Source organism: Dioscorea cayenensis, unplaced genomic scaffold (assembly GCF_009730915.1).
Source record: "Dioscorea cayenensis subsp. rotundata cultivar TDr96_F1 unplaced genomic scaffold, TDr96_F1_v2_PseudoChromosome.rev07_lg8_w22 25.fasta BLBR01001155.1, whole genome shotgun sequence".
Lineage (NCBI taxonomy): Eukaryota > Viridiplantae > Streptophyta > Magnoliopsida > Dioscoreales > Dioscoreaceae > Dioscorea > Dioscorea cayenensis.
This window is the reverse complement of record NW_024087546.1, coordinates 11,537-73,002: the sequence shown is the minus strand read 5'-3', so window position 1 is coordinate 73,002 and position 61,466 is coordinate 11,537. Positions and strand designations below refer to the sequence as shown.

The 61,466-nt window shown below is 33.2% G+C and overlaps 5 protein-coding genes across 12 annotated transcripts; all 5 read left to right on the top strand.

The window, feature by feature from the left end:
- The first annotated feature begins 2,990 nt into the window (after positions 1 to 2,990).
- On the top strand, positions 2,991 to 12,963 carry LOC120255717 (phospholipase A1-Ialpha2, chloroplastic-like). The gene is given in 4 exon segments (XM_039263482.1): positions 2,991 to 3,923; positions 3,926 to 3,976; positions 3,978 to 4,083; positions 12,197 to 12,963. Coding segments are annotated over 4 exon segments (1,857 nt in total).
- An 814-nt stretch (positions 12,964 to 13,777) lies between these two features.
- Positions 13,778 to 14,917, top strand: LOC120255716 (rust resistance kinase Lr10-like; the record flags this gene model as incomplete). The annotated part of the gene is made up of 1 exon (XM_039263481.1): positions 13,778 to 14,917. A coding segment is annotated over one exon (1,140 nt), but the record flags the coding sequence as incomplete, so codon positions are not given.
- A 9,560-nt stretch (positions 14,918 to 24,477) lies between these two features.
- LOC120255715 (rust resistance kinase Lr10-like) lies at positions 24,478 to 27,429 on the top strand. The gene is made up of 3 exons (XM_039263480.1): positions 24,478 to 25,312; positions 25,906 to 26,096; positions 26,241 to 27,429. The coding sequence occupies exons 1-3, from the start codon at positions 24,510 to 24,512 to the stop codon at positions 27,299 to 27,301; spliced, it is 2,055 nt and encodes a 684-aa protein (XP_039119414.1). The 5' UTR covers positions 24,478 to 24,509; the 3' UTR covers positions 27,302 to 27,429.
- An 11,074-nt stretch (positions 27,430 to 38,503) lies between these two features.
- LOC120255713 (probable receptor-like protein kinase At5g39020) lies at positions 38,504 to 41,935 on the top strand. Its single transcript, XM_039263471.1, has 3 exons — positions 38,504 to 39,349; positions 40,331 to 40,521; positions 40,695 to 41,935. Exons 1-3 carry the CDS (start codon positions 38,595 to 38,597, stop codon positions 41,834 to 41,836), a joined length of 2,088 nt encoding a protein of 695 aa, XP_039119405.1. The 5' UTR covers positions 38,504 to 38,594; the 3' UTR covers positions 41,837 to 41,935.
- Positions 41,936 to 55,102: 13,167 nt separating this feature from the next.
- Positions 55,103 to 59,577, top strand: LOC120255714 (gamma-glutamylcyclotransferase 2-1-like). 8 transcript variants are annotated; one of them, XM_039263477.1, is made up of 5 exons: positions 55,103 to 55,274; positions 55,815 to 55,943; positions 57,903 to 58,020; positions 58,112 to 58,211; positions 59,491 to 59,577. In XM_039263477.1, exons 2-5 carry the CDS (start codon positions 55,929 to 55,931, stop codon positions 59,504 to 59,506), a joined length of 249 nt encoding a protein of 82 aa, XP_039119411.1. In that variant the 5' UTR covers positions 55,103 to 55,274; positions 55,815 to 55,928; the 3' UTR covers positions 59,507 to 59,577. The 8 variants fall into 8 exon arrangements, 7 of the variants coding, with proteins under 7 accessions (XP_039119411.1, XP_039119409.1, XP_039119407.1 ...); XM_039263475.1 differs by having other exon boundaries at positions 55,791 to 55,943; XM_039263473.1 differs by having other exon boundaries at positions 55,700 to 55,943.
- The last annotated feature ends 1,889 nt before the right edge of the window (positions 59,578 to 61,466 follow it).

Below are 61,466 nucleotides of genomic sequence, written 5' to 3'. Positions count from 1 at the left end.
TCAGTTACGTATTGCTACTCCAATACCACAGCATTTTCGCATATAATCTATAGTGTTGGGCTGCAAAAACTACAGGAATAGGCTGGTTTTACTACAGTAATGGGCTGCTACAAAATTTTCTTCTTTTCTATATTACCTATCGCTCTCTAACATAGGAATGGGAACAAAAATCCAAATAACCTAATTGCCCCTGCTGATGTGATTTTCAGACATAACAAACCGCGCAATCCAAGAAAGACCTATTAACGCAGAACGACCATTTTACCCTAACGCATTCACGTAAATAAGAGAAGATCCTAGAGTCCAAATTCGACAGGTACAATAGAGACCTTCTAAAAAGTGACTAGAGGAAAGATAGCGACTGCAGCGTGAGGAGCCCGGGTCAAGTTAATCGCTACGAGACGCATCAAATAATCCTGAGGTCAAGGTCGCAGATCAAAAGGCATCCGGCTAGCCTACCATGCTTTAGTAGCATAGCCATGTCGCAACCGAGTGTCAGTAACATCTAATTTCGAAGGTGTCCAAGTTAAGCAGCTCGTGAGAATTCTAAAAGAGATAATTTTGTTAGACGCAGCTAAGCGCCTCATATAAGAGATACTACTTGAAGATTTAGGACGAGCCAACCGTGGAGACTATTCGTGCGAGAGCAATGTTTTAAAAACCGGACCTGGATAGCTAACCGTCTCTCATATTTGTCACGGGTTAGTCGAAGTCTCGAATCGTGATGGTCCGCTTTGCTCGGACCGACGACGCCATAAATAAATAATTATCTTAAATATTATTATATATATGTATATATTATATATGTTATATATACATATAATAACAACTTTATTATATTTTTAATCACAATTATCTTAAATATTTATTTTAATATCATTATGATTTTATCAAAATTGTTGAAGATTCAAATAATTAATCTAGATAAAGCAACAAATACAACTCCTTAAACCTTTTATTTCTTGATCTATTAATCATAAATGGATGATGATAACTCACAAATTAAACCACTAATTAAATTACTAATTATGCGAGGATGAGACAAGGCATGAACATTCAAAACAAAACTAGAAACCAAGTACGTTAATTTAATTCTCATATTTCGATCATCATTACCATTAAAAATAAAAGTATAAAATAAAAATAAGTCCTAAAACGATTTATACCTCTAAACAATTTATAAGTGTTTATTTTTCTCATACATCCAAACCCAAAGTTCCAAGAATCCAAACAATATTTTCGACAAATCAAGGCTCAAAGAGCATCATGAAATCAAGAAAAAAAAAAGGCCAATCTCACGCCCCTAAGTCCTTTCTTACATAAAATAAAATAAAAACCGGTTCCATCCGCTTTTGTCCCGACCGCCTGGCTCATCGGGTTTCACCGGGCCTTGCTCGGACCGCTCAAAATTTGGTCAACATTAATTCTAAACCGGACCGACTATGGGCCTGGGTTCCTGCTTTTTCCTGGTCCGACCCTACCTGTCTGGGTCCTGCTTTCAAAACATCAGTGAGAGTTGAGTGAGTGGCTATCGAAAGTAATCTAGAGAGGATATTTTTGTGTGGAGAGAGTGGGAGAACGTTGTACCTTTCGTTTTAAACCTATTTTGAGCGATTGCTTTCTCCCACTCGACCCCCTGTACGCAGTAGCAGCAGCACTAACCGAAGCATTAATTGCTTGTCTCCTTTCTCTTATTTGATTGCGTGTGTGCGTGTTCAATCATTGGAGCTGAGCTGGTATGAAGACATCACCCCCAATCGAACCATCACACATAAATTATAAAATGTAAAAATAAAAACATATATATATATATATATTTTGGTAAAATCACAAGATTTTTCTTTGTAATTATTTAAAAATATCTAAACTACACTTAATTTGGATTTTTTTAAAGTAACCATCACCGTAGAACTACACTTAATTTGTGTGTGTGTGTGTGTGTGTGTGTGTGTGTGTGTGTGTGTGTGTGTGGGGGAGTTTCAAAGATATTACAGTGATGATTTCTGATTTTTCAATATATATATATATATATATATATATATATATATATATATATATATAAAGTAGTAGTAGTAGTAATAATATTAATAATAATAATAATCATGAGTGGGTGAACATGAGCTCACGGTTCAGAGAGAGAGACCGGTCGGACTGAAAGTAGGGGTATTTAACAAAACAAAATGACATTATCAACATCCACGGTCCACACTAAACCCATCACATCGCCCACACAAAATCAACGGCCAAGATCTCCCCATCTCTCCGCCTTGAAGTTCCATAGTCATACCTTCCATTTCCCAATTAAAATAAATAAATAAATAAATAAATAAATAAATAAAAGGCACCCTTCAATTCATCCCCTAATAAAAAACTAAAATAAAATATTTTCAAAGGCCCACAACTTTTTAATAGTTTTATACACGTTGCTGCTCATTATTTGTCAGAAGTCAACCTTTTCATCGGAACCGTATGCTTCAACCATGAAACTATTGAAAATAATTACATCCCCATTCTTTCTCTTTCCATCTCCAAACTCATATTTATAATTTCATATATTTAAATAACATAAATATATACATATATATAAATATCTCTCTCTCTAAAGTTGAGCCGCAAAACCACATAAGTTTCAATAAAAAAACTTTCTTTGGGGTCCCAACCCACCACTAAAATAACATATGTTAGAGCAGTCAAACACCTCGCCAAACAAACATGCTTCTCTCCAAACTAAAGGAAACCGTGTGTCCCTATATATATATATCCAACTCCTCTCATTCATTCCTTAGATTTTCAAGCTTCTCACTTACTCTTCTTCTTCTTCTTCTTCTTCTTCTTTACTCTTCAAAGACTTCAAGATCTTTTTAGCTTTCCATCATAAACAAACATGGCTTTCTTCATCTCTCTGCACATCAAAACTAAACTTGTGTGCGAAGGAGAGTAGTATTCGAAGAATTTCGACAAAGGTTACTAATGTCTTAATGTCACGACCAATGACTAAAACTGTTACTGTGAATACGGTGGCTGTCACGTCACTGAGAGAAACAAAGAAGCCGGAGATCAAACCGGTGCTTGCGAGCGTTTGGAAGGAGATTCAAGGAGCTGATGATTGGGAGGATCTAATGGAACCATTGAATCCTTTACTCAGAGATGAGATAGTGAGGTATGGTGAGTTCGTTAGCGCTTGTTACAAGGCTTTCGATCTCGAACCGGGCTCAAAACGATACTTGAATTGCAAGTATGGGAGAAAAAACATGTTTGCCAAGGTAGGGATGGAGAAACCAGGCTATAATGTTGTGAAATATATTTATGCCACGCCGGACATCAGCATTCCCATGCAAAGCACGGCGTGCTGTGGCCGGTGGATCGGTTATGTCGCGGTTTCTAATGATGAGGAAACAAAGAGACTGGGCAGAAGAGATATACTTGTTTCTTTCCGGGGAACGGTGACTCAGTCTGAGTGGATTGCCAACTTCATGAGCTCACTCACTCCTGCCATGTTAGACCCTACTGATGCCCGGCTAGAAGTTCAGGTTGAGACTGGTTTTCTCAATCTTTATACTTCTGATGATAGCACATGTAAGTTCAGCCAAGGGAGTTGCAGACAACAGTTATTGTCGGAGATTTCAAGAATGATTAACAAGTATAAAGGTGAAGAAATGAGTATAACTTTAGCCGGACATAGCTTGGGTAGTTCTTTAGCAACTTTGCTTGGCTATGATCTTGCTGAACTTGGGCTGAATAGAGATGGCAATAATGAAATACAAATCACAGTGTACTCGTTCGGGGGGCCTAGAGTCGGCAATTTTGAATTCAAGAAGAGGTGTGAAGAACTCGGAGTTAAAGTTTTGAGAGTGGTGAATGTAAATGACCCGGTAACGAAGCTGCCCGGAGTTTTCCTCAATGAAAATTCAAGAGTTCTTGGGGAAAGTTTGAGCTTCCATGGAGTTGCTCATGTTATACACATGTTGGAGTTGAGCTTGTCTCTTGATTTCTTCGAGATGGAAAACCCTACCTGTGTTCATGATCTTGATGCTTACATTGGCTTGTTGAAGTGCCCGAATATGGAGCAAATGAGCGAAGAAGGTGAAACGTTCAATCTTTTCCACAAGTTGATGGAGAGCTTCTCTTTTCAAGAATTTGTAATTAATCATGAATGGCCTTGGCATCAAGCTGCAACATATGTTGGTTCTTTAGTGCACCTTTTTAACCATATAATTAACATTCTTTTTATACTTCTCCTTTTGTTTTGTTGTTGTTACTATTATTATTATTATTATTATTATTATTATTATTATTATTATTTGTTAATTTGGTTGGTTTTGTTAATTAAACCATCATTACACGAAGAAATTCATCTTGAAAAATCAGCTGTAGATCTTCTATTTCATGTGATCTGAAATACAACACTTTCGGAAAAATGGAATTATAGGCTTTGAAAGTTTTATATATCTTTACATATCATATAAATCAAAGTCTTCAACAATGACAAAATGAACAAATCAAGAGATAACCTTTTCTTCACTTTCAACACTAAATATCACAGCAAGATTTATATATATATATATATTATAAAAATGGATAAACTATTTATTTATTAAAAAATAAAAATAAAAAACAAACAGAATAAAAACAAACAATAAAAAAAAAGTAACAAAGTAACAAACACGAGGTGAGACAAAATCACCAGTGATGAAGCGCACCTCAACAACAAAATTAAACACAAAGCAAAAAAGAACAAAAACAGTAAAACAACTCGAAAAGATACTCAAGCCTCCCCATATCGGGAGTGGGATTAAAGATCAACCCCGAGCGTATGGAGTTGTGCCAGAGGTCCGGGTCATCTAGATGCGTACCATAAAAATCAAGGAAGGGCCTAAGCTTCTGAATGTGGTCACTTGGGATCACAACAAGATATCAAGTCCCATGGTTCGATCACACTGTTATGATTTATAATTTGCTATAATCTTATAACAAATATAAAACTAGATACATAATCTTCAAAATTGAACAAGAATTGCACCCATATTGTAAGTCCATGCAATATAAGTTTTTCTTTTTTCAGTTTCTGATTAATTATGTGAACATATTTACACAATGATAGAAAAACCAATGAAGTTCTTTATATAGGATGGTGATATATAGAGAATTAATGAGCAAGAGATATGTGTAGTAATGAAGGACCACCATTAAAGAAGAAAGAACAATTGACAAGGAGAAATATGGTAATGGGAATGGAGAAGAGATGTATTACAACAAGATGGATGGTTGCAATGTGTTATTAATGAGTCCAACTAGCAGAAAACACATGAAACGCTGACCATTCCACATTCTTGTGAGGTCCACATCCGAGTATTCATATAACTGATTTGCTTTGCAGGGGAGTCAAAGGCCATTAACATTTTACTCTTTGGTTTTATATTATATACCATTTTTATATAATATTTCCTTCTCTCTGTCAGAGTTTTTCTTATTAATTATTTTCACATGTTATGCCAAAAACAACAATAATACGTAAGATAAGAAGACATCGAGATCGTATGTGCTCGGCTCTATACGACCCACGCCCATCGCAGTGAAGATAGAGATTTTTATTCTTCCCTTTCGAGGAAAAACCCATACATACGATATGTATAAAAACCCTATATATATACAAATTAAAAATAAAATAATATAACCCATAAACCTGGATCATCATACGTAGTGTCTAGCTCAAAAAGACCGCCACAGTATTTTCATCGAAATCTTAATTTAGAATTAACTCCCTAAATTAGGGCTCGAATCATAATTTGGATAGGGTTACAATCACAATCAATTAGAAATTCAAGGCATTTCAACAAATCTCCACCTCGACTTTGAATTTTCCCATTCATCAAGAACCAAGAACATCCCCCTCGCCATCCACGCCCGAGCGGTCTCACGTCGTATGGATATTCACTCAAGTCCAAGCTATGCTTCAACTTTTCCGCAGTAAAGGCTTCAGCCAACATATCTCAGCCGGATTATTTGTCGTGGCTATTTTCTCTATGGAGAGCCGCTTTGTCTTCACTAACATCCCGAATGAAGTTCAATCGTACATCAATATGCTTTTGATCTTTCATAATAGACATCATTCAAAACCCAAACTATCAACAAGACCACGCACCCACATGTCTTCCTTCACCTCTTCTATCGCTGATATGTATTCTCGCTTCAAAGGTAGACAAAGCAATCGTAGATCAAGTGTTGCTTTCCAACTGATGGCATAACCAAATAGGGTAAAAATATAGCAAGTCAAAGATCTCCTCTTAATAAGGTCTCCGCCATAGTCAAAAATCAGAGTAGCCAACAAGACCACCAAAGATAACCATCAAGACTCATAAACTAAGCAAATATCACTGCATCTTTCAAATATCGCGATAATCCATTTAATCGCCTCCCAATGAGCCTTCCCTCGATTACTCATAAACCTACTTACCACACTAATCAGATGAGCTAACCGCCTAGCACATACCATTCCATACATCAAGCTACCAACAAAGATTCGAATAAGGGACTCTACTCATGTAATCCCTCTCATCATTTGTACTAGGTAAGGTACTAGCATCAAATTCTAAAGTGTGATGCCAAAGGAGTACTAACTCGACTATGAGTGTTTCTATCCGAAAAGATCGCAAATAACTTTTCAATATATTTCTGCTAGAAACATATAATAACTCCGCTTCCCTGCTCTCCAAATCTCCATACCCAACATTTTTCGGCCGCACTCTAAATTTTTTTCTACTTTCAAACTCATTGCTCAATAATGCCTTCAAACTATCAATTTTCAAATTTTATTCTTAGTCCGAATCAACATGTCATCCACATATAGCAACAAATATATAAAGGAACCATCTAGAAGCTTCTAGAGTAAACACAATTATCATACTCATTACGCACAAAATCATGAGAAACCATGAATGCATCAAACCTTTTATACCACCGCCCTGGACCGCTTTTAACCCATACAGTTGATCTTTTAGCAAACATACGCGATCTTCCTTTCCAAACAAGAAATCCCTCCGTTGTGACATATAAATCGTTCTCCGTATTCTATGTAAAAGTCAGCTTTGACATCAAGCTATTCTAACTCCAAATCGAGCACTTACAATGGCTAGAAGAACCCGAATTGTTTTGTACTTCATAACCCGGTGAGAATACTCATGATAATCAATTCTCTCTTTTCGAGAAACCCTTTGCCACAAGCCTCGCTTTGAACCTCACCGCTCAACTCTGTGAATCCTCTCTTTTTCTCGAACACCCATTCGATCCCACCGTTTTACACCCTTTGGTAATGGAACTAGTTCCTGTGTTTCGCTCTTTTCGCTAGAGATTGTATCTCCTCATTCATGGCAATCAACCATCTCCGATGCTTTCACTCCGTGACCGCCTTTTATATAACCTCGATCTATTATAATCAATATGTTCTCGTGATCGCCAAGGCATAAGCACAGAGTTAGTATTAATAATACTGACCGCATATCCTCAGAGGCTTTCTAATTTCCCTCTTCGGGTCTCCTACGTCGCTATAATCCTGGATTCAACAGCTTCTATTCCTCGAGCTTCAATCTCTAACCCACCTTCCGTTACACACCCCCGATCTTTATTATCCCGGTAACATTGATCAAGCTCTTTCTCGCCAAACATAAGTAGATTCAGCAAAAGTAACATCTCTACTAATGATAAATTTTGGAGTTCTATCTTTTCAAGACACCACAATCTATATCCTTTAACTCCAACAAAGATACTCCTAGGAAAATATGCATTTCATCGCTTTCCCTTGGCTCAAGTTTACTCATCATTCATAAGGAGCATAAGGAGATAACCAAAACGTGTATGCAAACCAAAATAATCAGAGGGGTTTTACCGATCATACCTCTTTGAGGAGTCTTCAAATCAATCTGGCAGCTGATGGAGATCTCATTCACCGACAAGTGCTAGTTAACTACTCGACCCCAAAATTACTTAGAAAGGCTAACACTTAATCGTCATGCATCGAGCACTGCAATGAGTGTTTGTCTATGCTCGCAACTCCATTCTCACTGCGGTGTATATCGCATGTTGTGGTGCCTTACTATACATTCTTTTCATGTAACTCATCAAATGGTTTATTATAAAAATTCTAAACCATTATCCGCTTTGAGTGTCTCGACTTTGCTCGTCCGCTTTTCAACCATAGTCTTCCACTCCTTGAACCTCCCAAACACCCTCATCCTTGATCTCGTAAAATATACCTAGACCTTTCTAGAATAATCATCAACGAAAGTAACGAAAGTACTGATGATTGCTGATGAGACTCCAACCTGAGAGGGACCCCACAACTCGAATGAATATAATCAAGAATACCGATTGAAGTGGCTTCTCAAGAACTCGAATTTCACCTCACACTGCCTCCCATAACACAAGTCTTCACAAAATTTCGCTTTCCGTCGCACCACCCAACAATCCTTGTTTCGCTCAACGACTGCAAGCCCTCTCACCTCATGCTCGACTCACAATCGTAATGCCATAATTGCTTCTATCATCATCAGTTGCTCCGAGGAAATGAGATACAACCATCGCTCTCATCCCATCGAATCGCCACATCAAGTAAGTAAATACCATGTTGCATCTACGCTTTTATGATTACCAGAGCACCTTTAGAAACTCTCATTGCTCACCATCACTAGAGAAACTGTACTGCTTTGCTAGAGTACCAATAGAGAATCAAGTTCTTTCGTGTAAACCGAACATACCATGCACCAAATGTTCCGACTAATCCATCATACATCTTAATCAGCAGTAACCACGCCTTCAACACTAAGCTCCTCATCATCACCCAAATGCACACCGCCTTTTCCAATCCTTGAAAGAAGTGAACAATTCCTTTCGAGAATGTCACATGATAAGATGCCCAGCCCGGTGTCAAGACCCAAGTATCTGCAGAATCAAATACCACAATCAAAACATCACTTTCCCACGCCTTCATCATAACTATCCAATCGCTACATCATCATTATCTTGCATCACTGTAATTCCTTTCTCGTGACCAGTATGCACCAGCATTACTCTTGATTCTTTATTCTCATTTCCTGCTCTTTCCTCTAGGCAATCCTTCCTCAGCTTTACCTTTTCTTTTACAAGAAAACAGCATAATCCTCCGGTCTCGATTTGGAAACGTGATTTTCCCCTGCTCCTACCATCCCATTCCTTGATTCCGCCTCGCTAACAATCAAACCGCTTCGCACCATCTTCTTTGGAACCGTAAACCTTCCGCTCAATTCTTATGATCGTGCATAGCATCCTTCACATCGCTATAGTAAATAATCGCTCTCACCATATAGCATAGTATCAACAAAATTCTCATATGAATTTGGCAAGGAACATAAGAGGATGATAGCTGATCCTCATCATCAATTTTTAACACCAACACCTTTGTAGATCTAGAATAATCCAGTTAAAATTGTCAAGATGATCTTTCACTGCATATTCTCTCGCCATCTCGCAGGTATACAAACGCATGCTTTTGATATAACCTCATTAGTTAGGGATTTCTTCCCCGAAACTTGCTTTCCAGCTTTTCTTCCATAATCCTCGCAGTAGTCATTTTCATCAATAACCTCTCGCAAGACTTCACTCGCTAAACTCAGAAAGGATAGCGCTATGAGCCTTCGCCAAAATCTCTGCCTTTCTCCTCCACCTTCAACTCGGCCGATAATTTTTCCTTCTCCTTCCAATGTCGCGCGACGTCCCCTCTCGAACTAGAATCGCCTTCATCTTGATCTTCCACAGAGTGAGATCATTCGATCCATTGAACTTCTCAATTTCGAATTTATGAGAGGCCATCCTTTCAGCAAACCCAGAAACCCTAATTTCGAAGTTGAATTCAAGGAACCTTGCTCTGATGCCACTTGTTAAGCCAAATACGAAAGAATAATATAGAAGAACAAAAAGAAAAATAGTAGCATTACGGAGATTTACGTGGTTCGGCTCTATACGACCTACGCCCACTCAGTGGGAGATAGAGATTTCTTATTCTTCTCTTCAGAGGAAAAAAACAACTCATATATGATACAGATAAAACCCTATATATATCCAAATTAAAATAAAATAATACAACCCACAATGGATCGGGCTTTTGTTGAGGTGTCCAAGCCAAAAGCCCAGCCACAGATTTTTCATTGAATTCTCTAATTTAGATTAGCTCCCTAAATTAGGGTAGAGTCTACATTTGAGCAGTACAGGGTTTTAATCGCGATCAATTCATTCAAGGCATCTCAACACATCTCCACGTCCCAAATATAGCGCTTCCTCTTCTAGAATCTTCACATCTCCTAATTTAAACGCATTTCTAAAAATTAGGCGTATCGTAACCCTATTGTAACTAGAGTTTCGCAATGCTGCACATTTGTTGGTCTTGACAAAATTCAAGCTTACGTTGCAACCAACATTGTGACGCCTCTATTTATTTCATTTATATAAACATCAATATCTAAACATATTTATAATAAAAAAATCACAAATAAAATGATTGCAAGATGTATAAACAAATATAATTTTTTATATAAACATTTTGGAAAGTGGATATTTTAAATGTGTATATATATATTATATAATCTTATATCTTTTAAGGGCTATGAATATTTCATTATATGCCGTTTTTGTTCAACTTAAATTATTTTACCATCTAAAAATGATGTATTCATTATAGACTCAATTAATGATAAACATGAATTTTTTTTTTATAAATGTAAAATCTCCCCTATTTTTACTATTGTACATACATACATATATGTATATTAGAACATGGTAGTAGAATTAATGTCATTTCATTAATGATTTTTCACACATATTATGATATTTTAATATTAATAATCTAAAAAAATATTATATATATATTGATCAACTTTTTAACTACAGTAAAAATGAGAACAGAGGGAAGAAATTGAAATTAATTAGAAAAACAAGTGCTATGACTATGAGTGATCATGCAAGGACCTGTGGGGGAAGTTTGTTTATAGACTTTTCTTCAATTTGGAAAATTGTGAGAAAATGACACCAATTAATAACTTTACTTGACTTAAGAAGTCAACAGAGATTTAATTTAGATTTAATTTGAAAACAATACTGAGAAACATAGTCTTGAATTAACGAAATGATCATACTTGGAATTTTCTTGGGGTGGGGAAATGTGTGGACTTTGTGAAAGAAGTGTGGAATTTTTTGGGATGAAAATGAGGGGAAGATAGTTGAAGGCCTCTACGGATTCTTCTCTTCTCTTTTCTTTTTTTTTTTTCTTTTTCTTTTTTTAAATAAAGAAAACAAAGAACAAGAAGAAAGAAGTTTGTGTTTGCATTTTGGAGTCATGAGGCTGAAAGATGGCAACTTTGTTATAACGTACTCCTATAAAATATAGTTTAAAAAAATATTGCTTTCCCTTTTAAATATATCAGAATATGCATCTTTATTTTTTTTAATCAAACTATTGTTATTTATTGACTTAGTAATGTACTTACAAATAATAACCAAAGGGTTTGTAGCCTAGCCGTACCCCGGGTCCCCTCGTTGGAGGAGACGCGAGTTCGATTCCTCCTGACCGCGATCCTCAGTTTTCAAGAGGGTGAGGATGTTGTGGCAATTCCCCCGTTCGCGTACGCCACTGAGGGTTGGCGCTTGTCGCCCTACCTCAAAATAATAATAATAATAATAATAATAATAATAATAATAATAATTTTATGTAAGAAGAAAATTTATAAAATTTAAATTTTATTAATTTATGTATATTTTTATCCAACTTCATTAGTAAAATATTGTTAATTTTATTTATGACGTCCATATATAGTTGAAATTGGAAAATTAGTATCTAAAGTTTTTTCTATTCAAAGGTCAAACATTTGACTTCTCCATATTTTAAAAAGAAAATTTACTATAATGGACTTGAAAGTCATGGGAGATTTAATTAATTTGAAATAAATACTGACCTTGAAATGATATTATTTAAAAAGAACAATAATTTAGATGGTGTTGAATCTGGTAATATCAAGTTATGAAATTTTCTTTTTATAAGAAATTTACATTTTCAAAATTGGTGGATGAGACGCACACCTATATATATATATATATTGTAGAAACGATCCGAAATATATAGATAACATTAACCATTTAAAGATTATGATGATCCTTCTAATTCCTTCTCCTGCAGTTCCTTCAGCTCCGCTCTTAGCCATTCTCCTCTTCCAGCTCTTGGTATTCTCCTCTATTACACTTGTCTCTGCAACAGGAGATCAATATTGTGCTCCATCATCATGTGGGAACCTCACAAACATTAGATATCCTTTTCGTCTCAAAGATGATCCACCCAACTGTGGAGATCTTAACTATGAGCTCACTTGTGATCATCTCAACCACACCGTCCTCACTCTACTCTCCAACAGCTACTATGTCAGCAATATCACATACGATGATTCCTTCTACATTAATCTTGTCTACTTCAAGATACAAGTGAAGTATGTTGGGATGGAGAAGTACAACAACATTAATAATGGCAGCTGCAGTCATCTTCCCCTTCCTGCCTCTCCTCTCACATTCTCTAACTTGAGTCATAACAAGCACTACATGGCATACAAATGGGTTACTTTGGTGAATTGCTCAAAAGAAGTGAAGAACAAGTCCATGCATCACTACTACAATGACTACGACTATGATGACTACTACTACAAGCCAATGCCTTGCTTGAGCCACAACAACAACTCCTTCGTCTATCTCATCAATGGATATAAATCATATGAAATTCGCAACCTTAAACCTTCCTGCAGATTTCTCGCCATGTTTCCAGGTGATATTAATGGGTACTTCTCAGGCCAACAACCACCTGATATATTCAAGTTTCTAGCCCAAGGGTTCACCCTCAATGGGGACATTCGGATGTTAAATGCCATCATAGATTGCTTAAGAAGGTCAATGAGGTGAGAATATATATATATATATATTTGTTTCAAAGAGGTTTTTGCTTATCAGTACTAGTTATGAACTCTCTGGTTTTTTTTTAACTTGCTAGTTGCTACGCTAAGCAACAGATTTTGATGTTTTAATTTAGGTTTAAAGAGGGTTTTTTTTCTTTCTATTTTTTATATATAATTTTTTTTTGGTAATATATATATATATAAAGATATTACATCCTGTTTTTTATTAAAAAAAAATCATGGTTTCTTCATTAAAACCATTTATAATTTCTTTTAGTTTTCAGATGACCCCCATTTTTTACTTATAAAATAAACTCGATATCCAATATATCTAATGATTTGCTCCAAAAGATGTATATAAGCAACAAGAAAATGTCATTTGGATTAGTCATAGTAAAACATTAAAAGTTTATCCAAATATTGGCTAGTAAAACATCTCTTCCATTATAGTTCATGAGGTATATTAATAATTAGACTAATAAGAGCAACTTTTTGTGCAGGGCAACTTATCAACATATCAGCAACCATACAAATCCAATTACCGACCGAATTCTATCAGTTGTATTCGGAATGGAAATTGCTATTTATGATTGCACAGAAAAAGTACACCATAAAAATTCGGTGCTAGACGTTTGTTTGACATGGATTTCGTTCGCTGTAGTGATAATGTTTCAAATTGCCAAAGGTTGGATAGGTATAAATCAAATATTCTTTAAATTAACCTCATGCGGGTGGTTTCTAATAGTTTCTCACTCTATATCTTTCAAATTAGGGAGAGAGGATAAAAAGAAATCTTCTAACCATTTCTTCAATTTTACTTGTTTGCAGTGTTGGGAAGATGTGTATTTGCACCACTAGCTATATATGTTTTTCTTTTTCACAAATTATATCAATTGATATCATCAGTCGATATCGTGGAGAAATTTTTGAGGAATCAACAAACTCTTGTACCAACTAGGTATTCATACACTGACATCATCGCAATGACCGGCCACTTTAAAGAAAAACTAGGCCAGGGAGGATTTGGTTCTGTTTTCAAAGGTAGACTTCTTTGGGACCGACTTGTTGCTATCAAGATGTTGACAAATTCCAAGTACAACACAGGTGAAGATTTCATCAATGAAGTTTCGACTATTGGCAGGATTCACCATATAAATGTGGTGAAACTAATTGGTTTTTGTTCGGATGGAATGCAAAGAGCTTTGGTGTATGAGTACATGCCTAATGGTTCACTTGATAAGTTTATCTTCTCATCAAACAAGGGCCCCAATCATAAATTCTCTTTAGACAAACTAACTGATATTGCATTGGGAGTTGCTCGAGGACTTGATTATTTACACAAAGGATGTGATATGCAAATTCTGTATTTTGACATCAAGCCACATAACATTCTTTTAGACCATAACTTCAATCCAAAACTTTCTGATTTCGGCCTTGCAAAACTATATCCAAAAAACAATAGCTGGGTATCACTCAGTGTTGCAAGAGGAACCATAGGATATATTGCTCCGGAGCTGATATCGAGAAGTTTTGGTGTTATTTCTCACAAGTGTGATGTTTATAGTTTTGGTATGTTACTCTTAGAGATGGCAGGTGGGAGAAGGAATTCAGATCCAAGAGCAGAAAATACAAGTCAAGTTTATTATCCTTTATGGATTTATGACAAACTTATTAATAATACAATTGAGCATGATACAGTACAAATGGATTTACGTATTGCGATTAATGAAAAAGAGAAGAAGTTATGCATGATAGGCTTGTGGTGCATACAAATAAGGCCATTAGATCGACCTTCCATGAGCAAAGTGATAGAGATGTTAGAAGGTGATGTTAGTAGCTTACAGATGCCACCTAAGCCATTTTTTTCAGAACTGACTCAAATAACTCCAGTGGTGTCATACTTGAAAACTGATAGTGGAGAAATAACTATGATCTCTGATGCTGCTGATGAGATAAATTAATGAGATTTTATCTCGTATTATATTGTCATTAGTGTTCAATGATCTTATAAAAAATGTAATCGTAAACAACATATGTATTCCTAGTTTATTCAACTAATTATGTAAATATTAATTTAATTATGTGTGCTTAAATTTTATTTTATTTTTTAATTAATTGAACTAATTTTGCAAGATTGCTTGATGTTCCTTTTTTTTTTTTAATGAAGTATTGAATTTTTCGGTAGACCATTAAAGTCAATTAGAAAGATAAAGAGGGATTCAATATGTAGTATGTGTCTGAATATTTCCCAAAAATTAATTTAATTCAATCTTTCTTTCAGAAATCAACTAAAAGAATTATACAAAAGGAAAAAAAAACCAAAATATCATTTACAATAAATTGTGAAGTAAAAATGTATAAAATAAATTTGAATATGTATTTATAATAAAATTATTAACTGGACTTTTAACTACAAAGTTTCATAAACAAACAAAAGTGCTTTATAAAATACATAAATTACAATATGATTTTTATGGGTACCGCACTATAGTCATTTTTCATTTTGAGTATCCAATTTTAATTTGTATCATTTTGCTCACTCAACTATAATTTGTGTTTCCTGAAAAAGTACCAAAAAGATTCTGCGGAGAATTTGATAACATATACTTTAAATTTGTCGTGTCAACACTAATTCACTGCATTATTTGCATAAATAGATATGATACATCATCAAAGAGAGTCATATGACTACTCTTATAAACCGCTTCACAAGGTTGATGAGCATGTGGCATGTCAATAAGAGTAGCCATTTGGCTCTCTTTGATGACATGTCAGGTTCGGGTATGCAAATAATGCGGAAAACTAGTGTTAATGTGGTAAATGAGACATAAACATCATCAAATTCTTTCCAGAAACACCTTGCAACCCTCTTGATTAAAAAATATTAAAATTGCGTGATTAAAATAATAAAAATTGAAGTTTGATATTCAAAATAAAAAATGACCATAGCATAGTAACCACTCAAGACATGTACCCGATTTTTATAGGTCTATAGTTTTATTTTGTTTTTATCCTTTTAGAACAAAACATAAATCAAGCAATAATGATTATATATGTTTTATTAAAAAAAAAAATTCAACTATATTTATACTAATCTTGAAATATCCAAATAGTATGAAATTGTGAAAGTTTTATGAAAAGTTTCATGAAAGTTAAAAAAAAAAAATCCAACACTAAAAATAGTCCTAGACGGCTAGACACATTCGTTTGTCTTGAACTGGGCCTGTCCTCAGTTTTACACTGACGGTTTAGGGCTTAAATAGATTTGTCATAAACTTTGTTCGAGTATAGCCTGGTTGGAATTCTTTTTGCTATTTTTCATGTGAAATAATATAAAATTTTTACATATTTTATTCCATATCGCTCCCAAGTCACCAACGCCAGTATGTTGATATTAATTTGCAAAAAAAAAAAAAATATTACATCATAAATTAATTAAAAAATAGAAAAACGAATTTATTTTACTTTGTATTAATTTTTTAATTATGTATAACTTTTGAAAAAACAGAAATTATCATGTACAATCTTTCTTCCATTGCAAATGTCCACTTCTAGAAACTTTGTATATCCCAAATTAGTTGCCCGCATACTTAATTTAAGGGTTAAATTTTGTACTTAATTTTACCAACCTATTTAAATACATTATTCTCTACTATTGTTATCTTAAATGCATAATTTTAATGGTTGAGAAATTAAAAAAAAAAAAGCTAAGAGGTCGTTTGGCATTTTTTGTCTTTATTTTTTTCTCGCTTTTGTTTTGTTTTTGTTTTTTTGTTTTTTTGTTTTATTATCGATCTTTTTTTTTAAAAACAAAAGCATGTTTAGATACAATAACTGTTGTGCATTCTAAACACTTGAAAATAAAAACATGTTTGGTTAATACAAAATTATTATGACTCTTTTTATTTTTAAAATTTATATATATTTTATTAAAAAGTTTATTTTCATATTAGTTTACTTGATTGTATTATTAAATAAAATTAATAACATAGACTAGTATTGTATGGGTAAAAAATATCTCATAAAAATTGCATCATTTGAAACTAAAAAAATCATACATGTTGATAATCTTCCAATAACTTAGTTGCAATTTCATCTATAACACTAGCCATTTGTTGGAGCTAACTCGAATAATTAAAAATAGATTATTGATGTTCGTCTAAATAAAATAATAATAATAATAATAATAATAATATTATTATTATTATTATTATTATTATTATATATTCAGATTGAAATTGAAAAAAAAGATGTAAAAGTTATATCCGAGTTTATAAAAATTAGAGGTCAAACAATAATTTCACAAACATTTTTTAAAAGCATAATCTTTTGTTAGTGTAAAAGCACTTTAATTAACATGATTTGACACCAAGTCGAGATGACGTGGCATAGATGATGACATGAGAAGCATGGTAACGTGGCAAGGAGTCTTGGCTTTGAGGCAAATATCTTGGAAGATCTTGATGAAGCTATGTTTGGTATGTGTTACAATTTGAAGGCAAGATCTTATCAAGACTATATTTAGGAAATTTAATTGAAGACTAAATATGGATAGAGGCTAATTGAAGAAACACCTATCAATAGTATGATTGGAGAGTTACTTAATTGAAGACATACTTATTGTTGGTATGATTTTAAGATCCATTGAAGGTATGATTTGAAGAACCTTAATAGTATGATTAAAGACTATTAAAGGTATGATTGAAGACTTGCCAAATTGGAGAGATACCTATTGTTGGTATGATTGACATGATTGATGGAAAATCTATTCTTGGGAAGATTTGAAGACCAAATTTGGGTGAATTGAAAATCAAGTTTGGAAAATTTTGTGAAGACGCACAAAGTCATACACCCTTTGCAAGGGGACTGCATCGTGAGAAGCTAAGGAGACAGGCTAGTTGCTAGTAGTCGAGATTGGGAGATCTGGCTGCATCAACTAGGACTAAGCATAACCAAGAGGTTGATGGGTCTTGAGGTCGCTTCATAACGGAACCAGAACTCAGTCAAGTTCGCAATCAAAGCCATGTTGCAAGTTCGATTGCAGCAAGAGTTGTAACTGCTAATTTTGGAAGATTCTAAAGTTAGTAGCTGCGGAGATTCTAAAAAAAGTATGGGTTATATTTGGGACGTTGAGGAGTCTAATATTATGGATGATGACCTGGGCTATAGCTTGAGTGGGCATTAGAGAATCCAGTGGGTTTCATATCCACCTTTAAGAGGTTGAGCTAAAAGTTTTGTACTTATGATTGTTACCTTTTTTTTAATGGATTGTTTATCTCCGGACTTGGCCCCCAAATATAGTTAAGTCGATGCCAAACTGGGTTACCAATTTTGTGCGTCTCTTTCTTTGGTTTGTGTGTGAGCTTTTTGAGAGTGTTTGAGTGTTCTTTAAACCACAAACTACACCAGTGAAACTAGCATCTTTTATACTTTATAAACCAATTTGTAAAATATTTACATGCCAAATGATTTTTTTTAAACTATTGATATTTACTAGTTCCGCCGATGTAGTTTGTGGTTTAGAGAACACTCAAATACTCATAGAAAGCTCACACAAAGCAAACAAGAAGGAGACACACAAGATTGGTAACCCAGTTCGGCATCCACTCGCCTACGTTTGGAGGGTCAAGCCTGGAGATAAACAATCCACTAAAAGAGGTGAAAATAAATGAGTACAAACACTTGTCACTCACTCTCTCAACAATAAAGGTCACTACCCTCTCTAGATTGTCTAATGCTCACATACTCTCCTCCACAAGAGACACACACAATCTTAGAGCAAAGTATCTTATATAGACGCCTCAACGCCCCAAATATAGCACATACCTCTTTTAGAATCTCCGCGGCTACTAATTTAAAAACCTTCTAAAATTAGTTGTTGCAACTCCTGTTGTAACATGAATTGCAACATGGCCCTGACTGCTGACTTGACTGAGTTCTGGTTAAGTTGCAAATGACCTCAAGATCCATCAAACTCCCAGTCATACTTAGTCCGAGTCGGTACAGCCCGATCTCCCGATCCTGACAACCGGGAATTAGCCTACCTCCTCAGTTCCTCACCACGCAGTCCCTCGCAAGGGGCGCACGTCTTTGTACGTCTTCACGAAACATTCCAAACTTGATCTTCAATTCATCCAAGTTTGGTCTTCAAATCTTCCCAAGAAAGATCTTCAATTAATCATCTCAATCATGCCAACAATAGACATGTCTTCAAATCTTACCCTTAATAGTCTTCCATCATACTTATTAAGGTTTATTCAAATCATACCTTCAATAGCCTTTAATCATACCATTGATAGGTATTTCCTCAATTTAGCTTCACCCATATTTAGTCTCCAATCAAATTTCTCTAAATATGGCCTTGTTATGATCTTGTCTTCAAGTTGTGACACATTACCAAAAATAGCTTCTCCAAATCTTCAAGATATTTGCCTCCAAGTAAAGACTCCTTGCCACGTCACTATGCTTTGCCATGTCATGAATTATGCCACATCACACAGGTTGCCACATCATCTTGACTATGCATCAAATCATGGCAATAATAGTGCAGTTGTACTAACAATATTAATTTGTGAAAAAAATGATATTTAAAAAAAATAAAAATCAAAAACCAAAGAAGAGAGAGAGAGAAAGAAAGAGAGAAGTAGAAGAGCAAGGATTTCATGGTGAGAGGAGAGGTTTTGAAAATGTTTAAAAAAATTGAAAATATAAAAATATTGTTTCCAGTTTTTTGAAAAAAAAAAAGGATTGTTGTCAAAATTTTTAAAAATAAAAACATGGTATCAATCATGTTTTTATTAGTTTTGTTTGCAAAACATAAAATTAAAAAAAAAATCGGCAACAATGTCAAATGACTCCTAAATGTTTATAAAATTTTTAATCCTAACTAAGTTTCTTACTTTTTGTGAAACATGCATGTAAGATGGACACTTATAACTGGATGAAGAGAGTATTATTCTTTATTTACAACAAATTCTTTGTATTAAATTACTTTTATTTATAGCAAAGCCTGTTATAAGTGGATAATATGGTCAACCATTGGATAGCCCAATGGTATAACACCAAAAGTGTAAGGGAGAGATCATGGGTTCAAATTCCTCCCCCGGCAGTATTGTTCCCTTGTACTGTTCATACACTATTCATCCGGGATTATTATACTATTCTTATACTATATATACACTGTATATCTGGGTTCCAGTATTGTTCGGTACTGTTTATATTCATAAAAAATGGTGCTTGTCGCCTATTATTCAAAAATGGATACTATAACACAAAAATTAGATAATATCAATAAAAATTCCTAATTAGTGATGAATTAATGAAAGATAAAGGCATAGAGCATGCACGGGACTTGGAATGAACTCCACCTCACTTAATTTTTGATATATATATACACTAGGCAAATTCTCTCCCTTTGCACTGATTTTCATAATCTTAAGAGTTTTAAACCAAAATTGTATATAGACATACAATGAAAACTGTGATTAAATAGTTTTATATAATAAAAACTATAAACATATCTAGTTTTTAAAATTTTCCTGGACATTTATTACCAAAATATATATATATAATTAATTAATTAATTTTTTTCAATTATTAATACCATGATTTAATTTAAACAAAAATTATTAAGAATTTGTTTTTTTCTTCAAGTTATTTAACTAACAAGTGGTAATGAATAATATATATTATATATCATAAAAATAGTTAATAATCCTACAATAATATTTAAAAATGTTTTCGTTAACTTATATTTACCTGAATGACTAATAATTATACTCCAAACAATATGCAAAGTGCTGGTATACTTTGTCCCATAAAATAAAAATATTTTTTTAATAATTATAATTGATTTAAAATATCTAATAAAACATTTAATTCAAACAAATAAATAAAATTAAGTTTTTCTCATTACTAATATCACATTTAATATAAACAAAACTAGACTTTAATTAAATGCGAAGCTCTTTCATACAAATTAATGATCACTACATCATACAATACCAAATATGGGCATCCGATCATACAATCCTTTTAATTGGACTACCTGGTTTCTTTTGTTAAATTCTAATCAACGGATGTTATGGGATCTAATTTCCAGAGCCATTATTTGGAATATATTGCTGGAAAGAAGGATTCTTATATTTCAATTACTTGCTTTATCTTTTCATAATGTTTCATCCAAAATTACTAATATGCTTCTCTTTTGCTTTTCCACAACTTCAGACCCTCAATAACATAAATTTAACAAAGCTTCGTAGAGAATCAAATGATACAGGGTGATGAGTTGCAAATGATACAGGGTAATGCAGACCCTCCCATAGCTCAGGAGTAATCAGCTCCTTCAGGTAGCTCGGGTAGACCTATGTCCCCAGACGGATGTCTTTGCCGACCCAATTGCTTTCTTTCTTTTTCTCTTCTTAGTCCCCTATTTGTTTTTTTTCCTCTCATCCTTCTTCTTGTACTGAGTGCCTCACTATTGGTGAGACCTCAGGTGTTCTATTTTTCTTGCTTTGGTGCTCGTTTTTTTTTTTCTGTGCTAGTCTCCTTCTATACTTATTGTTTCTAATAAAGTAGTGCTTTATTCATTTTTATAAAAAAAAAATTTGATATAATTTGAAGGAAACATTAGCATTGATGGACTGGTATAAAATGAAGATTGGTAATGCCACTTTATGGATTTTTTTATAAAAACTTTAGATTACTTTTTAAAAATGGTGATTGAGACAGACATGTAGTTCCTCTATATATATATATATATGCAACATGATATTGTAGGACAATTATATATATATATTCAAATTAACATAATGATCCTCAATGTTCCTTCTCATGGAGTAGTTGCTTGAGCTCTGGTCTTTACCATGTTCTTCCTGATCTTGTTCTTCTTCTTCTCATGTGGGAATCTCACAAACATTAGATTTCCTTTTCGTCTCAAAGATGATTCTCCCAACGGTGGAGATCCAAACTATGAGCTCACATGCGATCATCCCAACCGCACCATTCTCTCTCTACTCTCCATATACGTCTCCAATATCACATACTAATGATAAAGGCCATGTGGAAAACTCTGTTTATTGGCTTTTTAATTGAAAATGTGGTCAGAAAATCGCATCAATTAATAACTTGGTTAGCCTGTTTGGTGATTTTGGTCATCACAAATTTTTAGTTGAAAGGGAAACTGACTGAGTTATCTATTCAAATGAAGACTGCCAATACATGCACAAGCACTTGGAATTCCAATTAATTTGGAGACGTTTAAATTCCAACTGAAATAATAATAACTTCAAATAATGGACTTTTTTTAATATAAGATTTAGCACTTTTTCGTTTTATAATCGTTTTATTTATTTATTTTAAATAATGTTTTTATTTTTTTGCATTTTGTTGGAAGGAAGCATGTTTGTTTTAAGATACTTAAGCACAAATTTTTGGAAATAAATAAGAAAATTAGTTTCCCTAAACTCATACAAAATATAATTAAGAAAAAGTAATGCTTCACATGTACACATATTGACATACATATGAGCATACGTATATATATTATACAAAATATTTGAAAAAATAAATCTTTTAATTTATATATACATATAAATCACAAAATAAACTTGGCATTTCTCTCATTTTTATAAGCATCAAGATCTCAATGTGTTTAGCATCAAAATGTTTGTATTGATAAAATGCTTACAAGTAATAGACCTTAATCACATAACGTGTGATATAAAATTAGCATTTATATATTAAACAATAAAAATAAAAATTGTTAATGAAATAATATATATATATAGTCAACGATCTCTTGGTATATATGTGTTTTGCTGAAAAAATAAGTTCAAAAGTTAGCTTATTCAAGGTGAGACTACGTGTGTGCTGAGGTAATAAATTCACTCCCATGCACACGTATTAGAGTTTTATTTTAAAATATTTTTAAAAAAAATTATTTGCCAACCAGGTTTGACTGAGGACCATTTCCAAATATTTTTTAAAAAATCTTATTTGCCAACCAGCAGGTTTGACGGAGGGCCCTCTATAGATGAATGAGTCAATAACGCACAGCTATAACTTTATAACATGATCAGCCTTGTATATATATATATATATGCGTTGCATAGAGACGATTAAATTAAATACTTGTGCGATCGAGTTGTAACAAATATTGAAAGATAAAGACATGGCTTGTTCTTCTGCTGCTGCAGCAGCTTTGCTCTCTGCCATCCTCCTCCTGCTCTTGTTCTTCCTCTCTAGTACCACTCTTGTCACGGCAGGAGATCATTGTCCTTTATTTGTGTTGAATTTTTGCATTAAAAACATTTTATAACAAACACATTAAAAAAAGATTGTGACGCAATAAAGCAAAAGAGCCAACAATCAATAGGTCAATTGGTACCGAGTTTCTTGCGTAAGGCATTCGTTTCGGAGAGACCCGGGATCGAATCCCACTTCACGCAAGGTGTGTACACGGATCGGTGAGCGGTGCTCCCACGTGCACGTTCCTAACTTATCTTTAAATGGAGGGCGCTGGTCGTCTATTTGTAAAAAAAAAATAATAATAAAGCAAAAAAAAACTTTATCATAAAGTAATATAAAATATAATTAAAATAAATATTGTTTTGCTTTTTAAATTTGTTACAATATGCAACTTAATTTAGTTTTTCCTTTCAAACTATATTTATTGAATTACTAATATACCTAAATAAATTTTATGTACATAATAAAATTTATAAAATCTAAATTTTATGAATTTATTTTTAGATTTTTATTTAATATAAGAAATAACATAAAAAACGCATCAATGAGGCAATGGGGAGACTAGTAACTTAGCATAGTTGACTTAGAAGTCTTCAGATATTTAATGCAGAAGTGATGATGACAAAAATGACCTTGCATTAATTGTTGATATAAAAATTAATAAATAATAATAGCACAAGGACTTGAAAGGTATACTTAGCCGTCCAACTGAAATGAAGAAATAATAATAGCACAAGTCCAATTTGGAGGCGTTTAAATTCCAACATCTTGTGTTGAATTGAATATATATATATATATATATATATATATATATTATGTTTATAGCCTCTTTGGTTTTTTAGAATATTTTCATATTCTTATTTTTATTTAAAATATTTATCTTTCTAAATTACAAAAATAAGTTTTTAGAAATTATAAAATACCTTTTTTAAAAGTCATTATTTAAAAAAATTATAGCATATCTTATCTAATTTAAAGCTTAATTGACTTGAATGTCACCAGAGATTTAAGTAAAAAAGAAAATTACATAGCTGATTTGGAAGTTCTGAGAGACTTAATTAATTTGAAATAAATACTGACATTGAAATGACGTAAGTTCGAATGACAAATTACCAAGATGGTTTTGCATTATTAAAATGAAGACTATTAATATCACATTATGGAATTTTCTTTTCATAAGAATTTTATAATATCACGACATGGTGATTGAGACTTATACGTGTGTATATATATCAACATATGCAACATGATATTGTAGGAATCATCAGATTGATCGAGATACAACAATTATATATTCAATTAAACATGGTGATCCTTAATGTTCCTTCTCCTGCAGTAGTTCCTTCAGTTAAGCACTTTACCATCTTCTTCCTGATCTCGTTTTTCTTCTTTTCTAGTAGTACTCTTGTCTCCGTAGCAGCAGGAGATCATTGTGCTCCATCATCATGTGGGAACCTCACAAACATAAGATATCCTTTCCGTCTCAAAGATGATCCTTCCAACTGTGGCGATCCAAACTACGAGCTCACGTGTGATCATCTAAACCACACCATCCTCACTCTAAGCTCCCACAGCTACTACATCACCGATATTAAATACCTTAGCGATAAAAGCTTCATGATACACGTGAAGTATGTTGGAATGGAGAAGTACAACAACTTTAATAATGGCAGCTGCAGCCATATTCCCCTTCCGGCCTCTCCTCTCACACTATCTGATCAGATGAGGAGTAACAAGTACTATGATGTATTCGGATGGGTTACTTACGTGAATTGTTCAAAGGAAGTGAAGGACAACGTTTCCAAATACTATTACCGGCCTGTGCCTTGCTTGAGCAACAACAACTCCTTCATCTATCACATTGATCCTGATTATTATCGACTATATGAAGTTCACAACCTTAATTATGGAGTTTATGAAGTTCGCAACCTTATGCCTTCCTGCCGATTTCTTGCCATGTTTCCTGATAATAGTTATATTGATTGGTACTCGATAGACCAACAACCAACTGACATATTCAAGTTTCTAGACCAGGGCTTCACCCTTCGCAGCTTTTCAAAGTCAGCCTACAGCCCAGGTCTCCGACATTGCTTAAATGAGTCCTTAAGGTGAGTATTTATTTCCAACATGTGATTTTTTTCTTCTTCTTAAAACTCCTGCAAAATAGCTCAATTACTTAATTATCACCTCCACTCTGGTTCTAGTTTACTTGACGCTGGGAACAAATTTTTTTTTTTAATGTTTAAATTTCGATGAAAATGAATTATTTTTAATTTTTATGAAAATATCCTTTGTAATGTATTATATCGTTTATATATATATATATATATTAGATATGGAATATGAGATTACATTTGATCTGTTTTTAATAAAAAAAAAATCATAATTATTGCTTCATTAAAAATATTTATATATTCATTTAAAAAACTATTTTTTCTTATAATATTTATAATTATATATGTGTGTATATATAATTTTATAGACTACTAAAACAATACACAAGAATAGGGGTTAAAAAAAACAGTCATTTTAACACTAGTTAAATCATCAAAAATTGTTGGGAGGTGTGGCAAGTAATTTTACTATTTGTCAAGAGTGGCAAGTATATACCTCTCCCAAATGAGTATGCGAATGTGTATATGTTATTTCTACTTGCATGTCATATAATTAGTGGGTTAATACTAACCATTCTTTGTCGCAGGGAAAATTATCAGTATATCACCTATGATAAACATTCAATCAAACGATGGATTGAAGTAATTGCATTGGGAATAGAGTCACATTTTCTAGGCTGCATAGATGTCTATGACCATAATCGAAAGCATTACTATCGTGTGATATCAATTATATATATCGTGGTGATATTGTTGCAAATTGTCAAAGCCCTAGTAGGTATAAATCAAACTTCTCTAATCTAATTTCAATAGTTTTTAATAGTTTCATAAGATTAATTTCTATTTATAAAATTTTTCTTTCTTGGCCAAGAGATATATAAATATCAGTTTATAACTTATTTTAGTTATGCTTATTTGACAGTGTTTGCAGTGTTGGGAAGATGTGTATTTGCGCCACTAACTGTATATGCTTTCCTTTCTTACAAATTGTACCAAATAATGTCATATGTTGATAATGTGGAAAAATTCTTGAGGAACCAACAAACCCTTGTACCAACTCGGTATTCATACACTGACATCATTACCATGACCAACAACTTCAAAGAGAAGCTAGGCCAAGGTGGATTTGGTTCCGTCTTTAAAGGGCGACTTCCTTGGGACCGTCTTGTTGCTATCAAGATGTTGACAAATTCTAAATACAATGCCGGTGAAGATTTCATCAATGAAGTTTCGACCATTGGTAGGATTCACCATATAAACGTCGTGAAATTGATTGGTTTTTGTTCAGATGGCACACAAAGAGCTCTGGTGTATGAGTACATGCCTAACGGTTCCCTTGATAAGTTTATCTTCTCATCTAGCAATGTTCCCAACCACAAATTCTCTCTAGACAAACTAATTGATATCGCATTGGGAGTTGCTCGGGGACTTGATTATCTACATAAAGGATGCAATATGCAAATTTTACATTTTGACATCAAACCGCATAACATTCTTTTAGACCATAACTTTAATCCAAAAGTTTCTGATTTTGGTTTGGCAAAACTATATCCAAAGAACAATAGCTTGGTATCACTCAGTGTTGCAAGAGGAACTATAGGATATATTGCTCCAGAATTAATATCGAGAAGCTTTGGTGTTATCTCTCACAAGTGTGATGTTTATAGTTTTGGTATGCTACTCTTAGAAATGGCTGGTGGAAGAAGAAATTCAGATCCAAAAGCAGAGAATACAAGCCAAGTTTACTATCCTTCATGGATTTATGATAAACTTATTGAAGATACAATTGAGTCTAATGTGGTAGAAATGGACACAACTATTGAAATCAATGAAAGAGAGAAGAAATTATCCATGATAGGCTTGTGGTGCATACAGATAAGACCATCGGATCGGCCATCCATGTGCAAAGTTATAGAGATGTTAGAAAGTGACATGAGTAGCTTGCAGATGCCACCCAAGCCATTCTTTTCAGAACCGACTTAAATATCTTCAAAAGTGTCATACTTAAACACCAATGATGGTGAACTGACTACCATTTCTGAAGACATTGATAAGTTAAATTAATGAGATTTTTCTTTTTAGTATTGTATGGCTATTAGTATTTTGTGATCTTATAAAAACATGCAATTGGAAACAATAGCATATGTATTGACTAGTTTTTGTAAACTAATATTATATAAGTATTAATTCAATTATGCATACTTGATTCTTGTTTGTTTAACTAATCAAACTAATATTACAGGATTGCTTGATGTTTTTTTTTAATGTAAGCATTGGATTTTTTGGTAGAAAGACTTTGATAAGGAACTTTACCATGAGAATCAATTAGAAAGATAATTGAAAGCAATAGTAATAAGGATGAAATGAAGATCTATACTAAACACGTATGCACTTGGTAGTCTAATTTGGAGAAGCTTATTTCCAAGCTCAAATGTGAAGATTATATATATATATATATATATGTGTGTGTGTGTTAGTTACGGAGGGCTAGTTATGTGTTATTTTTTTTTAAGCTAAACTCACTAGTAATGAAATCACAAACACACAATCAAGCATGCAAGAAAGAGACACACGATATGGTTACCTAGTTCAGCTCATCCTTGCCTACATCTGGGGGGCAAAGCCCTGAAAAATAATCCACTAAAAGTGGTTAGATATAAAGAGTACAAACACCCTCTCTCACTCACACAATGACAAAAATCCTCTTAAGAATTCCCGATGCCCACTCTCCTCAACTCTCACGAAAGGGTCTATTTCACGTAGCTCATCCTAAATCTTCTACAAGGTATCTTATATAGACGCACTTACATCCCAACAGATCTTTTAGACTTCTCTGCGGCTTCCTAATTTAGACACCTTCCAAAGTTAAATGTTGCAATTCCTAGTTGCAACATTACCCATCTTGCTGAACCTGACTGAGTTCTTGCCAAGTTACAATTGAACTTGTGACACCTTCAACCCTCCTGGTTCCTTCAGTTCGCTTCGTAGCAGTTGACTTGTCTCAAGCTTCTCTTGCCTGCAACCGCTTTTTTCCTCATATCATTTTAGCAAGTCCCTTTCCCAAGGGTTGCACTCACCAAGGCGCGAACAACCATCTCACCAAAGATGGCTACCAAAGATCTCCTGATCTTCTTTCCAAACTTGGTCCAAGTTTGGTTTTCAATTATGATCTTCATTCGATCCATCAATATATTGTTACTAAACTTGTTCTCCTTTTATCCAAGTTTAGCCTTTAATATCTTCCAATCATAATCTCCAATCATCCATGCATGGGTCTTCAAATCTTCAATCAATCTTCAACTAATCTTCAATTAATCAATCTTCAATCAAATTTATGATTAGTCTCCTTGAATAGCTCCGCCCATAATTAGCATTCTTCCTATCTTATGCTCTATGCAATCTTCAGGATAACCTTTGCCAATCAACTAATTAATCCTCTCTTTAAAAATAGATCTCTTATATAAGGAGCTTGCAAAGATATGATTTATCATCCCGGATCTTACCAAAGATAGATAAAATCATACGTAAAATAAAACTATCTCTTCAAGAGAGATCCTTTTACCTTTAAGCTCTTTTCAAAAATTGTTAATCATGTGAACAAACGAGAATAATTTCTCTTAAACATAATCTTCCATCATGATCTTCTAGTTCTCTTGTCTTTATGTGCCATGTCACCATGCACTTGTCACAACATCATCCTTCTCACTTCTCATTTTTGCCCAATCATCATTGTCATGTCACATTCTTTTGCCATGTCACCTTTTAGCTTGTCGCATAATGCTAATTCAAGTTTCTAGTCCTAACAATATAGATATAATTCAAGAACACTTTTTATATTTTCATTTTCTAAAATATAATTTTTTATTTTAAAAAATCTTATTTATTTTGTATATTTCAAAAACAAGTTTTTAATAAATGAAAGCAAAAAAATTACTTTATTATAAAGTAATATAAAATATAGTTAAAATAAATATTGCTTTGCTTTTTAATTTTTTTACAATATGCAACTTAATTTAGTTTTTCTTTTCAAACTATATTTATTGAATTAGTAATATACCTAGAAATAAATTTTATGTATGTATAAAATTTATAAGATCTAAGTCTTATGGATTTATTAATTTTAACCTTTTTCATTTAATATAAGAAAAAACACACAAAAAAAAAAAACACATCAATGGGGAATGGAGAGACTTGGCAATTTTCTTAGAAGTCTTCATAGATTTAATGCAGAAGTAATGGTGACAGAGATGGGCTTGCATTACTGTTGAGATGAAGATTAATAAATAATAAAAGCACAAGGACTTGAAAACCAACTTAGTAGTCCAACCGAAATGAAGACTAGTAGTAAGCACTTGGAAGTCCAATTTGGATGCGTTTGAATTCCAATCTCTTGTGCTGAATCGTAATAACTTCAAGTTATGGATACTTTTTTTTCATAAAACGTTTACGGCTGTTAAGTCTGATGACGAGAATTGGCATTATATGACAAGCCAAGTGGTGACATGGCATGAGGATGATGACGTGGCTAGAGATGACTCATCAAAGGAAAATGTGATGATGTGGCAAAGGATGATGTCATGACATGTGATGAAGATCTAGGTGCAGATTTTATGAAGATCTAGGTGGACATGTGATGAAGATCAAGGTTGGAGATTTTATTTAGTAGATATTCCTCTCAATACAATCATGTGATGATAAACTATTTTTGGAAAGTGCATCAAGACTATAGGATCTCTTCAAGAAAGGTAAGTTTTATTTTAGGTATAATTGTCTATCCTTGGTAAGATCCGGGATGACAATCCATATCTTTGATAGAGCTCCTTTTTAGAAAGATCTATTTGAAGAGAGAGGAATATTTTATTATTGGCAAGATTTCAATATCATGAAGATTATATGAAAGATACAAGTTAAACTTGGTATGAAGCTATTAGAAGGCACAAGATTTAGTTTGGTGTGAAGCTATTTGAAGACACAAACTAAATAAGGTAAAGACATGCCAAGGAGATCATCACGACCATATTTAGCATCACTAATTGAAGAAAGATCCAAGAGCTATCTATGGGCGGTACTATTTATGGAGACTAGTCATGTGAGGAGATTGATTGAAGATTGCATGAGATATGATTAGAGATTTGGAGATCCAAGCATGGATGATTGAAGATCATGCTTGAAGATATCGAAAGCTAAACTTAGATGAAGACAAGATCAAGTTTAGTAACAATATTTCCATGTGCCAAAAGAAGATCATTTGGAAGACCAAACTTGGGCCAAGTTTGGAAAGGAAGATCGGGAGATCTTTGGTGGCTATCTTCGGTGAGATGGTCACGTGTGCCTTGGTGGGCACGTCCCTCGGGAGAGGGAGATCTTCTGAAGTGACGTGAGGAATGAAGCAGCTGCAAGCAGGAGGAGCTCGGGTAGAGTCAACTGCTACGAGACGGACTGAAGGAACTGGGAGATTGAAGATCGCAAATTCGGGTGCATCAAGCTAGAACTCAGTCATGTTCAGTAAGGTGGGTCATGTTGCAACTAGGTGTTGCAACATCTAACTTTGGAAGGTGTCAAGTAAAGCTGTGGAGAATTTTTAAAAGAGGTAACTTTGTGGACGCCGGTAGCTCTATATAAGACATCCCTGCTCAAGATTTAGGGATGGAGCCAACGAGTGAGAAAAATCTTCGGTGAGAGTTGAGAGTGTGCCGCTGGGCAATCTCTGAGAGGATATTCTTTGTATTGAGAGAGTGAGAGAGTGTTGTACTCTTGTTCTTATATCTCTTTTGAGTGGATTGTTTCTCCGGGGCTCGCCCTCGGATGTAGTGCAAGGTAGCCTGAACCCAGGGTTACTAATTTGCTTGTCTCCTTTATCTTGCTTTGATTGTGTGTGAGTGTTTTATTCCTTGGGTGAGTTTTTGAGTGAACTTAGCACATCACACCCTCATCGGAACCATCAACGGCCTCTTGATTTGTAAATCTCTTTTTTAATATTCTTTTAAAGATATTATTTTTGTTTTCTTGTATTTTACTGAAAAGAAAATAAGTTTTTTTAATATATTTAAGAGCAATATTTTAGAAATAAAAACAAAATTACAATCCTATAATATAAGTGCTAGCCATCTAACGGTATTGACCCCTTTATAAAAAGCAAGTGTTAGATATTTAAGATGCTCAAGTTTAAGTTTTACTAGATGCAGTGGTGATAACAGGTCCCCGGTTATGTCTATGCGTGCTTGTTGTCCAAACCCTGTGTGGTTAGATGAAGATGCTCAAATGGAGTGGTTAATTCCTCATTTGTGCACATACCCTTGATGTATATAGCATTTATCATTTTTGTCAAACCCAAAGAAAAACTTACTATAAACTCATAAAAAATATAGTTAGACAAACATTGTTTCACACTTAGTTTATTCATGTATGATACAATAATTATATCCATACATAATTGTAAAAACAACATGAGTTTTACATACTGGTACACTTTGCCTTTAAACATCAACCCCCTATAATCAAGCCCTACCGATTCCGCCATTATTTGATATATAAAATGTTTATTGCCTCTTTGGTTTTTTTATGAAAAATTTTGTTCATAGACTATATAAATACAAGTTTTATAAGAAAATTGAAATATAATAATTAATTTTTTTAATTAGTGGATTTTTTTACTTAATTAGTTCAATATATATATTTTTTAATTATCATATGATCTCTATTTCTTTTTTAAATCGAATTGTCAAACATAAGAAAGAAACGGAATTTCTATCAAAAGGAAACACATATCATGCATACGGAATGATGTATGACATGTGGAAAACTTTTTTATTGACTTTAATTAAATTTGAAATGTAGTGAGAAAAATTGTATCAATTAATAACTTAAATTTTTTAGGGACTAAGAAGTCACCCGAGATTTAATTAATTTGAAATATCAAAGAGATGGTGTTGCGTTATTCAATACTGTTGAAGTCCAATTTGGAGACGGTTAATTTCCGAGTCAAATGGTGAAATGAAACTATGATAATAATATCATGTTATAGAATTATATATATATATATATATATATATATATAATGTACATCGCATCGCCTCTTTGGCTTTTTTATAAAAAGTCTTTTTCTTGGACAATATAAATGCAAGTTTATAAGAAAATTGAAATATAATAATTATTCTTTTAATTCGTAGATATTTTATTCACTTTTATTAATATATAATTGGAATATAAAAAATACGGTTTATTCACTTTTATTAATTAAAATTTCTTTAGTATTTTATTAATTTAAGCTTTGGTTTCTCTATATTTCTTTTTATATATTTTTCTATTTTATTATAATAAATGTTTTTAGTTTTATTAAAGAAAATAAAACTTATATAGTTGACTTGAAAGTCATTTGGCATTTAATCTGAAATAAATACTAGCTAACATTGAAATGAAATGAAGATGACCAATTGTGGTTGAAATGAAGATTAATAACACGCGCACAAAGACTTTGAAAGTTCAACTTGGCAGTCTAACTGAATTAATATATATATATATATATATATTAACTTTTAAAAAAAGCGAATAATATCAAGTTATATATGTGTTTTTCTTTTTTACAAAGCCTTTAAAATTTTATGATTGGCAAATGAGACGCACACATGTAACATAATATATTTAAGGCAAAACTGCAGTATGATATTGTAGAAATGTAAACAATTATGTATTCAAGTGCATGATGAATCTTCCTCCTTCACCTGCTGTAGTTCTTCCTTCAGCTCTGCTCTCTGCCATTTTATCTTGTTCTTCTTCTTTGGTAGTAGTACTCTTGTCTCTGCAGCAGGAGATTATTGTGCTCCATCATCATGTGGGAACCTCACAAACATTAGACTGTTGAGGTTTGGATGTCGAATGAGAGAAAGAGAGCAGGTGTTCGACGAAATGCCAAAGGGTTCTCAAAGCATTCAGTCAACAAGTCAAGAGATAAGTGGGAGACAAAGTAAATTACACAGCCAATCAACCTTCTCCACTAGCATTGAGAAACATACATAATAATACAGACGAGGGAACAGATAGCTTAAAAACCATTGGACAGTGACACTGCAGCATGCCCATTGGTCACAAAACAATCTTGACTAACACCACCATTGGCCCAACACTGAAACCCAAAAGATTTTATATTAAAGTATTAATACACCCAAAAGAGAGACTTTTCAACTGCTTTAACTCAGCATCCATGCCCTGCTAATTCCTAATTCAGCATGCGTATGGTTCGCCATTCTCCAGCAATACAGCGCCATACTTGACCCCATCTTTGATAAGTGGGAGTTTTTATGCATCCATACTTAATTTTCTCTTATCTTTTAATTTTTGAGAACAAAAAATACACCAATCAACATTGATAATACGCCTTTTTAAATTAAAAAACATATTGTTTTCAACTATATTTATATTTAACTAATGTTGAAATATCTAAACAAAGTATGAAATTGTAAAAGTTTTATGGATGAAAAAAAAAAAGAAAGTCCAACACTAAAAATCCGACATGTGACATTACACCATTAATTTATTTTATTTTCATAATGACTTGGCATAACATTCACATCAAATGCTAAAAATAAATAAGTAAATAAATAAATAAATTTTTATCAAATACTAATAAAACATAAGTTGCATCCTCAATGTGCACATCTTCTGAAAAATCAATAATTTCAAAAGTATACAAATTTCTTTTTTTCCTTGACTATACACTTGGGCTAAGTTTTAACTGGGCCTGTCCTTAGTTTTGGGCATATGGTGTTGGGTACAAATAGATCTTTATTAAACTTTGTTTGGGTTGGCCTGTTTGGATTTCTTTTTCTTCTTCTGTGAAATAATATAAAAGTTTCAATTAAAACAAATAATATTACATCAAAAATTATTTAAAAAAATCTTTCACTTCGATTTTTTTTTAATTTTACATAACTTCAAATAAATTTGCATTCATTATATTTTATCCTTTATTCACGACAAATTCTATGTATTAAATTATTTTTTATTTATAACAAATTAACAAGGCAGGTTAAAAGTGGATACTATAACACAAAAATTAGATAATATCAATAGAACTTCCTAATTATTGATCAATTTATATATAAAAAGATAAAGCATGCACGTCAGTTAAAATGAACTGCACCTTTCTTAATTTTGGATATATATATATATATATAATAAATGCGGACAAATTAAAGATCTACGTAGCTTTTTAATAGTAGCTTGTGCATGGCTTTTTGTGTTGTGGAGGGTGGCCATGAATCATCACAATGTTTCTACTCTTTTAGCTTTCTCTCAAAGTCCTTGTATTATATATATATAAATAATAATTGGATAGCCACTTTTATTTATGCTTCTTCATTTTATGTATTTAAAGAAAGTTGGAACTATTTGTATTACTATGGGGGAATTTGAGAATAAAGAGCGGTCCTTAAGTCCACTTATGGATGAATTTTTTTTAATAAAATTGTTAGTTATTGTTTATTTTATCATATAAACAGTTAAATTACTTTGTATGTTTACTTCTATAAAGTGAAATATGAAAAACAAAATCTTTTTTTAAGAAAATATTTATAAAATATTTTATCTTTTATGAGGCACAATAATTTTCTTTTTTTAGATCTTGAAGAGAAATATTGTAACTAGAATGAAATAAAAACATTGAATTTCTTTACTTTAGAAGAAAATGGAATTTGTCTTGCCAATGGCCTTAAGATGAATTGGCACTTGGTCCCCCATGAGGTATTTTCTCTTCAGCACAATTAGATGTGACGTCGTTGCCTATTTGTCAAAAAAAAAAAAAAAAAAATTATTCATTTTATATAGTTTTGCGTTTTAAATGGGATATAATATTTTTATTTTTAACATAATATGATTCACTAATAAGTAGATAAATATTTTCATTTTCATATAATATCAAATTTAGTTTAAAATAATTAGGTATATAATATATATTATTAATATATATATATATATTGTATGCATGTGTTGGAATATGCCAATAACCTCTTCGTCTGTTAGTATTAAATCTCTTCTATAGGATATTTATATTCGGTTGCCTCCTAGTATCTATTCTTTTATATATAATATTTATATCCCATAAAAAATGTGTTTGAATTTTAATTCTCATAAAATGAATATATATATAATATAATATTGGAATATATGTTTCGAGAATGATATACGGATTAAAAAGGCAGGAGGAGCTTGCGAGGCGGATTGCAATTAAAACAGATTATATTGACAATTAATGAGTTGTAGTCTATGGCCCTTTTTCCATGTCATTTGATAAAAAATAAACAGTATTCAGTATTTTTTTTAATCAAAATAAATAAATAAATAATTCTATTTGATCATAATAGCGAAATCAGGCCACTAAACTTTTGGCTTATTTTCACTTTCGATCAACGAACTTTCAATTCTAGATCATCGCCACTCAACCTTAATTCGATTTCAACCGACGATAAATCACGTTAATTCTCAACCCTAATCGAATATAATTTGCATCTAAAAATCCAAACCGCCTTCCCCACGACACATTATTAGTCTATTGTAGCCTCTGTCCACGCCATCTAAAAACAACATCATCATCCATTCATGTTGTCGAAATCCCTCGATTTAAGGAACCCGTTTGAAATCAAATTAAAATCGAGCCGATCAAACTGATCACAAATCAGTCAACGATCAAAAGCCGAAACGAGTCCCAAAAGCTTAAATGACCTACATCATTTCACTCCTATAAATATATGGGCTCCCGACCAGCGACACTAGTGTCAAGCTTCCTATCATCACACTTCTACTTTTTTTTCCCTTTATTATTTTTTTTATAGATTATAAATAAAATATCTTATAAATCCTTTATCACATTTTTTTTTTTAATAAAGTGGACTCCTTTATCACATTTGGTCACTATTTTTTGTGGTTTCAATTTTATTAATTGAATTTATACTTTTAAATTTACTGCAAATGTGCATTTTTTTTTCTTTTAATTCAAACAAGTGCTATTTGGTATTTATTGAACTAGTAATTCACCCACAAATAAATTTCATGCATGAATGAATTTTCTTTTTAAATTTAACTTTTATTTATTCATAGATATTTTATGTAATTAATCTATAATTTTTATTATTTTTTTATCTATGTCTGTTTTAGTAAGATATCTTTATCTTTTTTTGGAGTTACCTTTTCACCTGATAATTACCAAAAAAATAATTTAAATTAAAATCTTTAAATGGCTTTAACCTAGGAGCTATAGTTACTTCCCCCTCTTTTTTCCCCTATAATTTTCATGCTTTTATCTTGTTTTAACTCAACTTTTATAATAAAAATTGGAACGCAAGAAGAAATTGAAACCAATTTGGAATGTGGAGAAGGTTGTGGAGAAATTTCTAATCACAAGACTTGAAAGTCAATTGATACCTTCACCTTCGTTAGTTGACTTGGAAGTCAAGAGAGAATTAATTATTTAAAAGCAATACTGACAAGTTGCCTTGCATATATATATATATATATATATATATTATTGACATGAAGACTCTAAGTCTTCGCACAAGCACTCCCAAAGTCCAGTTTGGAGGCGCTTAAATTCCAACCTTTGGTAGATATTAATTATTCCAACCTTTGGTATATTTTTATTTAAAAAAAATATTTTATATATATTTTTAGGTAGAATTACAAAAATTAACTAAACTATCCACCAGCTTCCTATTTTTGGTCACTAAACATTCTATTTTGGGTCACTAAAACTTATAAATTGCTTTCAATTTGGTCACATCGACGCTAACGCCGTTAACGCTATCTCGACGTAGTTTTTAGCCCACGTAAGCAAATCTTTACCACGCCAGCACAACAATTAAAAACCTATCTTCCTTACTTTCTTCTTCTTTCTTCCTTTCTTCCCTTTCTCAAAACCTCTCTCAAAACGCCAAACATGTTCAACATCCCACACCCATCACCAATGCAACAGCAAACTCTCCATCTCCATCTCCTCTCTCCTCTCCTTCCCTTCATTCACATGCAGCACATGCCCATGCAATTCCATGACATAACCCTCCATCAACTCACTACCCCATCTCTACCTTCTTCTTCTTCACCTTCTCCTCACTCCTTCCCTCTCTTCTCTTGCCACCACCTCCATCCCACCAACATCACCAACCATTCCCATTCCCTCAACTCTCTCCTCCTTCGCGACCAACTCCGCATCCCCTCCCTAACTCATCTTCTCTCCTCCTACCACATTTTTGACTTCTCCTTCTCCATAACTTCCGGCCTCAACCTTGGCCACGGTGAATTCTTCATCCGTCATCGAGCCGTCCCCTCCTCGTCCTCAATACCTCATCCTCGACTCCGGCAAAGAATGTTCTCGGTTTCAATGTCTTCCATGCTCCCAATGCTACTCCCAATCTGACCCATGGTAAAATTAAAAAAGAATAGTACTTTTACCGGTACGCTGATGCCATGGCAAGAGGAAGAACATGGTTAGCCTTGCTAACATGGTTAACTCTATTTAAAAGAGAAAGGGAAAGGAAGAAGAAGAAGAAATAAGAAAGAAGAAGAAAATAAGATAGGTAATTCTGTCGACGATGGTGAAATCGCGTGCCGTGACACATGCGATCGCCAGATCGGCGTTAACGGCCATGTCGATGTAAAACGAAAGCAATTTATAAGTTTAGTACTAAAAATAGAATGTCTTAGTGACCAAAATAGGAACTAGTGGATAGTTCAGTGACTAATTTTGTAATTTACCCTATTTTTTATGGAAAGAAACATGTTTATTTTAATATATTTAAAAATAAGTTTTTAGAAATAGAAACAAAAAGGATGACTTTCCTATGAACTCTTACAAAATATACTTCCAAAACCATCCCCTATAATAGGCCAATTAATATATTTATTATATACTGAATTAATGATCAGTAACAGAGATCATATACATATATATATTTTTTTAATACATTTGTGTAATCACCTATTTTATAAGAATTATTGTAGAAAAGAAGTTTTTAAATGTGTTCATAATTTTCTCATTTCTAGGTCATGGGGAGATGAGTCCACGTACATTGGTATAGCAACAACCATCATGGATTAATTTGGAAGAAAAATAGTACAGGTGGAGGTGGTCTTGCATTATTGAAATGAAGATTTTTATGAATGACATGCAGACCTCTCTCTCTATTTATATGTATATTAATATATATATCTGTGTGTGTGCGCGCGTGTGTAACATTATATATATATATATATATAGAAATGATCAGAAATAGATAGCAACCATTCAAACATGATGATAATTCTTCCTTCTCCTCTGCTCTCTGCCATTTTCCTCCTCATCTTGTTCTTCTTCTTTGGTAGTAGTACTCTTGTCTCTGCAGTAGGAGATTTTTGCCGTTCATCATCATGTGGGAACCTCACAAACATTAGATATCCTTTCCGTCTCAAAGATGATCCACCCAACTGTGGAGATTCAAACTACGAGCTCACCTGTGATCATATGAACCGCACCATCCTCACTTTACTCTCCCGTAACTACTCCATCACCAATATCACATTCCAAGATTACTTCAGCGGTTATGTCTACTACCAAATACAACTGATGGATATTGACATGGTGAAGTACAACAAGGCCAGTTGCCATCTTCCCCTTAATTCCTCTAATCTGACAGTCTCTAAGCTGAAGAATATCAGTAGATTCAGTACCCATTATGTAATGGAATACGGATGGGTTACTTTGGTTAACTGCTCAAATGAAGTGAAGAACAAGTCCGACTACTACTGGCCTGTGCCTTGTTTGAGCCACAACAACAACTACTTCATCTATCTTGTCCGTCCTCCTATTTGTTCTCCTTATGTAGCATTTCAAGTTGGAAACCTTATGCGTTCCTGCCGCTTTCTTGCCATGCTTCCTGATCATGGTAATTGGTACTCGTCAGGAAAATCGCCAACTGACATAGTTGAGTTTCTAGCCCAAGGGTTCACCCTCGTGGGGAGAATTGCGAGGCCAGAAATCATCCGATTTTGCTTCAGACAATCGTTAAGGTGAGCATCTGTTTCAGGGAGTATGTTTTTACTTACCACCCCTGCAAAATAGCATAGTTATTTATCCTATATATCTATGGATAAGCAGATAAACAAAGTGTAAGTGAGTTATATATATATATATATATATATATATATATATATATATATATATATATATATATATATATATATAACTCTTAAAGGGTTTAACCCTTTAATATATATATATATATATGAGAGATTTGGAATTTTTTTTTTTACTTTTTTAGAACGTATAAAATTTAAAATTATCATGTATTTATATATAAAAATATACTAAAAAAATAAATAATCGGATTGGATTCGGTTATCCGATTTTTAATTTCTCGTGATCTAGATCCAACCCGGTTTTATCTAAAAAAAATTGGGTCGGGTACCCGTTTTTTTTTTATTTTATTGGATACCCAAAAAATTCATCTCAAAAATTCAGATACCGGATCGGATCATTGGATCCGGACTTTTTTGCTCACCCCTACCTTTGGCAACCCTATTGGTTTTTTCCTTTTTTTTTTTAATACTTGTTAATATATTTTCACTTATAATTTTTTTGGTAAAAACATAAAATATGATTTTAGAACCAAATTTAATAAAAAATCATCATGATTTCTTCATTAAAATTATTTATATATATGTACTACTATTTTGCATAAAACCCTATGTTTTATTTATAAAAGCAATTGTAGATCTCATATCTTGCTAAATATATATATATATATATATACACATATAACCAAAGGAGTAAAAACAAAAAGTCATTTTAGCCCTACCTAATATAGTTGTTAAAAGTAACTCCTAAAAATGACAAGTACTATTTGAAAAGTCAAGGGTTAGTAAACTATTTTTCTATTTTTTAACAGCAGCAAGTTAAAAATTAACTCCTCCAAAATAGCATTTGAGTGTGTTATATTGACAAACATAACACACATTGGATTAATGACAACAGTTCGATTTTTGTGGCAGATTTACATACAAAGATATCATCACTCATAGAAATTCAACAAGGCGACTGATTCCGTTGATTGTATTGGGTATAGAGCAAAACTTTTTTGAATGCATAGCAACGAGAAACCTTCTTTTGAAGCATTACTATCAGGTGAAATCAATTGCCTACATCATCGTCGTATTGTTGCAAATTGCCAAAGCATTGATAGGTATAAATCAAACCTTTTTAAACCTCATTTCATGATGTCTAATAGTTTCTCACTATCAATTTTTTTTGGAAGGGGAAAGGATATAAAAAATGTATGCTTATATCTTAGTTTTAGTTTTCCTTAATTATTTGACAGCAATTGCAATAACTAAGTTTTCCTTAATTATTCAACAGTGTTTGCAGTGTTGGGAAGATGTGTATTTGCGCCACTAACTATATATGCTTTCATTTCTTACAAATTGCACCAAATGATGATATCCGTCGATATTGTGGAGAAATTTTTGAGGAACCAACAAACTCTTGTACCAACTCGGTATTCATACATTGACATCATTGCTATGACTGGCCACTTCAAGGAGAAATTAGGCCAAGGAGGATTTGGTTCTGTCTTTAAAGGCCGACTTCCTTGGGACAGGCTTGTTGCTATTAAGATGTTGACAAATTCTAAGTACAATGCCGGTGAAGATTTCATCAATGAAGTTTCGACCATTGGTACGATTCACCATATAAATGTCGTAAAACTGATTGGTTTTTGCTCAGATGGCACGCAGAGAGCTTTGGTGTATGAGTACATGCCTAATGGTTCCCTTGATAAGTTTATCTTCTCATCCAACAGTGGTCCCAACCACAAATTCTCCCTAGACAAATTAATTGATATCGCATTGGGAGTTGCTCGGGGACTTGATTATCTACACAAAGGATGTGATATGCAAATTTTACATTTTGACATCAAACCCCATAACATTCTTTTAGACCATAACTTTAATCCAAAAGTTTCTGATTTTGGCCTCGCAAAACTATATCCAAAGAATTATAGTTTGGTATCACTCAGTCTTGCAAGAGGAACAATAGGATATATTGCTCCAGAATTAATATCGAGAAGTTTTGGTGTTATCTCTCACAAGTGTGATGTTTATAGCTTTGGTATGTTACTCTTAGAAATGGCCGGTGGGAGAAGGAATTCAGATCCAAGAGCAGAGAATATAAGCCAAGTTTACTATCCTTCATGGATTTATGATAAACTTATTGAAGATGCAATTGAGCATAATGTGGTAGAAATGGATACCAACATTGTAATTGATGAAAGAGAGAAAAAATTATGCTTGATAGGCTTGTGGTGTATACAAATGAGGCCATCAGATCGCCCTTCCATGTTTAAAGTGATTGAGATGTTAGAAGGAGATGTTAATAGTTTACAAATGCCACCCAAGCCATTCTTTTCAGAACCACATCAAATACCTTCAAAGGTGCCACACTTGAATACCGATGATGGAGAACTGACTACCATTTCTGAAGATGATGATGAGCTAAATTAAGGAGTGTTTTTTTTTTCTTGGTATTGTGTGATTTTAATGTTATAAGATTTTATAAAAACATATAATTGGAAACGATAACATATCAATTGGCCTGTTTATGTCAACTAATATTATATAAATATCAATTTAATTATGCATGCTTGATTCTTATTTTTTTAATTGATCAAACTAATATTACAATTTTGCTTGATGTATTTTTTTTTAAAAATGTAATCATTGAATTTATCAGTAAAAAAAACTTTGTCAAATTACTTAACCATGAGAGCCGATTAGAAAGATGATTGAAATTAAGTAATAGTGATGAGGATGGTCTTACATTAATGAAATGAAGACCTATGCTAAACGTGCACGTGTCCAATTTCAAGAAGCTTATTTCCAAGCTCAAATGTGAACAGCAGCAATAATATCAACAAGACTCAAACATATTTGACATGATTGAAAGAAAACAACCATACAAAACCAGGGGCTAAAACCGAGCTTCGATGGTTTTACAATAATGAGAAAGTAATAAAAGAAAATAGGCACACAAAACCAGGAGCCAAAACCATGGTCTCTCGTGGTTTTTACATAGTAAAATAAAGGCTAGAGTTTAGCCTTCTATCATATTCTCCAGATTATGTTCACCGATCTCATCAAGTCCTTGTCGAGATCCTGCAGAGTTTGTTGAGGCTACCATTAATTCTTCAGAGGGTATACTTACCCTAAATAATCTCCAAAATTATATACTTTAGTCCATGTATAAATCCTTTTCCTATGATATTCGATTGTAGGCATCTTAGAAATCATTTAATTAAGTCCAAAAGTATGACTTTTTTTTTGGTACTTACTCATAGATCAAAACAAATATAGGTTAAAAACTAAACAAATAATGCAATCATTCAGCTTTCAAATACTTACAAATCTATTACCATTCTCACTTATTTAATTAAGCTCAAAACCGTATGACTTTTTTGTACTTATAGATCATAACAAATATAGGTTAACATTTCTAATTGGGACATTGAAGTTAAAAACTACTGTTAGAGCATCTAGCCTTTCAACTTATGGTTAACCTTTGTCATTTTAAAAAGTCAAAATTGACTGTTTGAGCATATTGATTAAATAAGTTACAAATTGGTTGGGTGGGTGGTGTTGTTAGGGGTGTCAAACTGGGCAGCTGCCTGCACTGAGTTGGGCTCGTGCTTTGGCCCTCAAGATGGTGCTGCTGAAAGATCGCCGGGCTGCAGTGACGACCCAAACCCCGCCGTGCCGGGTTAGGGGGTTTGCGGCTGCTGGTTCCTGCCAACTGCTACAAGCACGCTTAAATGTATGTTTTATTTTTCGATATATTTTTGTTTTATCAATACGCTTTTTAGTTCTATATTTTTTATATTTTTTAGCAATTTTAGGGTATTTTTTTATATTTTTGGGGTTTAAAATAAAAATATAAATATATTATAACCTGGGCCCCGCCCGCACGTGTCGACTCGACCAGGAGTTGATGGTGCATGGCCCAAGCACGATTTCTAGACGGGCCGCGTACCCGAGCACGCATAGTACATGGGCCGCTAGGGCTCGGGCCGCCCGGCCGTTTGACACCCCTAGGTGTTGTAAAATGTAGGACCGAATATAGCAATACGACAGCAAAATAAATAAGAATAATGCTAAAAAATAAGGGACACAAAGATATTATATGGAAAATCCTTAAGTAATTAGGGTAAAAACCACGGGCAAGGATAGAAGAAATTTACTAAGTGAGAAAATTTCAGTAGTTATAAACTCTCTCTAATAATAATGAGAAAACCAGCATTCTCTCTTATACTAGAAGAATAGACTAACTCTCACACTTCTCACCCTTATTCTTTCTTTCTAATTTCCTTACTCTCACCTGTGTGTCTTCACAAATGTCATGGTGGATTTATATAACCCTTCACCCAACAAACCAAGGGCTAGGATCATTTTGATCCAAGGGCTCACAATGATGGGGTAGGTAGCACCTATCCCAAAATAATATAATATTCCCCCACTAACTCTCTTCACCTATCACGTCATGACAAAAAAAGAGAAATGTCATCTTTGCCCTTCCATGTTGATGGAGAAAATAATTGGTTTGGGCCACCAGGTGGGACTTAAATTTCTCCATCATTTGTGGTTGATTTCTTTATTTTCATTTTGATTATTCATGACCTAAATTTCATTCTATTACTTTTAATCACATTTTTAGAGGATAAAATCGTGATGTGACATGCAAACCAATTAAGAGTTACCAAATGCCCTTCTAAATTGAAAGTTTAGAAAGAAATATTTTTAGGAGATAGAGATTGTTAATAAAGTAAATTTTCATCAAATTTTTAAAGGATAAAATGGTGATGTGACATGTAAACAAATTAAGACTTATCAAATGTCCTTCCAAATTAAATGTTTTAAAAAAAAACATTTTTAGGGAATAGAATTAAGATTACTGGAAATGAACAAAAAGTCTCTTCAAAAATTCGGTGATTCACAAAAAACCCCACGACTTTCGAAAGATTCTGAGCAGCCCTTCCTTTTTTCCGATGCGTTATTTTTCGACCTTTCCGATATAAAGCCGATCGATCATTAACATAGTAGCAATGATGTTAACCCTACGGCCTGGCTTTTAAAGCAAAAATACCAAATTTCAAAGTCGAAACCCATAATTTTAAAGCGTGAAAAGTCAAATTTTAAACACAAATGCGCTTATATCTTAAGTCAAAAACTTATGTAGTTAAGTCAAAACACTAAATTTTAAAGTTTGAAACTCATAATTTTAAGCTGAAAAAGTCAAATTTTTAAACGCAAAATCGCTTATATGTTAAGTGAAAAACTTACGTGCTAAAACAAAAACACGCAATGTTAAAACGAAAATTATATATTTTTAAGTCGAAAACGACTGTCAGAAAAATGTAATAAACTAACTGAAAGTAGTTCGCATTAATCAAAAGACACTCATCGCGATCGAAAAGAATTGTCAAAAAGAGATATCGGTCTGCAAATTCAAACGCCGTAGATCCTGTTCTGGACAGCTTTAAAACTTTCTGCGACTAAAAAAATAATTTTTTTCCCAAGATTATATATATATATATCCCTTTATATTTTTGTTTATTTTATATATAAAAAATTTAGTGCCACTTTTGTTGGAGATCATTTTTATATTTTTATTTTTTAAAATATATGTTTTATTATAGAAAACCTTATTTATTTTGTACATTTCAAAAAGAAGTTTTTTAAAAATGAAAGCAGAAAATTGCTTTATCATAAAGTCATATAAAATATAATTAAAAAAAATATTGTTTAATTTTATAAATTTGTCACAATTTGTCTCCCGGTGGCCTCGTCACTTGGCTCAGGAAGCACGTACCTAGCTGCGGAGATGACGACGGAAATTCGGTAGCGCACCTCGATCACCCGTAAGAAGCACGAAGTAACGTTTCATTCCCATGCTGAGCTCCAGTTCGAACGGTAATGAAACACCGGCCCACCGACGAACCAACACCGAAATGAACCATTTTTTAGGTATGGTCGCCTTGGACAGGGCCACTAGCTCACCCACTGGCTTCATAACGTCGGAGATGGTGTCCCAACACCATCCATGGAGCGGGAGGTTCCAAATTCTAACCCACTGACCAGCACCTGAGGCCCGCCCGTCCATTTCGATCTCCGCCGACCACAGAGCCAACTTAAGGGTGTAAGGGCCATCCTTGGTAGCAGTTCTGAAGGTGCCGAGCTTACACACATCTCTGACCTCCTCCTGGCTCGCCATCGGGATAACAAATGACCAATCGTTCAGTGGCGTGATCGGGCCGGCGAGATCTAGACTGATGATGTTCGGAGCCACCTCCAAAATACTAGACTCATTGACAAAGCCGTCCACCAGTGAAAGCACCACCACCTTCGCAAGTTCATCCAGGATCTTTTCTGTCTCCTGGGTTAACGCAAGAGAAATGGAAGCACGGGATAGGCGTCCAGCATCAGTAACCACCGGCAATTGTGCTGGCCTAGGAACCGAGCGCAGCCCCCTCTCCTCAATAATCTGGCCTGTCTTCTTCGACCGCACGTGAAATCGCTTGCGGTTTGGACTATGCACCGATGGGCACCTCGTTGCCATGTGCCCAATACAGGCACACCTCAAATAGACGACCTGGTGCCGGCATTCCCCAGTTTTGTGAGAGGTGAGAAAGCAACGGCCACAAGTAGCATCATTTGGGGATCGCGGGCGTTTGGTGCCAGACATCCTAGCTCCACCCTGGTGTACATTGGACAATCTCTTCGTAGGTCCTGAAATAGTCGCACCCTTCGACAAGGGGGATTCACCCGTAGAGGACGAGCTCACCACCTGTGCGAAGGACTTCTTACCTTCGTTGTTAGTCACCTTGCTTTTACCTTTATCCTCCACTCCCCCATGACCTCTGCCGCCGTCCCGCCGGTGCCGGCCCAAAGGTCCCGAAGGAGACTCATCCTCCTATTCACCCGTTGAGTCCGGGTTATTATTTTTACCAAAGGTTAACAGGTTGACTTTTCTTACTAGCTATAAGAACTTTATAATACCATGTCACGGTGATTCAAACTCACACCTATATATATGCAACATATATGATATTGTGGGAATGATCAGATCAAGATATATAACAACTATATATATTCAAACAAGATGGTCCTTGTTCCTTCTCTTGTAGCTCTGTAATCTGTCAATCTCCTTCTCCTTAGTAGTACGTACTCTTGTCTCCGCAGCAGGAGATTTTTGCCGTCCATCATCATGTGGGAACCTCATAAACATTAGATATCCTTTCCATCTCAAAGATGATCCACCCAACTGTGGAGATTCAAACTACGAGCTCACCTGCGATCATATATATGAACCCACCATCCTTACTTTACTCTCCTGTAACTACTCCGTCACTGATATTACATATGATGATTACTTGTACATTCATGTCTCCTTCGATATACAATTGAAGTATGTTGAGATGGAGAAGTACAACAACAACATTAATAATGGTAGCTGCAGCCATCTTCCCCTTCCAGCCTCTCCTCTCACACACTCTAACCTTCATCGTAACAAGAACTACTTTGCAAACTTTTGAGTTACATTTGTGAGTTGCTCCAAAGAAGTAAAGAACGAGTCCATGCATGACTACTACTACTACCACATCTACAGGCCTGTGCCTTGCTTGAGCCACAACAACTCCTTTATCTGCTACCTCATCGAGTACTGGAGTATTTGTGCCCTTATGCCTTCCTGCAGATTTCTTGGCAGTTTTTCCACCTTTAATATTAATTCGTACTTGTTAGACTAACAACCAGCTGATATATTCAAGTTTCTAGCCGGAGGGTTCACCCTTAATGGAGATTTTTACGGGTCATCCACCATCTGATATTGCTTAAGAGAGTCATTAAATTAAGGTGAGTACGTATTTATTTCCAACAGGAGGTTTTCTCTTAAAAATTCCTGAAAAATAGTTAAACTACTTACCATCAACCGTCTGGTTCTATATTATTTCATGTTGGGAACAAATTTTTAATATATGTTCAAACTTTTTTTTTTTGGTTTATAATATTTATAATTATATATATATATATATATATATATTCTTTCCATTCCTAAATACATGTCGTTTAAGTATGTTGTATAAAAATTAAGAATAACATTAAATTTTCTAAATTTTAATATAAAAACCAACAAAATTACTAAACTATTCTTCTTTCGGAACTATATATTTTTCTTGAGACTATAGATATTACTCTATTCATTTATATAACTTAGAAAATTGAAAATGAATAAAATTAGACAATAAATAAATAAATATTGCCTTGACTTTGTAAAACGACAACTATTTTGTAATAATTTTTTTCCTTAACACAACATGTATTTTGAAATGGAGGGAGTATATAAGATATAGAGTACTACTAAAACAATACGAGAATTGGTGGAAAAAAGTCATTTCAATACTAGTTAAACCATCAAAACATGTTGGGAGGAGTGCCAAGTAATTTTACTATTAGCCAAGAGAGGCAAGTAAAAACCTCTCCTAAAGAGTATGTGAATGTATGTTATATCTACTTGCATAGCATATTAGTGGATCAATACTAACAATTCTCTATGGCAGGGAAATTTATCAGTATATCACTGATCATAAACATTCAATCAAATGATGGATTAAAATAATTGCATTTGGAACAGAGGCTCATTTTCTCGGCTGCATAGAAATCAAAGACTATAATCAAAAGCATTACTATCGTGTTATGGTGGTGATATTGTTGCAAATTGCCAAAACATTGCTAGGTATAAATCAAACTTCTCTAATCTCATTTCAATGGTTTCTAATAGTTCCTTTAGATTTATTTCACCTTATAAATTTTTTTACTTGGGCGAAGAAAAAAAAATCATTTTATAACTTATTTTAAGTTTTGCTTATTTGATTGTGCTTCCAGTGTTGGGAAGATGTTGTACCCTGTCCTGATTTAGACCTCAAGCCTATTTAGATTTTTATGCTTGCATTAGGGGTAAAATGATCATTGAGCAGTAGTGACATTTTGCATGTTTGCATAGTAGCTTTTATGTGATCGGGGCAATTCTCGCTCATTTGGATCCATTTTCAGACATAGCATATGGTTCGAGAATCGCGTTCCAGTTTCGACATGAATCCCGAACCGCCTAGGCAAGGTTCTCATGGCGGTTCGTTTCTAAGCATTCTCGCGCTGAGTTCAATCGGTTTCGGCTCAGGTTCATACTGTTGGTTCGGTAAACTAAATAATTAATAATTCAAATTAATTAACACAAAAATACAATAATTAATTTAATACTAATATAAGCCCTTTGCAATCATAGATTTAACTAAGCACTTTGCATTTAATGATAGTAGGTTAAGTTAATAGGTATACGTATACCCAAGGTTTCAATGTTTCATTTATTTTGTTGTTATTATTTTTAATGTTCATGTATGTTATTTGTTTTTCTTTAGGAATTGATAAATCAGGCAAATTGATATATATATATATATATATATATATATATATATATATATATATATATATATATATATATTCATGTTTATTTTATTTTATTTATTTATATATTTTTTTAATGATTCAAATGTTTTACATGAGAGCATTTTACTCAGTATATTTTCATTTATATAAAATAAATATAATTTAATATGAACTACGTTAATTTTGTAAGTTTCAAAACGAAAAATATATAAAGTCTAGTCTTTGTTTTTTATATTAAATTATAAAAATAATATGAAAATCTACTAAAGAATTGAATATTTAAGTACTCCTCGTTAATTAAATTGTTTTAATAAATCCATATTTAATTTATAACTAATAATTTGTGGCATAATCAATTAATTAAAACTTATCCTCTTGCATGAGTAACAAAGTTTCGCATGGCACAATACATATAAGTCGGACGAATGTCACCAATCAGACCTAATCGGTTAATCAAGTGTTCAGAATCAGACCTAATCAATAATCAATTTGGTTAATATCTTTAATTAATTATTTAAAATATATTTAAACATGCAATTACTTAATTAATTACTAATTAATGATATTAACAAAATAAAAACCTAATCATTAATGACGTTATTTATATAATATGACATTATTCATATTATATTCATATAATATAATATGAACCTTTGTTTTGAACCTTTGGTTGAACAGCATGTGGAACCGTCGGTTCCACGGTTTTTAAATTTTGAAACCGAAACCGAACCTTATATGAAGGTTCCGGTTCCGGTTTTAGGACAATTACAGTTTTAGGACAATTACGGTTTTTCCTGTTCCGGTTTCAGTTTTTGGCGGTTCGGTTCCAGTTCAGTTCCACAGTTTCGGTTCAAAATGGCCACGTCGGCATTTTCTATGATTTTTTATTAAAAGGGCAATTAGGTCATTTCTTATATATATTTAAAAAAAATGAATGAATGAGAGAAACCAAACATGGCTTCTTCTTCTTCTTCTTCATTTTCCTTTCTCTTTGTTTCTTGTTCGGCCGACCATAACTTTAGAAAAGAATTTTTTTTTTCCGGCGAGAATTTCTGGCGAACTCAAATACCAAAATCCTTCCTCCCTCACTCTTGAATTCGGTAAGCCTTAGATCCAATCTTTTTATTTTGTATTTCTCCAGTGTTTCCATGTTTTTAGAAATGTATAAAAACTTCAATATTTCCATGGATTTGATGGTTTATACTCTTAAATTGAAGCCAATGATATATGATTCATGTGTGAAAATGTTGTTGAAGAAATTTCTTGATTTAGTGTTGTAAATTGGGAGAAAACCATAGTATAAGGTTCGGTTTTACTGTAGCAACGTGAAGTTACTGTAGCATAGAAAATTTTGAGTCTTTTCTAGTATTTCTTTGGTCCACATTGAAGCTCTTCTACCCTGAACTCATTGGAACTAGGTTTACTCCATTCTGAGGTCGTTTGGGGTCCAAAATGATGATGTTTTGGCCTAAAACCTAAGGTTTTGTATTAGATATGTATAATTGCATTTTCATGGATTTTCTTTTAGCTATCATTCTTGTGTTCATTAGAATTTGAATTCCCTGCTTGTATCTAGGTGGCGAAGCGTCCTCTAAGGGAAAAAAGCTCGCCGATCAGTGAGCGTGTCTCGGGATGAGACGACTGGTTCTGTGAGTGGTACAGTAACATCATTAAAATAATATTATTATGGGAAAATTACTATTTACCCCTTACACTGTTCAAAACGTCCCAAACAACCCCTGTAAGTTTTGAATACCCCGGACAACCCTTCCTTTATCATTTCACTTCTTTTTTACTCATTGTAGGTCATTTGGACTAGGTCCATGTTGTGAAATTCCATCATTGTCCTTAAAAATATTGGGAAAAAAAAACCGTCCACTCACATCAGGTCTAAAATTTTTTACATTTCTTTTTTTTCTGAAACAAACTTTGGAAGACTTTTATCCTTGTCCTGTCCCTGTTTCCGTTTAAAATTATATAGTTTTTTGTTTAAAAAGAAATGTTTCTATTTAAATTTATCAAGTATATGTTTAAAATGTTATGTCTCTGATTAAATTTATCCAGTTTCTGTTTAAACAGAAATCATTTTAGTAGGTATTCGGATTCTACGAGTGTATCCGTTCCACTTCAGGGCCACCCTGACAATTTAGTAGGCCTTTCTTCCTCGTTAGATCAATTTAAAGTTTTGTCATTGCATGTTGGACAACGTTTTGTAGGCGCTAAAAATTTAAAAAATTCACTTCACTACCACGAGTGCGGACACAATTGTAGATCTTGCAAAGAAAATGTCGCCAACTAAGCATAGAGGACAACTTATATTCGTTACATATGTTTGTCACAAACTACCGCATATTATTGTACATTTTGCACGTTATTTATGAAAGTCAGCTTCATAAATAAACCCAAATTTAAAATGAAACGATGATATTTAAACAGAAACATAGTTGTAAAAGTTAATTATTGATTAATTATCCCAGTTTACGCTTAAAACTTATGTTTTTTCTTAGCTATCATTGTCATATCCATGTTTCCCTTTAAAATTATACAGTTTTTTGTTTAAACATAAATGTTTCCGTTTAAATTTATCAAGTTTCTGTTTAAACAGAAATGATTTTAGTAGGAATTCGGATTCTACAAGCGTATCCGTTCCACCTCAGGGCCATTCTGACGGTTTAGTAAGCCTTCATTCCTCGTTAGATCAGTTTAAAGTTTTGTCATTGCATGTTGGACAACGTTTTGTAGGCGCTAACCATTTAAAAAACTCACTTCACTACCACGAGTGCGGACACAATCGTAGATCTTACAAAGAAAATGTCACCAACTAAGCATAGAAGACAACTTATATTCGTTACATATGTTTGCCACAAACTACCGTATATTATTGTACATTTTGCTTGTTATTTATGAAAATCAGTTTCATAAATAAACCCAAATTAAAAAAGAAACGATGATATTTAAACAGAAACATAGTTGTACAAGTAAATTATTGATTAATTATCCCAGTTTACGCTTAAAACTTATGTTTTTTCTTAGCTATCTTTGTCATGTCCATCTTTCCCTTTAAAATTATACAGTTTTTTGTTTAAACATAAATGTTTCCGTTTAAATTTATCAAGTTTCTGTTTAAAATTTTATGTCTCTGTTTAAATTTATCCAGTTTCTGTTTAAACAGAAATGATTTTAGTAGGTATTCGGATTCTACGAGCGTATCCGTTCCACCTCAGGGCCATTCTGACGGTTTAGTAGGCCTTCCTTCCTCGTTAGATCAGTTTGAAGTTTTGTCATTGCATGTTGGACAACATTTTGTAGGCGCTAACCATTTAAAAATTTCACTTCACTACCACGAGTGCGGACACAATGGTAGATCTTGCAAAGAAACTGTCGCCAACTAAGCATAGAGGACAACTTATATTCGTTACATATGTTTGTCACCAACTACCGCATATTATTGTGCATTTTGCACGTTATTTATGAAAGTCGGCTTCATAAATAAACCTAAATTTAAAATGAAACGATGATATATATTTAAACAGAAACATAGTTGTACAAGTTAATTATTGATTAATTATCCCAGTTTACGCTTAAAACTTATGTTTTTTTCTTAGCTATCATTGTCATATCCATGTTTCCCTTTAAAATTATACAGTTTTTTGTTTAAACATAAATGTTTCCGTTTAAATTTATCAAGTTTCTGTTTAAAATTTTATGTCTCTGTTTAAATTTATCCAGTTTTTGTTTAAACAGAAATGATTTTAGTAGGTATTCGGATTCTACGAGCGTATCCGTTCCACCTCAGGGCCATTCTGACGGTTTAGTAGGCCTTCCTTCCTCGTTAGATCAGTTTGAAGTTTTTTCATTGCATGTTGAACAACATTTTGTAAGAGCTAACCATTTAAAAATTTCACTTCACTACCACGAGTGCGGACACAATGGTAGATCTTGTGTAAACAGCCGCCAACTAAGCATAGAGGATAACTTATATTCGTTACATATGTTTGTCACAAACTACCGCATATTATTGTACATTTTGCACATTATTTCTGAAAGTCGGCTTCATAAACAAACCCAAATTTAAAATGAAACGATGATATTTAAACAGAAACATAGTTGTAAAAGTTAATTATTGATTAATTATCCCAGTTTACGCTTAAAACTTATGTTTTTTCTTAGCTATCCTTGTCATATCCATGTTTCCCTTTAAAATTATACAGTTTTTTTGTTTAAACATAAATGTTTCCGTTTAAATTTATCAAGTTTCTGTTTAAAATGTTATGTCTCTGTTTAAATTTATCCAGTTTTTGTTTAAATAGAAATGATTTTAGTAGGTATTCGGATTCTACGAGCGTATCCGTTCCACCTCAGGGCCATTCTGACGGTTTAGTAGGCATTCCTTCCTCGTTAGATCAGTTTGAAGTTTTTTCATTGCATGTTGAACAACGTTTTGTAGGAGCTAACCATTTAAAAATTTCACTTCACTACCACGAGTGCGGACACAATGGTAGATCTTGCAAAGAAACTGTCGCCAACTAAGCATAGAGGATAACTTATATTCGTTACATATGTTTGTCACAAACTACCGCATATTATTGTACATTTTGCACGTTATTTATGAAAGTCGGCTTCATAAATAAACCCAAATTTAAAATGAAATGATGATATTTAAACAGAAACATAGGTAGTTAAACAGAAACATTGATATTTAAACATAAACACTGAAACTTAAACAGAAAAATTAAAACTTAAACAGAACAATCGATAGTTAAAAAGAAACAACAATATTTACATTTAAAATTAAACCTGGCCGTCCTAGATAAATGTGGATCGAGTCGCACGTCACAATGAGATTACAAAACAATTGAAAAATCTCCTTCAACACAGCATTATCGCTTTTGATCGTGTACACAAACCAAAATGAAAAACAAACAAAACCCTAGCCGAAAAATCTCCCTACAAATTACAAGATCATCCAATAATCACACCATAAAACTGAAAAATTTCTTTTTCTAATAGAATACTTTACAAATCAAACCAGAAAGAAACCCACAGAATATCAAAACAAAAGGAAACTACACAACATCTTCAACGGCATCCACCTCGTCTCAATACCTTGGAGCGCAAACTAATGAAATGCCAAAGAGTTGAATGGGAGTTCTCCTTGGAGGCAGTGGTCCAATCCTACAGAAGATGTCCAGGGAATAACAACTTTGAAAAAGGAAAAGCTGAAGAGATGAAGAGAGAAAAAGAAAACCAGCCCCAATAATGGTGTTCTCTTGGGATTAACCAAGAAAAAAAAACTGCTTCCTCTTACAGAGGAAAAAATATTGTTATGGTCAAACCATGTCTCACTTGCCACAACTTCCCATGCAAAGGATAATTTCATCCAAAAAATTCAAAACTAACTCCATTACATGCTTAGGGGGTTTAAAATTCATTGTATTTAAAAGGTAGGGGTGTTTAGGGATTCCCAAATTAATGGGGTGTTTTTAGAAATATTAGAAACCCAGGGGGTTATTTTGGCAATTTTTACTATTATTATTACACAAATAATATTATTAATAGTATTAATATTAATATTAACAAAGTTTGTACAAAATAATTTTAAATACATATAAAAAATTATTATGATCCAGGTTCCAACATCGCCTTCCGAAGCTTTGGTAAATTATTGTGATCAATTTTATACTCCCTCCGTTCATTTTTAGTTGTCACATTTAACTAATTCACACCGATTAAAAAAAGTGGTTAAAATTAGTTGATTATAAAAAAATCCATTACTTTCCAAAATTACCCCTATTTAAAACTCAATTAGTGGAGAATATAATTTAATGTTTAGTTGATTTTGTTTTTTTGAAAATTGTACAATTACATTAAATTAAAGTGTAAATTTGAAAAAAAATTATTTAATGTTGCACAAAGTTTTTAATGTAACAAATAAAAAAAAACACAGAATAGCTCCAAAATGTAACAACTAAAAAAGAACGGGGAGGGAGTATAAAAGAGCAAATTGCTAAAATACATATCACATCACTCCTCACTCCTCACTCCTCACTCCTTCTAACCAAGTAAAAAAAATAGATTACCTCTCAAACTAAACAAAAAAATAGATCACCTCTCCACACTTCTCCTTCCAACTAAATAAAAAATAGATTATCTCTCCACACTTCTCTATTAAACAAGACATAAAATTTTTTCAAACCCTCAATTCCCCTTCCCCTCGTCACTCCACATTATCACTCCCCCACCCCTCTGTTAACCAAAGAAGAGGTAAAGTTTAAAACTGTGCCAACAACCGTTGCCTACACCGGAACGAAGCCATCCATCGTCGTAGACGGGGCCGGAGCAAAGCTATACATCGCCGGAGCCAAGGCTGCTGTACCACTGGAAACTGTGAGATTGACCTTTGCCTACACCGGAGTGAAGCTAATCATCACTGGATCAGCATAATTGAAATGTAGGTACGCATGATTCTATTTCTCTTCCAATTTGATGATCAAATTTGGGGATTTCTTGGTTGTTGAAGCTATTGGAGATATAAAAAGCTTCTTTTGCAATCGTCTTGATATTTGGGGATTTCTTTGTTTGTTTATGGATGCTATTGGAGATATATATGTTCGATTGATCGTTCATGGATGATCTTCTTTAGTTAGTTTTTTTTTCTTCTTAGGTTTAGGTTATTGTGTAATTTGGTGATCGAATTTAGGCTACTTCGCTTGTCTTTGGTTTGATCGATTGGAGAAGTATCAGGGTTTGATGTTTCTTTGAATATGGATTGATCTCTGATGCCCCTTATCTCTATTGCTAAGATTCAGTTTTCATCCTGATTTTATTGCTTTTTATTTTGGATATTTGTTTATAATTCTTTTAAAATGTTTGTAGATTTTGCTGAATATAGTTAAGGAGCTGAAAACCAAAAAAGATCATGAGTTCTTGAATATTCCTAAGACTGAAAGGATTGCCAACTTCTCAGATTTCAGTTGCTCCTATTGATCAGGAGAGCTTAGAGTATGCTTCTGCCGTGGAGGATCAGTCATCAGAAACTGCAGATTCTGAAATTCGGATTTTGACAGAGCTTGTGACAGTCTTACCTGTTGATCAGACAGAAGCTATGGACAAAGATGAGGTTTGTAATTTAATTTGCATATTGTTAGTATTATTATTTCTGTTCCTTGTTTATTTTCTTTTAGTATTCTTGATTCTTGAATGTTGGTAGAAATGGTAGTAGTTCACTAAGAGAGAAGTTCAATTCAATTCCCAAATTAGTACCCCTGATACTTATTTCTAGAGCTCCAATGCTAAGACTAGGGAGTAATTCTTAGAGCCATCTTTGTCTTGCTTGGACTATGTTATTCTTATTTTTGTGATATTGTGGTCATAGGAGATTGCAACTATAAGTAAAGAGGATTTCAGTTCCAACTCATTTTGGTTAAGATTAATGCATAGTACAAGCACTGAATTTATTGTGTCATCAAACTCTCAAGATTATTATTTCAAAATTCAGCAACAAGATATAAAGATGTTAAAAGCTCATGGCCTCATGTCATTATGCATTCAATTAGGATATATGACTATAAAAAGTAACAATCTAATGTAGCACTGATCCACAATACAACAAACTTGCGACAGATCATGTATCTTTTATTTCTTTGTTGTATATATGATTTGTATGATATTGGTAAATCCAATGTAGGGTAAGTATAATGAAGAGAAGATATGGGTGGAGATTTATGCATTAAGAACAATTTTGGGATACCAAGTGGCTTTGTGCATGTCCTGTGTGGAGGAATTAAAAGAAAAATCTCTTATAAATTCTAACAAGACAAGCAATGGATAATAATACAAAAAAAATTACATCAGATATGTTATTCTTTACATAAAAGCTTTTCATCAGATAACCAAATTATCTGATGAAAAGCATTTTTATTGGAATTATCTGATATGTTAGTCTTTACATAAAATACATCAGAAAAGAAAGGAAATTAAAGAATTAAACAAAACGAGCATGACCCCATAATTGATGGGAATGCAGATAATTTGGTTATCTGATTATTGAAAAGCTTTTCATAAGATAATTTGGTTATCTAATATGTTAATCTTTACATAAAAGCTTTTCATCTTGATTGCATAACTTCGAGTATGGTCATAACTAAGAGATGTATGCTCATATAAATTGCCTTTCCTTGTAGCAGGAATATGCTTAGCCCAGGGGAACAGAAATTTTAGTTGATATTTTTAAGCATTTGGTTATTTAGAACAATATAAATTCCATTAAGTACGAGTATTCATACTTAATGATGATATGCACCACTTTCAGAACAAGTTTAAAGCAACCGGCTTTTGTTTTTTCTTCTCTCACTCTCTCCTGCATATCTCTCTCTAGCCAAGTTCTTGGTTTGTTGTAAAGGTACCCTTTTTTTTGGGGGCATAAATCTATCATTGCATCTGTTTCTTTGAATTTTTAAGGGGAAAAAACTAAGCTGGAACTTTAATCCTCTGCGCCTGCTTTGCTTCTTCAAAGAGTTAATTTTGCTTATAGATGATGGTGATTTGGTGCTTATATTAAGTTCATTTTGTACTTCATTAACAGTATGAGAATGTTTAGCAATGAATAATATCTGGTTTTTGTTTTCTAAGTTATTTTAATGTAATATTTGGTTTTCATTGATTTTGGGTGATGTTCAGTTTGTTTTAATTGGATGGATGTAGTCTAAAGTGCTTGGTAAATCAGACAAGTCATAGAATGTATATTAGTTTAGTTTCTAGTGGGTAAACCTTAATATCATGTATTGTTGTTCTCCTCAGAGTTGGATTAGATTAATGTGAAAGATTCTCAGTTTGTTTGTCTAGTTAGTCATTACTTCAGAGAAAGGAATAGAAAGTTCAAAAACGATGCCAATTATGTTTACCTTCTCTTTGTTAGCTCTTGGTATATGCCAGTGTGGTGAGAACTGGCTTGTCTCTATTTTTCTTATCAGATCTTAGTAGTTTGACCATCCTTCCCTTGTATATGTGTTTGTTCTATTACTATACTCGCTGAACTGAGGCACAGTGATGATCCTAAATATTTTTCTCATTATGGTAGTTGTTAAAGATGGTGCTTTGGGTTTTTAGCTATGGCTCACTGGTGTGGAACCCTGGATTTAACTTTGATGAAAGGATTGTTGGTTATAACAAGGACTACAGACGGGCGTTTAATATTGGTGAGTAAAATAATTTGGCAATTTAGTTGGTTTTTGTTCTAGAAACATGTTGCTTATCAAAAAGAATCCATGTTTTGCTTCTTCTGCACAGCATGCATAAACCACAGAGGTACACTACATCCAGCTAGGACCTGCACCTTGGAGGCCAAGAAAGGGGCAATCTGTTTAAGTAGAGGTTATGGCCAGATGAGGTGATTCATTTGCCTATATCAAAGTTCAATGCCTTTGTTTCTTTCTAAACTATATTAATGAAAAAGATTTTGTCAGCATTCTGCATTTTTGTAGTATGATAGTGGATCTTCTCGCATTTAAATTTTTGAATTCCAGTTGTCTATTAGAGTAAAAACAACGTGAAATCAATAGAGAGCCAAAATAAAGTGTTTGACGTAACCTCTACTGTGAAACAAGAAACCAAAGCTCTTAAAGAACTGATTTAATAGTGATGACTTGTTTGATTGAATGCTTTGTTTATCTTTTTGCTAGTAGCTGCTTTTAAAAATATTCCTTCTACAATCCAGTCTAGCTTAAACAATTGATAGTACATACTTCTTTTCTTTTGCTGGTTTCAATTGTACAAAAAGCAATTCCTAAATTAGTGAAAAGTTTACATGAACATGTTAATGTTTTGTTTGGATTAATGATATTCTAGGGCTAATACTAATATTCCATATTTAACCAACAATGGTGAAATATGTTTTCCATTGTAAAGACCTACAATGGAAATTTAGAGTACTACTGCATGAATCTCTTTTTGGAGATTTGAGAATTTGATAGGTAGCTACTAGTCTGTCTTCCCAGTAGGGAACTAAATAGTAGTTACATAAGCAAAATTCAGTAGAAACATTCCACTGAATTCTTGCCTGGTGAAGTTGATAATAGTCTTCTTGTTAAAATTAAAAAGATATGAATTGAAGATTTGTAGGTAAGAACATTACTAGTCCTTTTTACAAGAACCCTTCTATCACTTCTCTCGTTCTCCGATCTTTAGTCGTTCATTCTTCATTTTCATTCTTAAAACTGGATGTGTTGTGGCATTTGATTGTGAGCTGATTTGATTTTGCTCACATTTCATTGCGTCCTATGCTCTGCTTGCTTTTAGGGTTTCATGTTAAAGACTCACTATTGCAATTTTTCTTGTTTTAATCCCGCCTTCTTACTCTTGTTTAGCATTCGGTAAGGTTATCTAGCATTGTTCCTTTCGTGCACTGTTAAAAGTTGTTTGTTTGAGAGAGATTTGGCAATATGGAAACATGCGGTATTTTGATTTTGTGTCTTATATTAATGGAATCTCACTATTACTTCGGCCTAAATTTTTGATTTTTGAGACATGCATGCATGATAGGCTTATATGTATCATTGAGTTTAATTACAATAAGGTATGAATTTTATAATTTAGCATTTAATAGTTTTTTATTTGATTTTAATCACAATTATAGCTCCTTATTTAATAATGTTTATTTACTTATGTAGGAGAATTCATGACTAAAGATTAAGAGGATACACAAATCTTTTTACTTTGTGTAATTAAGCAAAAAAATATCTTGTAATAAAAGTAAACAAATGGTGTAAAACTCTTCACATTTGGTTATCAAGCAAAATACATTGCATTTGCGAGATTGAATTTAGGATACTTTTGAATATATTGAAAGATTTTTTATTTATAGGTTAAACAAATTTATTTATTATTAGTAGAAAAATAAATTAAAATCAATTGAACAAATTTAGAAGTGGTTATATGAAAAATAGTTTTAAAGGTGGTTAGAACCGCTTCTAAATCTATTGGTAAGATAAGAAATCATTAGTTATAAAAAACCGCCTCTAAATTTATAAATTTATTGGTAAGAGATAACCGTCTCTAAATCTACGACATCATTAACTATAGAAGCAGGTAGTTAACCGCTTCTAAATTTATTGATAAGAGATAAAAAATCATTAGCTATAGAGGCGGGTTGGTATAAATCGATCTTGAAAGTCGGTTCTACAGTAGAATCATTGAAACATTATGTGATCAGTATATGGATGACCAAACTGATAGTACCTATAGACCATGGTACTCTCATAGGTTGAAAACCACCTCAAAAACCTTCCTGGTATGAGTGGAATGTATGAGTGTAGATGAGGAGCTACTCAAAAGTTTATCGTCACTTTATAAATAAATGATTTATAACGATTTATATAAAATCATATAATTTGCTCACAGTTCATCAATTGTACATTTTTATGCATGTTATGACGTGCATCTCTATTTATTTATTTATTTATATTGTCCGAAACAATAGTTACTGACTGAAGTAATAATACATCTCAGAAATAAATTTCATGCCTGTCCATGAAAAATATAAAATCTAATTTTTATTATTTCTAATTTATTATTTTTAATGGAGTAACATTAGATTGAATTCCTTTGTCCCTAAACAAAGATTTCCATCAATTAATGAGTGGCGTTTACTTTTGTGAGAATTAAGCACCTTTATTATAAAGGGAAAATAGGAAACTACCACTTTCCACTTTTGCTTTCCAGCCATTTAATATCGAGGCATCGAAAGACAGGTCGAGCAGTGCAGAGCATACTCGGCCAAAAGCGCGTGTCAGTACGGGCTTTAGCCCTGACTCCTTAGAACGCTCCTGCAAAATAAATGTACTCTGAGCTAGCACCAATCTCTGGAAATGGGACAAAAGAGCCAGGTAATCGTTCAGGCGATGTCATATACGAGCACCCGATTCCTCTGGAGATGACGCCCATAGATATCTATGGATGCTCGTTGCTCACTCCGATCAGTATTTGTGATCCGGTAACAAGCCCAACATCGAGTGAAATGAGTAAATATTGCACGAAAGCGTACGCGTAATAATTACTTTTCAAAGCTATATAATGGCTGATAAGAATCTGACTTCGCGATGGCCAGACGCGCCACAACGTGATCCAAGCTCAGCGATAATCTCGAATGATCCATGTAATTTCTAGTGTCGTAGATCGCCTCACAAAAGCAAAGTGATGGATGGATGATGTAAAGTTCATATATATATATATAACAATTTTATTACATTAATGACTCAAGTCATGAGGATTTAATTTGAAATAATGTACTGACATCATTAGTAGAATGATGTAACTCCAGCGAAGCGACAGAGACAAGTGGTAAAACTATGTATTCTGAAGACAGTAGCGATACGATTTGCTCCAATTAATGGATCTCTTTCTATAAGAAATTTAGATTATTTTTATTACTATTGATCGGACGCCAAGTCGAGACTTAATTAGAACAAATACTGACATTCGAAATGATGTAATTCTGAAAGGGCACCTGACAAAGATGGTCTTGCATTATTAAATTTGAAGGCTAGCAACATCAGCTCAAGTGTCAATTTTGGTTTTCTCTCTATAAGAAATTTAGATAAATAGTACACACCTAGGGAATAAATTTCATGCACAGGAACAAAATACA

Excerpts from the sequence above, each read along its gene's own strand:
- LOC120255714 (XM_039263477.1), top strand. Across the intron at positions 58,021-58,111 it reads CAGACGGGCGTTTAATATTG|CATGCATAAACCACAGAGGT; the intron begins GTGAGTAAAATA and ends TCTTCTGCACAG.
- LOC120255713 (XM_039263471.1), top strand. The coding sequence starts at position 38,595 with ATGATGATAATTCTTCCTTCTCCTCTGCTCTCTGCCATTTTCCTCCTC. Across the intron at positions 39,350-40,330 it reads TGCTTCAGACAATCGTTAAG|ATTTACATACAAAGATATCA; the intron begins GTGAGCATCTGT and ends TTTTTGTGGCAG. Across the intron at positions 40,522-40,694 it reads AATTGCCAAAGCATTGATAG|TGTTTGCAGTGTTGGGAAGA; the intron begins GTATAAATCAAA and ends ATTATTCAACAG.
- LOC120255715 (XM_039263480.1), top strand. The coding sequence starts at position 24,510 with ATGGTGATCCTTAATGTTCCTTCTCCTGCAGTAGTTCCTTCAGTTAAG. Across the intron at positions 25,313-25,905 it reads TGCTTAAATGAGTCCTTAAG|GGAAAATTATCAGTATATCA; the intron begins GTGAGTATTTAT and ends TCTTTGTCGCAG. Across the intron at positions 26,097-26,240 it reads AATTGTCAAAGCCCTAGTAG|TGTTTGCAGTGTTGGGAAGA; the intron begins GTATAAATCAAA and ends CTTATTTGACAG.